Raw genomic sequence first — 69,926 nt, 5'->3', positions numbered from 1 at the left:
ACATTATTCAGCATCTGGTTTCTTGTTTTGTGTTAGTTACTTCCATCACAGACACATTTTTTAATCTCTGTATACACTGTCAGTGTAAGAAATATTTACTCCATCTATTTATCTATGTTCAATTAATCGATTGATTGTGCATCCTTGATTGTTTTTTTTTTTTTGGCTTATTTGGACCTTTTCATTTGTCTCAGTGGCCTAATTAACCAGCTCAAATAACAACTCTACCTCCCACCTTATTTGACCAGTTGTTCATTAGCATTTATTGCCTGGATAGAATGTAACATATGCAACATTCAATGTTTGTTTTCATTTGAAAATCAATTGGGAAAAAAAATGTGAATATGAGATTTATGATTGACTCCATTCCATTGTGAAGCAGATACAATTAACTTGTTGAAAAGTACAAAAATGAACTTACAGATAAGATGTCAACTGGACTCAGCCTGCATTGTTTAAGTCAAATTCACAACCAAAAAAAAAACTTATTTTATTGTAATTTTTTGAACTATCATCTGGGCGGTCCACTATTATTTAGTTGTGATAAAGAATTTTAATTGTAATTTTTTGACCAATCATTTAATAAGGAAAAAACATAAATATGGAAAAAAATGATAAATTGCGTCTTCCATGACTAGAATAATAACATGCATTAAAACCCAAAAAAAAACATTTAACATTCTATAATTCAAACTATCAAAGAAATTTAATAGTAATTTTTTCGACCTACCATTTGAATAGAAAAAAATAAATATGTAAAAAAAGGAAAAAGAATAAGGAAAAGTGCTTTTTCCATGATTCTCTCTAACAAACCAGCAACAAAATACATTAAAATCCAAAAATATATATATATATATATATATCAATCAGCCTTGGATTTGGATAAAGCCTGTAACCCTTAAACTTGAATTTAATATGAAATTGTTTTCATGTCTTCGTAGTGGGAGACTACCCAAAATAAGACCCTTAAAATTTAAAAGGGATCCTTTCTTGTTTTTATCAAAGAGGAATCTTTTTGTTTGAAGTAGACAGTGACAATTTTGTCAACCTAGACAAAATAGTTGATAATAAAATAGCCATGAAAATGTACAAAGTTGATGCCTTGATGAAAGAAACCATTTGCCATTTCAGTCATCATTAAAACCCTCCTAACCTGCTTTCCTTTGCTTGTTGTACTCAGGCCATCTTTGTCTGCTCATAATTTCAAATAGTTTCTAGAAGGGGGTTTTGATTTAATTTATTTTATCCAATTGCTTTTTTTTTTTTTTTTTTTGAAGATTTTATTCAAGATTGGCTTCTTACTTTTCTTTTTTGCGTGGAAAATTATTTAGTTGTATGCATATGACTAGACCGAGTCCCCTGTGCACGTTAAGCGCCAGCAATGACCCAGCTCAGCAGAAGCCCTCACAGTTGGGTCCCACTGACTGTGCCCACGTGTGCTCCAAAAACTGACCTCCGTTCCGTTAGCTTTCATCAAGCTATCAACTGGTGGCATTTTCACACGTGGTCAACCACCGTTTGAGCTTTTTTTTTTTAAAAGAGTTTTTCTTTTTGGTGTTTTTTGGGGTGAAGAAAACGCCTTGTAGTGTTTGTAAAACACACCTTTGGATTACTAAAAGAAAAAATTATATAACGATTTGATGTCTAATATAGATAAAAAGATGATTAAAAAATGTATTCATAAAAAACGTAAAAATTACTCTATAGAAAGTAACAATCCAAACATAGGGTAATTAGTTTTTTTTTTTTTTATCAACTATCAATATATAATTTTTTTTTACTAACAGATTTTAGTTCATTGCATATAATATGAATTTAAATTTAAAATTCAAATTATGTGCATGTGGCATATATTTATAACTGTTAGTAAAAAAAAAAATCATTACACTGTTAGTGCATAAAAAGTAAATCCTTATTTAATTGCATATATTTAACTCTGTATTATTACATTGTAGTATTCTTTTTAGTGTTATTTTAGTGGTATTATTGTAAGTAGTGCTTTGGTTAATCCATAAATCTTCATTTGTAGTGCAGACACCTACATATATCTTTTAATTATATTTAATAACTTTTTCAATAAATTCGCTTTCAAGAACGTTTTGTTTTTCCTTTTGATGTTATGCCATCAATGTACGAGATAAGCACTAAAAAAAAGTAAAGATGAACCTACAATAATAATTCTAGTACCAGCTGCACACACTGTCAAAAGTTACGAGCCCATTTAAATTAAAGTTTTTATAGAAAAATTTACTGTAATTATATGTGTCAAGGGAATATTTCAAAACTTTTTTCATAAAAAACTTGCAATCCAAACGGCCCTGTTAATAATATCTGATACTGTCAATAGCTTCCCCGGATTATAAAACGGTTTAACTCAATTGTGCTCATTCCATCAGAATTGATCCCATTAATAACTTCCTCAGTTTGGTTTGAATTTTATTATTTTTTATGCATTAAAATGCTTTTATTTTTTTTTTAAAAAAAGCATGACATGATGTTTTGAAATTACGATAATAATGATTGGAAAGTTATGCATGATAAAGACAGGATGAGTTTTTTCAAGCAAATCGTGCTCGACAATTTCCAGCAACCTCAGTAATAAAAATTTTTCCTTTAGTTTTCTTATATATAAAAAAAAAAGATAGGATGAGTTTTATATTTATTTTGAGGAGGGGATTTAATGCTTAAATAATCACCTCTACCATAACAGAACATGAACCCTAATTCGGATCTCACCAGGCTAGACAGCTGCCCACTTCAATCAATACCAACCCTATGGTCAAAATCTACAACCCCCCACCCAAAAAAAAAAAAAAAACTCCATTACAACAATTATTACCTCCATGATTTTACAAGAAAAAAATAATGCATTACGTTTGAGTTTTTTTTTTTGTTTTGTTAAAAGTCTTATATATTGTATATCTCATGTTGTTGAATGGTAGTAAATATGTGAGTTGGTTCATTCTCTAATTCAACCTATCTTAACTTGAGTTGAATAAACGATGTGGTAAATAACAAGTGCAAATTCTATGAAGTAAAGAAAAATCCTCGTAGAAGATGCAAACATGTGTTAGCCAATCCAATGATGTACATCTTATCCTTGAGTACCAAATCCCTCTATTTGTGGATTCATGATTAAATGACACCAGAATTCACATGATTCCAACAAAAAGAAATTAAATAAAATTCTGGGCAAGACTATTGATCAAGAACCTATGGCTACTTTGGGAGAAAAGAATATATTTTTGTTCACATGATTCCAACAAAAAGAAATTTTTAAAAAAAAATTGGGCAAGAATATTGATCAAGTACCTATGGCAACTTTGAGAGAAAAGAATATATTTTGGTAAAATGTGGATGCTTGTGACTTGAGAGTAGCGTTTCTAATTTTATGCGTAGATCAGAATTTACATGCTAGTTTCACCTTTAAAAGACAGATCTAGCAATAGCTAACCCTATAATTGGACAGCCCTGTTAATAAAAAACCCCCCATGACAAGTTGGCAACTAAGATGAAAAAAAAAATGTATTTGATAGAACAAAAATTTATTGATATAATTAATTTATTTCCAAATTCTTTTTTGATGATTCCCAATTTCTTTTCAATGTATTATCACTACTCATTATTTTTATGGGTTTGTTAGGATTGTAAATTATTTGCATAATTTTATTTATTTACATCATTAACACATTTTTTTAACTACCTTTTTATCTCACATATATCACATCAAAAAACACTACAATATTTTTTTCAAAAAATTATCCTAAATATTCTACTATCCAAAAAACTATCCTAAATATTCTGCATATTGTGTATGTTTGGCTTGATCAATTTTAAGATCTTTTAAGTAAACTGTATTAATTTTGATTTTTGTAATTATATGCCACACTATTAAATTGAAACATATTCAAAAATTTCCACAAGTAAATAAATAAGCAAAAAAGAAATCAAAATGGTTTTAAGTGCTTATTGGTAAAACAAAAGGGTACGAAAACAAAAACAAAAATCGTTCAAAATGTCTCCCATATTTTGCCAAATGAATTTTTTCATCATTTACTTTTAAAATACTAATTTTATGTTCCTTATAAATTTAAGTTAGCAAAATTTTGTTAAAATCTAGGTTTTTGACAACTTTTTCGATTGAAATCACCATGTGATTTATATGTAGTCATTTTTCATGTACAAAACAAAATTCAAATCTCACTTTCTTGGAGGCAAAAATAAATATGAATTAGATTAGATCCCACTTTTAAGAAAAAAATAAATATGATTCATGTTAGATCCTACTTTTTTAAGAGAAAAAATGATTATGAATCAGATCATTTGCTCAATTATAAATTAGATTTAATATTTTTGCCCCAAAAAATGATCATGTATGAATTACGTGATGAATTTGTGATAACAAGTGGTCGGAACTAAATTTTATTGACTCAATTTTACAGCACGCGTACAATTATTATTTTAAAAGTAAGAAATAAAAAAATTTATTTGATGAAATATAAAAAACGTTTTGAACAATTTTTCTAAAAGGAAAAGATAAAGGTAAACGGTTCGTAAACCCCCTAACAGTGGAAACGGTCAATTTCCCAAAAGCAAGACGAACAGCAATCTTACCACAGCGTACTACTCCAGTACTGACGCTGACGCAACCCATTCAATATGTACCGTACGATGAACCCCAAAAGTTACATCAGCGGTCCAAATTGAATATCATAGATTCCATCAGAATTTCTGTTTGTGGGCCCAGCTTATGTCATGCGTGTTCATTTTGTGTGTGAGTCGTGTTTAAGAGCCCGCTGGCCCACACGCGCTGTCCGGAACTTAACCTCTGCACTTTTTACTCCCTAAAAACCTCAATTACCTACTTTTTATGGTAATTAATCTTAAAATCATCATTAAACATTAAAAAACCTTAATTACCTCAATTTCTATCAACTTTTCATTTCCAACCATATTACGCGGTCCAAAATTCCAAATCAACCCAATATAAGACTCTCCTTCCTTGTAGGGTTCCAAGCATCAGCCTTTCTTTTCTCTGTCTACAATCACTCTCCTGAGCCTCTCATCACCATTTCTCTCTCAAGATTGCTTTTTTAGCCTCTGTTTTTGTTGTGGGATTTGGCTTGTTACTCTTTTGCAGTAGTGGGTTCTTCAAACTCTTGCTTCTTCTGGGCACCTTTTTGCATTTTGATCCAAATTCTTGAAATTTTAGGCTGTTTACCACCTGGGTTTTTGTGGGTTGGCCTTTAGATTTTCGTTTGCAAGTTCGGATTTTGTTGGGGTACATTGATAAAGAAGCAATCTTTTTTTGAAAATTTCCAGCTGAAATTTTTTGAAATTTGTGGTGATCACTTCTGGATTTTGATTAAGTTATTTTCGGTGTGTTTTCCATCTGGATTTTGGTGGGTTGGCCTTAGTTTCTGGTAAAAAAGCAATCTTAGAGAATTTCTCCCCTAGAATTTGTTGCTGAAAATCAGGGCCATTTTCAGGATTTTCTTGAAATTGGCAATTAGTTTTGAGTGTTTGATGTGAGGTAAGAAATGCCAGCAACAGATTACCAAGGGGCAGCGTCTTCTTTTGCAAATTTTGGGCGTTCAATTTTGAGTATTCGCAGGGATCAGGTCCATTCAATGGATTCCTCTCATGAGGCCACAAGCCAAGAACTTGAGCTTGAGGCCTTCCAGAAGCTAGTGGCTGAAAGGTTCAATGATCTACTGGCTGCAGATTCCAGTGAGCTGCTCTCTATTCCATGGATTCGTAAGCTTTTAGATGTTTTTCTGTCTTGCCAAGATGATTTCAGAGTTATACTTTTTAATAATAGGGCTTACTTTAATAGAGCCCCAATGGATCGTCACATTTCTGAGTTTTTTGAGAGGAGTGTTAAGGCTTTGGATGTTTGTAATGCTATTCGTGATGGTATTGAGCATATAAGATCATGGCAGAAGCAATTGGAAATTGTTTTATGTGCTTTGGATAATCATAAGAGCTTCGGGGAAGGCCATTTCCGACGTGCAAAAAAGGCTTTGATTGATTTGGCTATTGGTATGCTGGATGAGAAAGAGAGTAATACTACTCTTGGTCATAGAAATAGGTCTTTTGGGCGCCAAAATGCTCAGAAAGATCAGAGGTCATTAGGCCATTTTCGATCATTATCATGGAGCGTTTCGCGGACTTGGTCAGCAGCTAAGCAGCTACAAGCAATTGGGAACAATTTGGTTGCTCCAAGAGCTAATGAAGTCATGGCCACCAACGGATTGGTGGTGGCTGTTTTCACCATGAGCTATGTGCTATTGTTTGTAATGTGGGCTCTTGTTGCTGCCATTCCTTGCCAGGACCGAGGCCTCGGGACACATTTCTCTGTCACCAGGCAGTTTATTTGGGCTGTGCCTATACTGACCCTTCACGAGAGGATTGTGGAGGAGTCCAGGAAAAGGGACCGCCGAAATGCTTGTGGGTTGTTGAAGGAGATTCATGAGATTGAGAAATGCGCGAGGCATATGAATGAGTTGACTGATTCTGTTCAGTTCCCTTTGACGGATGAAAACGAGGCAGAAGTGAGGCAGCGAGTACAGAAGCTAGGACTTGTTTATGAAGCAGTAAAGGATGGACTGGACCCGCTGGAGCGCCAGGTTAGAGAAGTATTCCACAGGATTGTTCGCAGCAGAACCGAGGGTCTAGACACCATGGGTCGTGCTAATACTAATTAGTCATGGTTGATAGATTTATGTCTAAAGTTGCTTCTGGCAACAAATGTAGAGCTTGCAAATATGTTATGCAGTTTTGTTTTCCATAGATGAGAATGAGAATGAGAATGAAATGAGGCAATAGGCCAAGAATAATAAGGATCATAGAGGTAAAGCTTTGTATTTATCACAATATATTATATGTAAAGAAAATTAGGTGAGATTACTGGGCGTCATTGATGTTGTGCTGCATCTTGTGTTGGCTTTCTACAATCAAATTTCCAACTAGATTTGCTTCAGGTGATGACTCATTTTGTCTTCAAATTTTTGCCTTGAGTTACATACTAGCATAACAAGATTCAGTCACAGATTATTTCTTCATGTATAATAGGAGAAATCTTCTGGTCTTTGTGCTACCCATTAATAAGTAGTCTTTTGTATAATAGTAGATCATTCTGAAGGATCTTCAGATTATTGATAAGTATTTTAAGTTAATTGAGTTGTTTCTTCCTTTCTCTTTGAAGATTTGCCTGAAGCATTTTATGATATTTTCATCTCATTTAATAACCTCCTTTCATTTCCCTTTTTAGGCTTCTGTTATTCTCATAAAGTCTAATAGCGTGCAGAAGCTTCATCTCTGGTCAACAGTTACAATGGATTTGGTCAATATTTGGGGATTTCTTGATTGGATTTCTGACTTCCAATCCATTTGTGAATTTCCACTGTCAATTGTCCTCTTTGTCGTGCCATTAAAATAACTGCTTTGACTTGCTCAAAGTCACCAATGTTTTTATTCTTTCTTGCCCTTTCAGCTCTCAAACAGAAACCTCCCTCCTGGACACTTGATTGCCTTGTTGGATTTGAAGCACAATGATCATCTAGAGTTGCTCTTGTAGGTATATATTTGCTTCCGTCAAAAGTGATTCTGCTCTTTACTGACTAATTATGGCAAATACCACTAGAGTTTATGGTACAATTCACTCAGTTAGAGTTTAATTTGAGCATGTTTCACTTGCATGTACTTTGTTATTTGTTCTTGGATGTCTTTTCAGTTACAGTGTGTACAAGGATGTGACTTGTGGCTTTCAACCGCAATTGAAGAGTTAACATACCCCTTCCAAAAAAAAAGAAAAAGTTACTAATATACTAGTGTTTGTTCAAAATCCCAGCTGTTTTGGTCGCCCCTGCCCATTTTAATATTGTAAACCATGTATATTCTCTGTAACAGGAAAGGGTGACATCAGGTAAGTCTGCTAAGATTTTAATATTCTTAGTATTAGTTTCTTACCTCCCCATATTTTTATATGCAGGGTCTACACTCACATCAATGCCACTCTGTAATTTTCACCACTGTAATTTAAGGAAGGGCTGACTGCCAGAAACTTTGAATATGTGATTTTCCATGGAGAATTTGAAACACTGAACAATTTAGTTGACCATGCCTAGAGTCTTCTTGTCATAGTTTTACTGCAGCTCTAACTTTTAGAGCATGCATAATATCGTTGACTGTTTCTACAACATCTGGCAATTACGAACTAGGGATGTCTAGTTAAATGTCCATGTTGGTATTGCTGTGTTACTACTAGATTGTTGTCCGTCCATGCTGAAAAGATATTTTATCAGTTATCCCATGTGTAAAAAGCTTGTTTCTTGCTGTTTGATGGTTCCTTCTAACTACTGCTGATCTTTTGCCATTGTTTATGTAGTTGGTCTTCTTTCTTGTTTGACTGACTTTTTCACTTTTGAAGTTTAATACATCCCCTTCTGCATCTCCAAAGTAATACTTGTAATTTAAGCAATCTTCTGTGTCATAGAAAGTTTGCAGGTGCCGCCAATGATCTTAAAATAGAAGGGGGTTAAGGAAAGAGGTTACTTGCAAGTTAAAACAACTGTGAGGAAACTAACATCATCTTTGAGGTTTCACAATACAACATAAAAGAAAGCTGCTATTACCAAACAATGAGATCTTGTTTATAATTGAGGACTATTACTCTAGGAAAACCAGGTCTGAATTCGGTCATGTTCAATTCATCAAGGAGAAATTTCCTTCTCACGTTAGTCTATAATCATTATTGAGATCTCTCTTGTAGATTGCATTTCTACAACAACCCTCTTCATAATAGGCGCAATTTTCTTTCTGCTGATAAGTCACTATCCTGCCTTCAAATTTTCTGGGGCGGCGGCATAGTTGGCAATTGTATCAACATTTCCATAAATATGACTTGTTTCTTCTTGTACTCGTCACCAGAGAAAATTGAGAGGCCACAAAGAACAAAGGGTCCTCCTTGGAGGAATCTACCACAGTTGTTGTGACTTGATATATACATATATATGTGGTGCTTTAATTGCTAAAAGTTGTTGGTTGGGTTGGAAATTCTGGCATGATCTGATAAGGTGCTTCATTGTAACATGACTGTGAAGTTTAAGGGATTGATGTTACATGAGAATCTCTAATTTCATATTGTTACCAATCTGTTGCAAGCTAATGTATAACTTACCTTTCATGTAGGGCATGTATGTTCTTGGTGTTCATCCATCAATTCCCTTGTACTCGTTACATTTGGAAAATTGAGATGCCAGCCTTTTGATTTGAAGGAGCTTTGTGTACTAAATCAGTCTTAGCTGGCTAAATTGAAGCATTTAGTATGTTGTGGAATGAATAGAAGAAAACGTCTGTCTCTTGCACAACCCGCTGCAAGAAGACGACAAAAATGGGCTTTTTCCCTTTGGGGTGACTGTTGTTGGCAACAATTTTGGGCATTATGAGAGCGTTTGACATTTTTTTTTTTAAGAGAAATTCTTTGAATTTCGGATGCAATGCAAAATGTAATTAGATTGCAACAGATTACACCTTTACGCAAAGTAATTAAATTCACACAACTACCTAATTGGTTTTTATCGTTCTCTCCATCTTTGGGATCAATTAGGCTCTGTTTGGCATTTACCTAGTTTTTCTTTTACAAGTTTTTTAACAACTTTAGCTATAATATCAAAAAACTTCTCAAAAATATCAAGAAAGCCTGCTACTATCCGCGCCGATTGCCGGCAAAGGTTCTGGCATCGGTGGTCGGCGAGTGGTGAGGTGAGGGAGGAGAGGAAAGAAAAGGAAAAAGAAAAAAGAAAGAAAAAAAGTTTTGCATTTAAAATTTTTTTTTTTTACAAATTATAAAGTAAGTTAGAGTAAATTTTAGACAAACACCAAAAAAGTGTTATTTTTATTATTTGACAATGATAAAAGCGATATGTAAAAGTTTTCTTATAAAAGATAGTGAGTTGCAATCTTAGAAAGTGCTGCTTCCCAGTTTTTCCAACCGAACTTTGGTTGGAAAGAATTAAATGGATGACAGTTCTTGGGCCTGCCTAACAGCCATGGCTCAGATGAGAGTCAAATGGTGGCCCTCTTACAATTTTCCAGCTGTGAAATGGTTATGATTGATATATCCATGGACCATGGAAATCAGCAAATGGCCCCAACTGCATTCATTTGCATTCAGCATTTCACCTTTTTGGAATTAGGGAAGTGGGCCTGGAAATTAATAATAGCGAAGCTGATGTTCATATGTCCATGTCAAAATTAATCCAATTTTCTAGCAGGACTTTAATAAAATTTAAAATGCTTCAAATTTTTTATGTTTTACCACCAAAAACCGAGGCAGCATTGTAGCAAGGGTTTATTTAGAGTAAATCGTACGTCAATTGACAGTGTATATACTATGACGTCTGGATGCATGATACATATTCAAAATTTATATTCCAAGTTTAAATTTATATTAGGTATTAATGTATATACGGTGAGCGTATAAAAGATTAATTCTTGTTTTTAATACTACTCTAGTTAATTTATTCGATATTATAATCTAGACTACATTAACATAAGAGAACTATTTTAAAGTAGAGGAGTACTAATTTGCAGCATAATCCCCTGTATCCTTCGTAATAAAGATCACCATACTTTTGTGTTTTGCTGGATAAAATTAGGTTACCATCTAATTTTTTTTCTTGATCTTCAATTGATTATCTAGGCTCAATCGACATCTAAAGCACAAAAACTAGACTCGTTGAATTAGCTAACAACTTTTAAATTTATGAGGTTACACGTTTAGTAGTTTCCTTGAGACTTTTAAGTAATTCTAGTTATTTAATAGCTCTATTTTACCATCTAACCTTATATTAATTGAAAATACAAAGTAGAAGCAAATTGAGTTTCAATTTTATAATAGTACTTTTGAAGACAATTAAAAAGGGTGTTGAACATTCAAGTTGATTTTTTGAGACTAATGAAGAGCAATTAGTTTGTCATTTACTACTGTTACTTTCTTACACAGTCTAGAATTATCTTTTGATTTACTGATGTCATTTAGTTGTTAGTTGGTATTAATTGTGAGGGGTGTATATATAATTGTATCTAATATGAGCAAGAAGACAATAAGAGAAGTTGTTTTCTTGTTGAATACAGTTCATTCTTAGTTATCTTTTTCAGAGTTTATTACTGGTTCTGGGCTGGTGTATTCTGTTATACACCATTTTTCTACAAAAGGGTTATGAGCGTTCAATAGTAAAATGAGAAATCAAAAGAAGCATAACGAAATGTAATCTTCAACCTGTTTATTTTATTGTTGGAAAGTGAAATGAATTGGAAAAATCCAAGTGTAAGAACATTACTTCCCAAGGAGGCTGTGCGATCAAGCATCCCAAGCAAGCAATCGACTTTTTAAATGTTGAAAGCCGTCCATGTCCATAATAACACACCAGATGAAGCAAAGCACATATACTTTACTAACAAAGTTGAGTTTTGCCATGTGAATTATGGTACATGTTTATATAGGTGCATGTATATGGGCTTAGCATTATTTTTCAAGTAGCCAAAAATGGATCTTGAATTGGGACTTACGCTTAGAAGAGTTGCAGATGAATTTTGCTCAGCTGATTTTCAATTTTCCAAGGATCGTACTGGTCCTGTTTTCATTTCTACAGAAACAGAGAGTCTGTTCTTCCTCACTGCCCATCTCAAAGGTATGCTCATTTCTTCCTCATTTGCATCTCTTTTTTTCTTCAGGATGTTGAATTTAAGAGAATTAGTCTCGAGCCTAATCCTCATTATTTATTTCGACTAGACTAATAAGGTCTCATCTGTACATTTTGACATTTTTCACTTGGTGATTTTGGATTGTATCATTATGTTAAAATATGTTTTGAAAATTTCAGGGCATAGGAAACAGAATATTAAGATTGAGATCAATGAGGATGGGACTCGAATAATAATAAGTGGGGAAATGGCAATTCAGGAGACTGTAATGGTGGAATGGAGATTGTACAGAAAAGAAACAGAAATTAGGAGATTCAGGAAGGCTTTCAAGATCCCTGATGGAGTGATCTTGGATAAAATCAAAGCAAAGTATAATGAGGATGAATGCATATTGACTATTTCAATGCCAAAGAAAGATAAGGGAATTCGAGGGTTCAACATTGAGGAGGTGCAGGAACAGGAGCTTGCTAGAGAGGGCTCAGAAACTTTGGAGATAGTGCCTGATGAGGTCCCTAAACAAGAAAACGAGATGCAAGAAAAAGATCAAGGAGCAGAGGCAGAACATGCCGAGGGAAGTGGCTTAGCAGAAGAAGAGTATTCAGGAGTTCCTGAAATTGCAACCAGTGAAGAACCTAAAGAATTAGCAGAAGAAGAATATTCAGAAGTTCCTGAAATTGCAACCAGTGAAGAACCTAAAGAAGCTGGCTTCGATGTTGCACCGCCTGAAGAAACTCAGGTGGCGGAGGTTCATGATATGAAGAAAGAGGAAATGAAAGAACATCAACTAGACCAGAATGAAAGGCTGAAGAAGCCGTCAGAAGATCATGAAGGAACAGTTGAAGAAGCGAAAAGTTCTCCAGATGTGGCGAATGGAGAAGAAAGTGGTAAATCCCCTGCAAGCCATCTCACCACGGGCGAAACATCTCAAAGGGAAAGTGTGATGCAGGCGCAAGAGTTGGAAAAGGAAGAAAAAAGCCAAGGTATTGAAGGAGATATGGAAAGAAAACATGAACAGCCTGAGCCTTTGACTGAAGTCATCGACCAAAATCACCATAAACGTGATCAAGTTGATGGAAAAGAAAGTGGCACTCAAGAAGAAGAAGAAGAAGAAGAATCCGCTTTAGTTAAACCTCCTGATAAGGTTCAAGAAGATAGGCAATCAAGGATTGAGAAGCACAGGGGAAGATGCAAAATGTGTGCTCCTATTCTTGCAGGATCTGCCTTACTGTTGTCCCTTGTAGTGTTTGTCATTCAATTCATAAGAAAAAAAAGCCATCAAGGGAAAAAGAAAGAATAGCCAACGCCATTGTAGCAATTATATACTCTGCGCAGCAACTATATAGAATGATAGCTTTGTCATAGGAGCTGACTGGTTAAATTCCACTTAATCCTGAAAACCATTTACACATACATTTGTTGATGATGGAACGCTAGGGATTAAATACCTCATCCAAGCAATAAAGTGTCCATTAAATCGTCATGCAGTCCCATGGGATTATTGAGCATTGACATAGTCTTCAAGTTCTTGAGTTTTGATTTGCTCATTGACCTCATTATTCTTGATCCATCCAGGCTTTTTTATGTTGATGGATTCTAATTCAATTAATTCCAGCATTCCCTGTTTCTTATCTCTATGTGGTTACTTGAGCAGGTGTTCTCTCTCTTCCATACGTCTGTAATTATATGTTTCATTGCTATCCAATCATTTGTGTGCTTTCTTGCTGTCACTAGCTAACCAAGAGTCAAATACTCGGTGAAAAGCACTCAAAAGAAGAAGATAAGTTAAGACGAAACCTATAAAAATGACAATGAAGCAATGGATTGGTGGCCAAAGCTAAAGATTAAAGAACAAAGTGCTAATGATTCTAAAGTAGGGTCAAAAGATAGCAATATTACATGGTATGATTATCGCCCTTAAAGCTACTTTAAATTTAAAGCTACAGTTCCCACTGCATTTAAGCCCAACTCATTTTTTCCCTTTTGAATTTACATTCTCACCATCATTCTCTCACTCAGTGCCTTTCTTAATTTCATAGCAGCATCAGTAAAATGATACAGCACAAAGCTCTTGGAACTGCTAGTACCCTAACCACCTGCATTATCATCAAGCAAAAGGGTTTCAATCAGGAAAACAATCATAAAGCTGCAAAATGCAATGATCATGAAGTCACCAAAAAGGAAAAAAAAAATCTCAAAAATCTCACTTTGGTGTAATTTGGCATGCAAGAGACAAAAATTAACCTACTTATAATTATAATGTTTGATATCCCATTATTCATCACATCTAAAATCACGAAATTGGTCACATTTAAAATTTTTCTTTTGCCTGGTGAATTATGATGCACAGCCTAAACATCACAATACAGATTGAAGAAGGTTATGAAGATATATGGATTTCTTTTTCTCGCTCTCTCCTTTTTTTTTAATTTTCTTTATCTTTCTCTCCTTTTTGGTCTACTTAAGGATATCAGAATGGGAAGAATTGCACGTGAAGCGTTCTTTTGGGCAAAATTCTTTCTGCACATCTAAAAGTTGGCTCCATCTGGCAGTTTGAACCCAATACTTTGCCTGAAATATTGCATCCCTAAGTTTTTGTTTTCTCCTTCATATTTACTTTTGCGCACAATGGCAGAAATACATAGAAACTCTAATGCAATTGGTCACATAAGCTACATGGGTGACATTACATTCATAGCATAGTAAATCTATAAATCACCGGATGAAAAATGTTTAACAGCTCTATTCACTGGTCAAAACTTGGGTTCGTCCGGTCTTCAAAGATCCAATGGCTCAGATTGTGGTGAATCTTTGAAGACGGGTCTATCCAGGTGTGCAATTTATTAGTCTTTCAATTGCCAATCATGCAACTTCCATTCCAATTTTCTTTTCCCAAATCATGACAAGAATTTAATTAATACTAGAAACAAATGATCCAAAGTTTATAGACATTAACATGCTGAATAAGTAAACTTCACAGGTATACCTCAAGTAGCTTATTCCTGCTTAACGATTTAAGCCAACCGAAACAAGATTTTGTACTTTCTGACTATTCATTAGAAAAAATAGCACTGCCACTATGCGATGAATATGCAACTAGGCAAACTAAAGGGCTTCTTTACCTTTCTTTCGTAGCTTCCAGAAACGGGGAAAGGCCGAATTGTAGCAGTATCGACTTCGCCAGTCGGTAGAGGTACAGCAGGATTGCTATTGATAAACGGAATTCCACTTTTATCAGGCACCATGGGGCTGGTGGCAGGAAACATTTCACTTGGTGCAGGACTAGGTGAAGTGACATCTCTAGGCCTAAAAGGCCAAGGAAATGCTGGAGAAGACGCCACGACGCCACCAGAACTTCGGGGTGGCGCCGCCATTGGGGACAGATCAGGTGGTGATGAGGCCTGATTTACAGGCGGGGCTGACAAAGTGACCTGAACAGCAAATTTTTGGCCTTCTTGACATGCTTTGTTAGAGCCATTGTTGAATGAGAAGTAGAAGAAACCTTTTCTTGAAGGGTGCCACTAAATTTCACAAGAAAACAAGAAAATTGTTAGTAATATTTTACATCCATTCTTGAATAAAACATGCACAGTAAGAAAATTTACTGACAAACTCGTTTCATGGGTTCACTTTTTAGTGAGTAAACCACTATTTTTTTTTTTTAAAAAAAAAGAAGATGGTAATAATAAGCAAGTAATAGAGCTAGTTTGCATCCATTCTTGAATTAGACGCTCATGCCAGAAAAGGTACCATCAAATTGAAAACGTGGTGCCATTTTTTAGTTAGTAGCAGTACATTTCTTTAAGAAGATGGAATTAGTAATCAGCAAAGTACATGGAGAATATCGGTCCAGCTTATAACTAAATTACAGTAATACACCCCGTTTATTTCTCCAAGAACTCTAAAGTAACATCTTGCACGAAAATACACACATGCAGAAGGAAAGAGAGAATTACTGTGTAAGAAGTGGAATTGGATTTGGTGAGAAGAGTGGCTTGCTTGAAGTTGCAGAGACTGAAGGCTTCATGATTCTGGAAAATGTAGAGGTTGTAGTGATACTTGTGCTGAAAAACTGAAAATCAAGAAAGACAGACACCAAAGTTAATTTAATTTCGTGACAATGTTATATATATTATGATATTGGTAAATAAACAATTAATTAGAGTTTCTGAAGGAGGGATCATGCCATGTGATGACTACTTAGTACTTACTGACAGAGTCTCCAATTTGAACAGTAGGATTTCTCCATTCTGAGACACCATCAACTACAACTGTTGCCTGTTGAGCAATTTGGAAATGTAGAATCACAAAAACAAGACTGAAGAAAAAGCCCATCATGGATGGAGCTCCCATTTAGCTCTTACTATATTCTTGTCTTTGTGAATCAAGAAAATGGTCTGTTAAAAAAAAGTAGCCGGAGAAGTGTGTGTTTGTGCAGGTGCAGTATCACACTGTGTTGTGTGAGTGTGCTTGCTGGTGGACTGTGAAGTAGGGTGGAGGGGTTTTAAAGAGTTGTCAGCGGTGTTTGGCTTTTCACGGGAAGAGTTTGAATGGTGGGCACAATGTGGTACTGTGACATTGTAGAATGTGTAGCATTTGATAATAGCAATTAGAGTCATGTTTTTTACAGTAAAAGGTGGAATGATTTTGTCTGTGAATAAATTTTTTTGAAAACAGAATGCAAAGAACAGTGGGATTATGTGTGTGAAATTTTGGGTGGTGGTGATGAGTGATGATGGGGATTATTATTCTAAAATGATTAGGTTTGTGATTATCAATCTGCAAGAAATAATCTCTAATGTGCAACTTTAATACTGTTATGATTATTAAACTTTTGCTTTTTGGGTTTGTTGGGGATTCCAATCTTTTCTTTCTTTATTGACTCACTGGACATTCCTTTTGAGGTTTTGTTAATCTTCAATATATTTTTTCCTTTATGCAACGTCCTAAGTTTCTCTTATGCTAATGCTTGAAGGAATAAAATGTATGAAGAAGCATTCCAAGAATATGCAAATTAAGTATAATACCCAAAGAAACATCTCTAGAGACAAACTTCAGGCAGACAAGCCAAGGTTTCTACTGCCATTACTTCATGCATGATTTTGTTTGCCACTGGGGTCATGTTTTATATTTACCCGTGACATAATCTTAGATTTCTAGATCACTAATAGATCCATATACAAGCTTAAGTTTTTTATTTTTAAACAAATTATGAAAAAAATATTAGTATTATGTAGTTTGTTGGAAATCGTCCAAGACTAAGGTCTGTTTAGAAACTCATTTTTCTCCAAAAAAATTTACGTTTTTCGTGAATATATTTTTTAATCACCTTTTTATCTTATATACGTCAAATCGCTGTACTGCATTTTCCTTACAAAAACTTCAAAAAATAGCAATTCATATGCAAGCTTAAATTTTTATGTTTGCAAGGATTCAAGCAACCTATTGGTAAATCTCAACCTTTGAAATTGAGTTTTGTAATGAGTTTTGCCGAGGTAAATATTACGAATAAAGATAAGATTTCGGGTGCACTTCTGGTGCCCGAACAAGATTAATATGGGTATCAATGATTAGAATTTAGAAAATTTCTTGACTTCTGTTTACCAAATGGAATCTAGTCCCTGTATGCTCTTGACCACGAAAGGAAAAAGATTTTTTTTTCTTTTCTTTTTGCTTCTCTTTGTATAGATATTTAAGATTTTCTATTGAGCTGATGATATTTTAGAGTAAATTATGCGAGTCTCGAGTCTTGTGTATGACTAAGGAGACAAACACACTGATACCGACACTAACCAGGCTGATTAACCAGGCTCATCCCATATCCAAGGAATGTAGATCCATCATACCTTCTGCTTGAATGTAGATCCGTCATACCTTCTGCTTGTATCTGGTGATTCTTCAGACGAATTGTACCACAATCAGTCAGGGAATATCAACAGTTCACTGTTTGAAATCTTGTCCAGTAATGGCAGTCTCCCATCTTAATATGCTGCTGCAAAGTTGACAAGTGATGTCTACTTAAATCTTGGGTAAATCTGTTCAGGTAAAACTTTCCTTTTAATTCAGCTCTAAAATCGTAGTGGAACTTGTGAGCTGGAAAATGAGACCCCTTGGAATCATGGTTCAAAGTCGCGGTCACGGTCACGACTCGGACCGTTCCACATCTGTTTCGGTATATTGATTGTAGTTTCGACGAGACATAAATTTTTGAAATATTTAATATTCTAAAAATTGTAAAAAAATATAATAATTAAAAATTAGCAAAAATAATAAAAAATCGAGTTGACTCGAGATGACTTGGGATGACTCAGGACAACTCGGCTGTTTCTATCTATCTCGGAGACGTCTCAGTCGAGTTCTCCATGATTCGGCCAAAATCTCGGCGATTCATTATTTCGAAATCATCTCGTTCCGATATCGGACCGAGAAGCCCCGTTCCAGTGGTGTCTCGGCTGAGTCGTCTAGATTTTGGCCGAGTCTTTGAACCATGCTTGGAATCCATCTTCAAGACCATCTAGATGAAGATTCAATGGTTTTTGGGCCACAATCCTGCTGAATGAGTTCAATGAAAACAACCTAATTTCAGATTTCACAAGCGAGCAGCAAAATCAGAAGTGCAATACTCTTATCTCCTCGGGTAAGCTGTCCAATTAAGAAAATGAAAAAACCCCTTAGGTCAGAGGGTTTTTAGTACTGCTAGACTGAAATCCTTCTTATGAAATGCTGGACCACGACTTCCTAACTGCATGACCCCTAACACCAAAAGAATAGAAATTTCCCCTTTATAAACCAAGACAAGGACTAGAGGACAAAAATTGTGGCCAGAGGAGTGAGGAGAGGACTTCGAAATGTCCATTTCTACAGGGCTCGGTTTACAATTTCTCATTAACTAATGAAAAACGGATAGATTATCATCGGAAAGGCTTCGTACTTTGAGGAAGCTCAGTAAGCTAACAAATTAGTAGTAAATACAGCAGAGTTCAAATCAATGCAAAGATATTCAGACCCTTAAGAGAAGAGAAAGTTAAATGTAACACAAAGAACCCACATAATTGGCTGGAGAGAAAGTGACCACATTTCAGTATGCGAATAATGTAGGGTTATACACAAACAAGCATGAAAGAAAGACAAGGTCATAATTCTGGGAAGTTGTATCAAGCAGGCATTTGTCAACTTTTACCTACGGTAGCCAAGAGGTTGTACACAAACGAGCATGAAGGAAAGACAAGGCCACCGTTTTAGGAAGTTGTATCAAGCTAGCATTTGTCAAATTTCACCACAGCAGCTTATAAGTTGTCGTTTCCATCCTCGAATTCTTCCGCCCAGCTTTCATGAATTGGCAGCAAATATAGATAGAAGACACATAGTTCACATGAAGAAAAATTACATACATGGTATCAATTTCGGTCTGAAATGGATCCAACCAACATCTCCACTTGCTATATTGATGATTCCCAGCTCATAATTTCAAACCTCAATCAAGTAGAGCAACTCATGCACTGGTCAGCAAGAAACAATCAAGAACAATCGCTTTCCTTGGGGACCCAGGAACAGAAACTTTTCTTGGTGCAAATGGAATTTTACAGAAGAAGTGATATCCTCCTGCTTTTAGTCCTCAGATCGAAGGGACATGCGTACACGGATCAGAGGCAACAGAAATGCCTTTACGGGCTGCGCCGTGCATTTATTTCCCCAGATGCTTCAGATTGTGAGCGCCTAGCACTAAATCTTAGCATGTCAACAGTGCAAATTGAATGCATTTTCTAGTTAAAAAGTAACAATTCCCTTCGAGTTCTGGCATGCTAAAGGAAGAAAGTCCGTACAACTTAAAATAATCTATCTACTTGATTAAAAGTGTAACCGAACGTTTCAATGACAGACTTCATTAGGACATAATAATTTTATATATTTCCCTTGACATTAGCAACTTGGGGAACTACAGCTTTGCATTGCGTAACTAAGTACATAGAGCGAACGAACCTGTCTCTGTTGACGTTTGCCATTCCAACTATCTATTACAGATCCTAGATTTGGTAAGAGATTGGAACCCATTAGAGTATAAGCCATTTCAATTTACAGCAAGAATCACTTAATCTCTCAAAGGGCTAGAGAAAACACTCAAGATTAACCAGTAACCCTTCCACTGGACTGAAGCTCAACTAAGAATACTTATCCACAATCAATGACCACAACTGGATCTTGCAACCAATGCTAAGATACGTTCAATTTCCTTTTCACATCAAGTGCATAACAGAAAGTCACCATTCCATAGACCGAACTCTCCGCAGAATGCGTGCTGGTCTTCGCTTCTCCACAACAGGGATCACTTTCTCCTTTAGCTGTATCAAAAATAAATTACCCAGTCAGTATCTGAAGATTTTCTTGCCATATACCATTCTAGCCTTGGCTGATCTACTCCTTCATCTTAGGGATAAATAAAGCACTTAGCAGTGAGTTCATTTCCATGGTGAAATTAAATTAGTTATCAACTAAAAAACTCAGCAAGCATGTCATCCTTCAGAGATCATGTTCATTACGTTATTCTTCCATGTGGCTATTCATCAAAGGATCTTAGAGCAATTTTTCAGGTCCTACTACTCTATATATGTATTGTTGACAAAAGCTTATTCTTTTCCCCCTTCACACATAGCAGGTAACAAATCTTGCATTTGGAATGAAGTAAAAACCAGAGGAACACAACAAGGACCACCTATTTCCGCTGCATTTGTCCTCAATCCATCAACCTATTCATCTATCTCAGTCCATCATGGAACAGGATAGCTTAAGGAACCTCCTAAGAGCCTTAAATGCCCAACAAGAGTTATTATATAAGAATAGTTCTAACACTGCTTGTTTCAATGTAGATTCTGGTCGACCCAGCCTATTTGTTCACTACGGTGCAAGCATCCTTATCAATCTACTCTAAATGGGCCAGTCATCTTGTATTCATATGCTCAAAAAAAAAAAAAACTCAAAAATGTTCATGATGTGGGAAGAAGAGTATTATTTTATCAAATGTGGACTAAGAAGCATGGACACAGTACAGCATATGAATACAACATGACATAGACAAAACCAAGAAATAATTATCCTGAAACCAAAGAAATTATATGCAGACATCGAATAAAATCTTCTACGAGTATGTACACGATTAATGCTAATTTCCAATTGTATCTATATATTCTAGGTGTGTATAATATTTGAATAACCAAAACTTGTGACTTCTAGAAATACTTATGGTCAAAGGGATAATAGCATTTTCTGTATCTTTTAGCCTCACATTTTTCATGGTCAAAGCCTGATTCATACAATTTATAGGCAAGTTTCTCTGATTATGTCAAAATATTAAAGACATCTTCACAACTCTTTATCACCAATCGCTGTAAATGATATATTCTATACTACTTTACATGTTTGTAGCTCATGTTAATCTATGTTAAAAGATAGAGTCACTTGCTACACCTCAATAATGCTTAAGATATTTGGTCAAGAAGTGTTTATTGTTTTCTTTATTTTTTTTCACCCCAATCTTTTACACGGTCAAAAAAGTGTTGCACATGTCCAAGAATGTCAAATGTGTGACGCATCCAGCAAAGGCATGTTCTTATCCTCGATGTATCAGTTAGACAGATGCAATCAAGTTGGGCTGAAACTCTATTTGGCTTTCAAAAATAGATTTCCAAATTTGACCGACTTGATCCATTTTGTTGAGTCTGCTTAAGTTCGAACGCAATAAGCATTCCAGACTTTCAACCTACCTTCAATTTCACTGAACAAATGCAGAAATATTAAACAAAATTCCACATACTCGATTACCTGACGACTATCAAATTACAGATTTTTGACCAGATACCACTGTAAAAAGAATAGTACAGGTTCCCCACATCTTGGTTAGCAGAGCCATTCACAAGATTTATCATTAGGAGGAAAAAAAAGAAGAGCAAAGGAAGATAAACTCAAGATATGGCCGGAAGGTTGTGACATTGATGGTACAATAATGGCTTCTTATCTTCTACTCCTTGAAAATCATGATAGAGAAAACGGCGAGGTGGTTGTGTGAGTCAACCCCACTGGTCAACTTTTTGCAAACCATGAGTAATTACTATAGCGAGGGAGGTTGCCAGCAGATATTACAAACTGCCAGCAGATATTAAAAAATTAAGGGAGAGAAGAAATGGGATAAGCGAAAGAAGTGGGGTGGAGGGTAAAAGACAGATAAAAAAGAGGGAGTGCGAAGCTGAAGTGGTTTAAGATAGTGTTGAAGGTCTTACCCCCCTTGCCACAAGTGCTTAAGGTAACTTTTTTTTTTCGTGCCTAAGTTAAATTGTAAATAATAGGTATTTCACATATATTCAGCATATACAGGAACAGAGACAGTTAAGGTAGTAGACCCTGCTCTAATGGCTCAAGCTCCAACGTCAAATAAATCGAGCATTGCAGAATAACCCAAGTCAAGCAATGAGCTGCTTCCCAGCAGCTCAGCTAGGTTGGTCCAGCCATGGGTGCTTACCATTTTTGTAAAGAAGATGAAAAAACCTATAACATTCAATGCTTTGCTCCCATCTCCACCCCCCCCCCTTTCCCAAAAAGGAAAACCAAAAAAAAGTCCCAAGAATAATAAACATTACAGAAAGAGGACATCCCCCTTAACATTTATATATGGTCAAGAACTGAATAGGTTACTCGTGAAAAGTAAAATGAAGTGACACAATCGATATCCAAATCCAAGACAAGCTTGGAAGTAAAACAGGCTAAACAGACTTTAGCCCTCAAAGTCTGCATCTACAGATCCTATTGAACACCAATATTAGTGTTCTTCCATCATTTTCCCACCATGTCAAAACTACAATTCAGCCTTGCTTTTACACCATCCGGAAGGGGGAGACACATACACATTTCCTATCAGGGAATGATTAATCAACCTCCTAACTCTCAAAAATGGTTTACAAAGTTATTGACTCTTTATCCACCATCAGTCTGTGATTGCAGCCTCTGAGTACTCTAGCCTAGGAGTAAGATATTTACAGGAGATCTCTTCATAACTACCTACCACAAAATTAAGCAGATTATTTGAAGATGTATGAGGCCGGTAAAGTCAAGTTGCCTCTCAAGTATTAAAAGATCAAAGACTGGGATCTCTTGAAACTTAAGTGGCAAATGAGGTGAAAAGTTTGTTTTGCAGTCAAAGCAATCAACAAGAAGATGAACTCAATTCGGATCCATTCTACCTCAGTGAAACAGTTTATTCAACTCTAGCATGATAGCTTCATAACAATATTCTGTAGCAAAATAAAAAAAAAATGGATATAAGAGATAAGACTCATACCAGCTTGCATCTTTCCTTTGTTCTCTCAGCCTGCAAATTGAAATTTTCAGATAAATTATTTAGTCATTTTAAAAATTGATACAGCAGACTTCTAAGGAGAAGATTTTATATGCTCTACACCCATGGAATGCATACAGAGATAAAGAAGTACAAATATAGAAAACGAGAGAGAGAGAGGGAGAGGAGGAGAGAGAGGTGTATGAAAGAGAAATTAGATCACCAAGTTCTTAATCAGTTTCAAACCAATGTCTAACAGATGAAAGCAAAGAAGTCATTTGACCAGTTGATAAATAATTAAGTACTCACACTAAGAATTAACCAATGGCATGCAAATAATTAAATCTCATAGTTTCTTTATCCAAAAAAAATGGTCTTCTTCAGTTAAAAAAGGGTAAACAGTGCCAAGTTCACAAGCATGTTCGATTTAGAATAATAAAAAAGATTCACAAGGTAAATAAAAAATAATAATAATTACCAACAAATATTGATTAATTCAAAAAAGACATCCATTTTCCTTTGAGAAAACATATATTTTTTTTAAATACACAAAAAGTCATTTCGATTGCTCTAAAAGCAACCATACTATCAATGTGAACACCACTAATGAGTGAAGAAGTTTTAAATAATTAAGCACCCACCCACTCCTCCCCACAGAAAATATAAGTAAAACATACAAATTAAACAAAAGGGAAATTTTGAGACTCAACTCTAAAACTCTTTTATGGTACACAGATCATTCAAAACTGTAGATAATTGAAATTTGGAAAAAGATGGAAATGGAGAGTAAAAGTACATAATATTGGAGAAATATCTCATATAACATGAACTTAGCATGTTCCTACGCAGTACCTTTGTTGAAATCTGCAATTCTGCATCTCCCAACAGTGTGCTTCCACGAGGGCAATGTAAGCTCTACATAGGATTGTTATAACTAATAATTTCTAATTCCCTTTCCTAAAGGACAGAAACAGGAAAGTTACAGCGAGTGTCCCACTGGATCAGGAGCCTCCGCCACAGTCTAATGTGTTAAAAGATGGACACTGAACCTATGGCCACCACATTCTGACGTCATGAATAAAAGTCTAAGAAGAGTAATGTGAATTTGTTACAAAATGACGTCAAGAGAAGTAAGATGCAAAACGGCAACGTTGTAGGCTGCCATGGCTGTGTTGTATGACACCAATAGGAGTCCTGAGATATCTAGTCAAATTCACTGCAACAGGTAATATATACTACAATGGGAAGGAATTTTCGACAATGATACCTAACATTGATTATTAAGGTTGTCTGTTTCAGGAAGACAAATTATAGGACATCAATGAATTGCATAGATGACCAACTAGACACCTTAACGACCAATAAAGTTATCACATTCTCGAAGTGATCAGTCCATTCCATACTCCTTGTGCTTACCAGTGACAAGTAAAAATCACCAACATCTTCAGAGTCGACTCTTTAAAACAACTTTTGACTCCTACTATACATCTTTAAACACATAATTACTACAACAGCTGTTGCTTCTATCATTAAATGAGATAAATTGCTGGACTTGACTTTCTAAAAAGGTACCCTTGTAGAGTCCATGCAAAATTCTAAACACACAATCATGACTGATTTATCCACTTTCAATAAGCACCCTCTGTTTTTAGAAAAAATTCAACCCTATTATCCTTTCAACTCTATGCATTGATCATGGTGTCAAGAATAAACCCAAAATTACATTTTGTCATCAAAGCTTCAAACTGGAAAACAAAACACTTTGCCAAAGCCAAGCGAAATGCGACGGTAATAGCATTGCATTACCTTTTCTTTCAAGAGCTGCTCATTCTCTTCTTCCAGTCTCACTGCCATGGCCTCCAATTCAACTTGGTACGCCTGCAGCAACCAAAAACCATCATTGGTAACAGTATAGGCGCTAAAAAAATTCCCGAAATTCTCAACAATGAGAAAAGTATTCATCTTTGTTTTTTTTAAAGAAAAATCACCTGTTTTCGCTCCCTAGACCTGGCAGCCGACTCCCTATTCTTAATCATCCTCCTCTGCCTCTGCTGCGCTGCTTTATCCATTGGCTCCAATAAACTCGACGCTCTTCTCTTCCCTCTCCCTCCTCCTCCTCCTAGTCCTCCACTCCCCATCGTCTCCAAACCTCCTGCACTTGCATACCCCAGCCCTCCCCCACTTTCCACACTCCCCTGCCTCGACATATACGGACTATCAAAAGCAAACATTCCCCCACTCGTCCCCGCGACCGCAGCAGCCTCCACCTTCACCTCCCCCTCCACTCCTGCCGCCGCAGCAACAGCCGATTCCTCCACTGCTCCAGCCTTTACCAAAAAATCCTCCAATGTCATCATCTCATCCATTGCCTCCTCCTTAGGCTCCACTCTCCTCGCCGGCTCGCTCGCTGCCGTCTTCCCCGCCACAATCTCTCTCCACACATCATCCACCGTCTTCTTCCTCACCGGCGCCGGCGAGATGGGCGTGATCGCTCCCGAAGCATCCAAAAGCGTAATTTCCGCATTCAACAAAGTACTCTCAGTCGTCGTCGTCGTCGTCGCAGAAACAGCTGCCGCAGCATTTGGAGAGTTTTGATGATAATGATGATGATTGCGGAAATTATGGAAATCAGATTTGGAAAGCGAATTCCGACGGAGTTCGGAGTTATGAGATGAAGTCGCTGCCGAAGTTGAAGAAGCCATGAGCTTCGACGTCGCCATTTCTGTCAACGGAGTCACGAATTTCTAGGGTTTCTTCGATCGGAGGAATGGTAGTAGGACATAATAGTACGGAGATGGGAGGGCGATCATGTGAGTGATTATGAGTGCCAGTTAGTGTATGTGTGAGAGAGAGAGATAGAGTTGATGTGTGAATTTGTATGGTTTTAAGTGCGTGAGTGTGTTTTTTTCTAGGGTTTTGGGAAATTTTGATTATTGGTTAGATAGACCGGCTGATGATTGATTATTTGTTGTTGTCTGTACTTTTTTTTGTCGCCGGGAAATGACTCAGGATTTCTCGTTCTGGTCAAGCGGCCGTTAAATAAAAGTTAAAAGTTAGTTTACTTCCTGAACCATGCCTTCATTTGTACCCCATCATGTTGTATGATACCAGCTGAGCAATCCGGTTCGACTTTCAAATTTCGGTTCCAATCTCATCCTCTTGCGTATTAGTTAGACAAAACTAGTCGTACCAGTCTCTAAACTATTGTCATTGCACCATTTTAGTCCCTCAATAACATATTATCACAGATAAGCTCCTTAATAAAATAGTGTCACGTCTGAGGTTTTTTTTTTTTTTGGTCAAATTTACTCTTTAGAGTCAACAAAATGAGAGGTAAAAGTGTGTGGAAAGCCCTTAAATTATTCATGTTGTCAAGTTTTAATCTCTAATCTAAATTTTGCCTTAGAGTAGCCCATGGACTATTTTAAGTATATACTTTCAACCTTATGATCATTTTAGTCGTAAGTGCAACCGAAATTAAAAGGTGTTTTTGCCCAAATACTTAATATAATCATTGGGACCAGAATCAAAAGGGTGAAGATGAAAAATACACTTCATTATTTAATGTTGCAAAAATAATGAATCTAGTGATGGTAAAATGAAGTGTTTTCTTCTTCTTAACCCTTCCAATTCTGGTCACAATAGTTATATTAAGTGGTTTGATACCAATGTTCTTTGATTCTGGCTGCACTTAGAATAGTTGAAAGTATATATTTTTAAGGGATAATTTCAGAAAACCTCCCCTGAGGTTTCTAACATGTCTCACTCACATCCCTTGAACTTTGCAAAATATCAGATACCTCCCTTGTCATATTATTCACAGTACAATCATCAATGAAGAGTTTAGCACTAGTGTTACCTTTCTCTAAAGTCATGTATTTCATTTTTTTTTTGTAAGACAATTATCTAGTGTAACTCATTACTTATATTTGGGTAAATTTGGTTTTCAAAAATTCAATGATGTAAATTGTATATTACATCATCTCATAAAGTGATGCGACACAATTTGGGTTATTGAATTTTTTGAAAATCGGATCTACCTAAGTTCTGGTATTCAAACGAAGCTTGTTGAATAAATTTGACTAACTACAGTGTGAATTAATCTTTTTTAAAAAAAAATCTCAACTAAAGTATCTAGCACTAAATGAAATGAAGTATCTTGCTACTTCATTTCATTTTCCACAGAGAAAATCGCAAAAAGAGTTATTAAACTATTGAGAATTTGGTTATTTGATCGTTACACTATTTATTTAACTGCAATTGCCATTCACTCAATTAACCAAATAGTGAAATTTTTTTTGTAACTTAACTAGTTAAAATTTATACTTTTAATCACTCAAATAATATTTTTTTATGACTTAACTAATAAAAATTTATACTTTTAATCACTCAAATTATAAAACTATACATTTTTTTATATCACCAGAAGTATGTTTCAATTAATTGAATGATCATATTAGCTAAATAAATGTCTAATAGCTAAAACAAAAAAATATAAATAGCATTGTAACATTGCTTGAAGAACCCATTTGCATTTGTCTCGATCTAGTTCAATTTATTACTTCTTTTTTTGGCTTTTGCTTTAGCTCAAGTTGTGGATAAGCAAAAAGGGCATATGTGGAACACAAATATCATCTCACTCCTCAAAATATTTTTTTAATGTTCATTTTTCTGACATGGGCTGATCTTGTTACTCCAACTATAAGTTTAGGGGAGGTATCTGATATTTTACAAAGTTTAGGGGAGGTGAGTGAGACTGTCAGAAATCTCAGGGGAGGTTTCTGAAATTATCCATATTTTTAATTGTTCAGGGGTTGTTCTAAGACAAAATTTAGATTAGCAGCTAAAACTTGACAACTCTCTCTTTTAGTACCACTCAATCTATTTCTCTCCCCAAAAAGATAATGTAATATCCTTTCTCACATGCATATTATTCTATTTTTTGTCCTATTATTTGTAGGTTTTTAGTTACAAAATTTGTTACCTATAGTCTGCATGTATTGATTCCAATGTACACAGTTGGTTGCTTGTCACATTTTTAAAAAAGAGTGTTTTAATTAAGCAAAAAAAAAAAAAAAGAGTTCAGTTATTGATTTTCAAGGTTACTTAATTGTATGAAAAAAGAGTTTAATTATTTATTGATTTTAAACAACGATTTTAGTGATTAAGGCTTTAATTGAACCTATGAACGATTTTGACATATCTTATATATGTAGTGAATAGCAATCAAGCTTTGCTTAATTTTTCTAGTTGGACAGGAAAGAGGCAAGTTTTTATAATTCTTGATGAATTAATCTCGATTTGCTTAGCTTGAGATAATTAGTTTGGCTCTTATCTGTTTTGGTCTTTGGTTCTCTTTGTACACTTCAAATCAATTTCAAGTATTTTCCATGCTAAAGCTTGATTGAACTCTTGTATTTTCCCTAAAAAATTTCTCTACGTATGGTATGCAGTACACTACAAGAGTGGCTATCTAACACGACAAGTGAAGCTTGATGCCTTGATCTTTTATTTGTCAAAAAGACAAGGGTATTAGGACTGCATTAATGGTTAGCTTAATCTTAACGACATGCTATACAAATGAATTAGTTACATTTTTGTCAAGCCTAAGATGACATTAGCATAGTTAGCACATTGATTATGTTCAAGAACTTATATGAATTATGCTTGTGAACACACACACACAGAGGATAATTTCAGAAACCTCCCCTGAGTTTCCCGACAATTTCACTGAACTCCCTTGAGGTTTGAAAACTTACACATACCTCCCTTGTTATTTAAAATGATAATTTTACCCTTAAATATTTCAATGAAATCCCCTTATTTTGTATGTTTATACTTAGAATGAGTTTTAAAATTATTTTTTATTATTTTTCCTTCTTATTCCTTTTTTTTAAAATTTTTTGCCAATAAAACTGTAGAACTACCACTATTGCTTCTAGTTTTTATTGCAACCAAATGTCGAACTAGTGATTTTTTGATGAGTTAATTTTATATGTAATCCAATGTATTTGTTGATCTTTGTTTTCTATTTTTTATTATTTTTCCTTCTTATTCCTTTTTTTTAAAATTTTTTGCCAATAAAACTGTAGAACTACCACTATTGCTTCTAGTTTTTATTACAACCAAATGTCGAACTAGTGATTTTTTGATGAGTTAATTTTATATGTAATCCAATGTATTTGTTGATCTTTGTTTTCTATTTTTGGTACTAAAATTAACAATAAATAAAAAAGAAATGGCCAAAAATTACTACCAAATTATGATAATCCTACTACTCAAAAAATTCATAAACTCTAAATGAATTATTTCAACATTTTCTTTTCTATCTTATAAATCTAAATCCATAATAAAGTACCATCAAAAGTATCCTATCATAGTGATAAAATTATTATTATAATTGTTTATCAAATAGTAGATATGGACATGAAAATTTTGGCACATTTTGCTTGTAATTATACTAGATAATCTTATAATTGTATAGGGAAATAATTTAAAACTCATTACACAAGGGCATTTTTGGATATTCATTTAAAAAATTGACCAATTCAATATTATTTTAAGATTTTGTTACTAAAACTATTAAATCAAGGGAGGTAAGTGTAATTTTTCAAATCTCAGGGGAGTTCAATGAAATTATCAAAAACCTCGGAGAAAATTTCTGAAATTATCCCTCTATATATATATATATATATATGTATACACACAAACACACACACGTACATACGTTCAATCAGATGTGCATAAAACTCATCACAAATTGAGCCCTCCAAGTATATACAACTCTGTGATCAGATGACCACTACTACAGAGATAGTAGGGTTTGGTGGCTTGAATGAATTCAAGTAGGTTGCTTAGAGGACTAATACTATTTCGTCTTTAATGTCTTTTGTCCACATATTAATACTTCACGTTTATTTTGACGTACTCTTTATTTCTTTACGTAGAATCAGGCTATATATATATGTGGCTGGCCATGTCCTCATCTATATATATACATGCATGCAAATATTGCGGCCGAAGTTTGCCAGATTTTGCAGAAAGCTAAAAACGTGGAATTTGTTGAACCGAAATTGATTCCTGGATTTGCTTTAACATGTGGTTTCTCCGAAATGCCTTGCTCAAGCTCTTAACCGCCGCCATTAGCATATCCAACCCCTTGCCCTGATTTCATGGCCGCTGCATTTGTTACTCTTTTCCCCACTAATGATTTGATTATGGATAGCTTAAAAGTAAAAACTTTCGTATCTATCTAATTCTTTTCTTTGACAAAAATGGATAGATAGAGGGAAATTAGTAAGGTAAAGAAGAAAAAGAATGATGCCATATTTGATGATATTTTTTTTGTCTTGCAATTTCACAATTCTCGACCTTTATTTAGTTTCCAAAATCGACCTTTATTTCCTTAAAATGGACTGATTTCACCAAAAAGAAATATATTACTTCCTATTCACCATTTCTTAATTAGGTCATGATGTAGGGCATCAAATACAAATACATATTTCTAATTATAGAATGTCTTAATATCTGGAAGGCCCTTGTAATTTTAGATACAATGAATATTTTTCTAATACACCATAAGTTGATTCTTAATTTCTCATAAAAATGGGATGGATGGAGTGTACTAGTTAAGACTCAAGAAAAGCTTCTTCTTGTTTTGATAAGGATTTCCAAGAAGTTAAGCGGGCAAGAATGCTGGATATCAGGGATAACAAGTTACCAACAGTTGTGATTTTTTTTATGCTTTATTTGTTTAACTCTTATTATTATTACTATACTATTGATATCCTTTTTTTTTTTTAAATTACTGTTGACGTCAATAATGTAAAGTATTAAAATCAGTGCAATGTCTGAAAAATGACCTGAAATACAAGTATTAAACATCAAGATTCGGCACATAAAATTAGGTCCAAAAAATAAAACAACTTTCAAGCTTGACATTATGAGCATACACATGAAAACATGTTTGTCAATATGAATGAGCTATTGAGCATGACATCTCTAAAAGAATCTTGGGTAGAACATATTGAAGTTAATTAATGATAATTTTTCCCAACAACCTTTCAAAATTTGCATACAAATCTAGTGTTTTCAGAATTAGTATTCATAAAGTGAGTATTAGTCGATATTCCGTTTATATTATTTGGATTGTGATTTTTCGCAGATAAATTTTTACTTTTTTCGTAAAATATTTTCTGATCACCTTTTTATCTTACATACATCAAATTGCTACGGTACATTTCTCTATAAAAACTCCTATTGTGACTTCCCTTACTCTTGTTTTGATTTAATTATTTTCATTGTGTTCCTACTTTTTTTTGCCTTACATGTTAATTTTTCCTTAGAATTTTTCTCTGGAGATTGAAGCCTTCAAATGTACAATTATATAAATTTTAAAGCTGGAAACTACTAGTATTACCTAAATTCAGTTATGCTATACAGGTTCGTTGTATTAAAGATTTGGTCGGTCACTCAAACCATACCAAAAAAGCAATATAATCATCCCCTATTCCATAAAAAGTAATGACTTTTTAAAGAGAGTTTATATATATACTCAATTAATTACGAAACTAAGGTCTTTCATAGAAGCCACCTCGTATCCCATTATAGCCTTAATCTTTGCAAGCCTATTGGAGAAGTCTATCTCTCTCTCTTTCTCCGAGAAAAATGATCAAAATAGATGAGATCATAAGATGAAACTAGATGGATGACAAAAGAAAGATAACGTGAAACACAAGGAGGCTTAAAACTGTCTTTCTAGTGGCTTTAAAAGGTTCATTGGCCTAACAGATAGATTATCAAGTTCAGATGCTAATTTGTATCCCTTCATTTCCTTCCTAACTCTTTCTTTTCAGGATTTATTAGAGTTTGCAAGAAACTCTCATTTGGAACCCAGAAACTCTTCAGTTTCAATTCTTTTCAGAGGAAGACAGCCTTAAACCCTCTACCTCATAAGTTATAGATAAAGAGATCGACATGTGGGCCGGTATCAGAAGATCAAAAAACAATCAAGGTTCGACTCTATGAGCTTCAATCTCGATTTTTAGTTGTTCTTGTTATTGTATTTTATATTATTTTTGCCTCTTTGGGGTTTTGCTGCATGATAAGAGAATATTACAGTACTTAGGATTTCATGGTCCTGACAAAACGTTTCTTCATGGAGTCAAGTAATCGTATAGTCTAGAAAAAGTTTGTTAAGTTTTGGAACTTGGCACGAAGCTTAGCTATTTTTGCTTTTTGGGTAATAAATTTCTTCTCCAAAATTTGCAGATGAATATACTGAAAGAATCGATATTATTAATCAATATTTTCCGTGATTATCTATCCCATGTAATGAATTGTTCAACAATTCATGCTTACCTTGTGATGACAATACCTCCATGCATGAATATTAGCGTTTGGATAACTTAAATAATCTAATCTGTATGGCTTTGTCTCAAAAAACTTCTGCCTTTATCCTATGAGTAGTTGCTATCTAGTTCAATTGGTTTCATCTTATTTCTTGATCATCTTGTATAAAGTTAGTTCAAACCTTTCATTGATTTTCCTCAGATAAGAAGGAGATGATAAGGGAATCACGTAGAAATCTTAGTGTGAACGAGGAGTACCTTGGAGCATTAAGAACAAAATCGTATACAGAATTTTTCAGCAAAGCTCAGACTCTAGTTAATCAGCCATCTTTTCTTAATTACTGCAATCAGAGGTTTTCAGATACTCTTCTTGAACCCGGACAAGAAACCATAGCAACAATTCTGGAATCAGCAGTATCTCTTTCAAGAAAATCTGATCTCAGAGCCCTTCTCTTCAATTACTTTGATATTAGTGCTGAGGCTTCAAAAATTTGCAGCCATCTTCTGAGAAGCATTAATCAACTTCAATCCAATTACCAGCTTGTTAAACAAGTTCTCGACACGATCGATGACCATTCCCCCGAGCAATTAGGATTCATCATTCCTGAGCTTCGTGAACTAATTTCGCTCAACAATCCATTATCTGGTCTGAATCAACAAGATTTCATCCGAATCCACGACAAGTATTCATCAGTCCTACAACATTTGAAAGCAAAGCGAAAAAGAATTGCTCGGAAAATCAAGCTAATAAAATGCTTCAACAAGGCTTCTGGAGCATGTGTCACGACAGCCTGTGGTGTAGTTGCAGTTGCAGCAGTAGTCCTAGCAGCAGCACATACACTTGTCGCATTGACAATGGGACCAGCTCTCTTTACTTTGCCACTGCAGCCACTGAGGAAAAAACTTCTCAAAATTAGTGCTGTGAAATGTGGATTTCTAAGAAAATTTGGAGAACAACTTGATGTTGCAGCAAAAGGGACGTACATTTTGAATAGAGATTTTGATACAATGAGTAGACTAGTGGTTAGGCTTCATGATGAAATTGAACATACCACGGCAATGATACAATTCTTTTTAGATAGAAGAGAAGACAAATATTCTTGGCAAATACTGAAGGAGCTTAAGAAGAAGGATTTTGGGTTCAGGAAACAAGTTGAGGAGCTTGAAGAACATGTGTATTTGTGCCTGGTCACAATTAATCGGGCTAGAGTTTTGGTTGTCACTGAAATTGCCAAGTCTTGCCAGGAAAATTCAGTCTAGTAATTTAGAAACCAATTCTTTTTCATTTCTAAGCTGCCAGCCACCAATTCCTTGTTTATTATATAGCAATCTATTTGTAGATAGGATATCAGGTTTATTCCATTGTAAATAGTAGTATATCTTATTTGTTTCATTTATGGAGTGATATAATGGCTATTCTTTGATTTTTTTTTTTTAACAATATTTGTATCTGCACAAGTTAAGGAGTCATACTCAGAGGTATATTCTTTGACCTAAACAAGCTAATGTCATTGAACAAAGAAAAGCGATTGAAAATACCAAGTCTGTTCCACGGTTACAATTCCACATTTATAATAACAGGTTGAAATTTTACAAAATTCGCAATTGGCATTTACATCAGATAAAATTTTGTAGATAGCACTAATAAAGCATAACGTAGGGAACTAATCATATTCAAGTCGAACTCGAGCAAGGCAACGTTGATACCTAACTCCATTTACTTGCACTCCTAATGTAATGCAAGAAGGTGTGGACTAAAAAGCATGTCCCATAGCATGCATTTATTTTTTGGTTAGCTGTTGAAAGAGATTAGCTTCGACAGATTGATTGCAGGATTGGAGTTTTAAAGCATAATTATAGATCCCCTTTCTTTATTTTGCTGGAAATTTATTATCTTTAATTAATCTTCATTTTGTCCTTTCAATGCTTGCCTGTGGAAAGAACAAGAAAATTTTATGGTTAATAGAGGCGATTTTGGCAGTGATGTTGAATTGCACTATGACAGTAGTGTTTCTAGAAAACAGAAAGATTTTGACCTTTGTATGTATTTGGTAGTCTTATGGTCCATTTTTACGTCCTAAATATTTTCCGATTGATGTATTTGTATGAGGGGAAAATGTATAAATCCACAAAATTTTAACTCGAGGGCAAATAATAAATACCCATAAAACTTGCCTTGGGGGGAGGGCGGAGGCTACTTTTCATTTAATGTACAAATATATTACTATGTTATAGACAATTACCACATAGCCCTAGAAGAGGCATCCATCCATCCATCCAGCAACCGCGTTGTATTTTGTCTACAAGTGTGAAGCAAGTTATTCGGACATTTTGGTACTTCCACATCTAATTATATACCTATTCAATTAATTCCCCCACCTATGAATATTCTTGGGATAATTTTTGAAAAATATACAGTAACACGATAATTTTTTGAAAAATATACCGTAACACTTTTTTTTGATGTAATGTATGTAAGATAAAAAAGGTAATTGAAAAATGTGTTGATGATATAAGCAAATAAATTTTTGCAAATAAATCACTATCCAAACAAATCCATTTCCTTTGCTAGTTTTCCCAAAATTTGCTAGCATTTTACTCCATTGATGCTAAAATGGTAAAAAAAAAAAAATTCACATCAATTTATAATTTCGATGCCAAAAAACAAAATATGGAAACATCAGTTAGACAAAAATCACAATAGATTAGAAAATTCAAATTAAAAGGATTTTTTCGGCCGGTGTCTAGTTCATTGGACAGTCATTAACACATTTAAATTGTACCTAACTTATCAAAATTATTAAATGTATTTAGATACTTAGATACTTTTTCAAATTAATTACACTTTTTCAATAAATTAACACTTAAGACTCATTGAATTTTTTTTTTTTGCCACAAGAATATGGGTTGGTCCAATTGGCTTTTGACAAACATTTAGTACAACCTTGTTCTTCTTTGAGATCATCAATGTTTACCATGTGGGATCTGTCTGTCTGTCAAAAGACTCAAAACCATAGGCCATTGGACATGTATCAGCCTGGACCTATTTCTTGAGCATCTTTAACTGCTGGCCAACTACTAGAAGAATCCCAATTTTCTTTTACCGAAATTAAAGGAAAAGAAAATCTCAATCCTCTAAGCGAATCAAAATTGCCCCAGAAAATAAAATGGAAAAGGAAAAACTTTCTTAACTTTCAGCTGCCAATTATTTTTTTGTATGCCAAGCATTAATATCTAAATAATGCGAGATTTTCTCTTTTCTACAATTATGCATTTTCCCCTCGATCACAGTCTACTCAATCTGCTTGAATGAGACCTTATTTTCCATATTTTTTTCTATTCTTGACTTTTTCAGTTTCAACCAAAAGTCCTTCTTCTACTCGTTTCTTTTCCTATTTAAGAGTTATAGAATAAATTATAGAGAACTTTTCACTTGCTTTTTCTACTAAATAATTTTAATTATTTTCTCCCCTTGCGTCATTAGTCAAACTCATTAAACTTCTTGAATAAGTTTATTAATCATTGCTTTCCCCAAAACTAAGGAAGCTTGCAGCTTTTTTTTCTGCTCCATTTCCCTCCGAAAAGGTCTACTTCAAGGTATTAGCTCAACCATCAACCCCGAAATCTCATTTTCTAATTCAAGAATTGTTCTCTTTGTACTAGTTTTAAAGTTTAGTACTCAAGTATTTATCGCATGTTTCTTGAATTGTTCACTGAAAATAGGAAAGGGAAGATTTTACTTGATTGATCTTGACGGTATAACTTATTTGAAGCCCTTTAATCTATTGATTAAGCAGTGTTTTTGGCTGCTGGGGGTGTAAAGTGTGATTCTTTATTGGTGTTTGTTGAGTATCTTTCGAGGTCTAATGCTTTAATTGCTGTACCAAACGTTCTACGCGTGATGTTGACTGGTTGATTTGTAGTACTATTTAAGTTAGTTTATGAGCAAAAAGGTTAGTTAATGAGCTAAAAGGACAGGCTATACAGCTTGATTTGCTTCTTTTTGTGGACTCTTATTGGTTATCTTGCTCGACCATTTTGGTGCTCTTTCCCATTTTCAGCCTCCCCTTAATTTATATGCTTGCATATTCGATACGTATAAGGATGAGGAATTTTTTTTTTTTTTTTTTGTGAAGGGATTTTGGAGTTCTGGGGTTCTCGCATTTGTTTGTGTTCTGCTAGTTCTCTCTGTTGGATGTAAAGAACTGATTTTGGAGGGTTTTGGTGGTGTTTCAGCATCAATTTTTCGTCAGTTACTTACCTGAGGTATTTTTGAAGGAATCTGAATTCGAAATGTTCTGAGTTTTATAAGCTTTCTGGATCAGTCAGATGAAATGGATACCAATGGGTCTGCTAAACCGTCAGTTTATGTGGAAAACAAAGGGAAAAGAGACCAGGTGGTAGAGAACAAGTTAGACCAAACCCATGATGGTAGTAACCTATTGGTTGGCTTAGAGAGGAAGCCTAAGGGTGAGCGATGTAATGCTGGTGCAGCAAATGGAAGAGGGAGAGAGCAGAAATATACACTGGAAGAAGCGGCTGCTAATTCTGCAGGGAAGTCTAGTGTCAGGTTGTTTGATGGATTAGATGAGCAGGGAACTAGCAGAGGCGACAATAGTCTTTTGGATGATGAGCAGTCTGAGGCATGTTCTACTCCTGAAGTAGACTCCCAGAGGAAACCACTGCAGCAGCATTCATCAGTCCTTGAGATTTCCCACTCGAAGGACCCTCCTGTGATCCGATCACAGCGGGCACGGAGAGGTTAGAAATTGGAATTTTCTCTTTGTCTGGATATTTATTTGCTTGCTTTTCTTGTTCTCTTTATTTTTCCTTATTGTCATTATTTGGCTTTCAATTCCTAGTCCCATAAGTTCTGATTCTTCACTTGGAAAATAATTGGTCTTGCCCTCGTGGTTGTCCCTCAAGAACTGGAAACTTGTCAACTATGTATAGCAGGTGAGGAGAGATGGAACAAAGAATAAAAAGGATTTTCCATCCTTGAGAACAAAGACTATTGTTTGCTATATGATTTTCAATTGAAATTTCTCCAAAAAAAAAGTCATATGAAAATTGGGAAGCAATTTTTCTGAATCTAGGCTACATCCATCTCATATAATTTCTATTTCAATTAGATGCTTTTGTGATTAGTTGGAAGAAGTAACTGCTCAGTGCTAAATATCTTTTCTGTTGTTCCTGATTACCCGTCCTTCTGGAAGAAGCCAATAGCATCATCATGACATCTTTGCCCTTTACAGTGTTATTTGGGAAAGTGTAGTTCTTCATGCCAACCATCTGATGAAACAGGCTTTCAGAACAATCTCTTATTGAGATTTAGAGCTTTCAATAAGACTTCTAGGTTGAACTCTTATAATGTGACCTAATAACTACAGCATTCAGTTTGCAAATTTGAGATTTAACTGTCAAAAACTTTTTGTTTGGACCATCCGATTAATGTATGCTCATCATGAGATTATTTCTTCTCTCTCCTCCTCCCTCCCGCTCTCCCTCTCCGTCCCCTCCTCCCTCCTCTCTCTCTCTCTCCTCTTTTTCCCTCTTTTCAATCTTAAATTTTGTTTATTTGATTATTTTTCAATCTACCTTAAGGTTTTGACCGATGCATCACTGACCTTATGGGAAGTCCTAGAAATGTCTCCCTTGGAAACCGAAGAATTGGTTATTCAAGATCCATGGTTGAGAAGAAAGGGAGTCCTATGTATGACCCAAAGCTGGATAGGCTGTCCAAAAGTGAGAAGGTGACCATGGATATCACTAATATTTTTTCATTACAATTTCTTGTTTTCTGTTCATTTTTATTGTTAAATTTCAAGTTGCATAATTGCTATTTTAAGGATATTGTTTACTTCTTTCACAATGTTAAACGGCCTTCTAAGCACTTGCCTAAGTAGTTAAGCAGGTTGCAAACATATCCCCTTTTATAAGAGAATAAGAATATGTTTTTCTGTTTTCTCTTCCCTTAGGTGTGTATGGTCATGCATACTCGTATTACTTTTTGTACATTGGTAAGGGTACTGTGTTTGGCCTTTCAGGAATGGCTAATTATGGACCTAGTGAAGTTCCAAAATGACGGGACAGTGGAAGTTGATCTGACTAGGGGTTCACCTGGAGCGTCTGAACTGTTAGAGCTTAGCTCACTTGAAGGACCTCCTCCTATTTTAGATGATATTGTCACTGATTTCAACAAAACAATTCCCAAATTGAAGATTGCTATGCTTGTGGTTGGAACAAGAGGAGATGTGCAGCCATTTCTAGCCATGGCTAAGAGACTACAGGCACGTCAGATGTTGGTTTCCAATGAGCGTTACAGCTGTCTATGCTTGGTTCTTTAATTTTCTTGTATTGCTTGCTATGTTCTAATTGTCTAAAAAGGTGACAACAGATTTATATGGATGTTGGGATATGTTCTTTTACTGAAATCTGTACAGTCATATCAGCTTAAAGCGTGAAGAAAAATTGATTTACGGGAGTTCGAGAAGTCTAGGATTAAGTGTTGTAATTTTCTTTTCATCTTCATGATCTGTGGCAGTTAAGGTTTCTTCCCTTGAGCTTAATTAGAATTATGGGAAACACTCTTTGCAGTGATTTTCAAGTAATTATGATATAGTTCAGAATTTCTTGACTTCATGTTCTCAAGAAGAAAATGAATTAAGATGACCTACAGTTGACAAGGTGAAGTTGTGCAAAAGGATAGTACACAATGATAAGTTACTTAATCTCCTTTTGTTCTACTTGGAAATCACAAAATTTATTATAAAGCCCTGGACCTCGTATATTTGTTTTAAAGAGCAATGTGATGCTTCATGCTTGAATCTATGCCTTGTCTGCTTTCACTTTTGTGGTTTCCTAGATTTAATCAAGATATGTACATGCACATATGAACTAGTGCAAGTAGGAAGTGTTAATTTTTGTTCTGGATCATGCAGGCCTTGTAGTTTGGTACCTTTATTCATTTTCTTATAAGTGTCTGTATCAGCTTTCAAAGAATAAGTGAAAGTTACACATATGAACTAGTGCAAGAGGGAAGTGTAAATTTTTGTTCCGGATCATGCAGGCCTAGTAGTTTGATACCTTTATTCATTTTCTTATAAGTGTCTGTATCAGCTTTCAAAGAATAAGTGAAAGTTGTGCTTGCAATATAAGGATTTATCATTCCTTTTTCTTTTCTTATTCCAATTTAACTCAAAGATTTTAGTTATTATATTTACTTATGTAGTGATGTTTTCTGTGATTTTTTGTTCCTGAACATCAACTTTGAGGGAATTGGTCTACATCATTTTCAGTTTTATAATTGTATAGCAGGGGACCAAAGAGTTAAATGGAGACTTTAAGTTGATTCGCATGGGGTATCATGTTCTGTTGTAATGTAAATATATGCCTACAAATTGCTCTAATTTTGGTGTTAACATGCACCCAATTCTGCAGCTGTAGGTAGTTAAAAGTGCAAAAAGGAAGATAAATGAAAAAGTTGGCTTTTCTGTTCGTTTCTTCCATGTAATCTCGGTAATTATAATTTGAAAATTTGATTATTTCACAAGTCAATAACTTTTCTTACTGTGAAATATTCCATGCTACCCATTTGTATGAATTATTAGAAAATTAAATTTGATTATTTTTCTTTCGGAGCCTGTGGTCATTTGATTTGGTTCTGTTAGGGCATGGACTCTTTAATTGGTCTCTAATGACATATTGATCGATTATTGTGGTCCATAAAATGGAAGAGTGGTCAATCTATTGCTTTGCTTATCTTCTTCCTGACAGTTAATTATCTTAATACTTCTGTGGTGTATTTACTATTTGCTTTGAGGTCTCACTTCAAGTTTGTTGAGTTGTCAAATTGAAACATATCTCTAGTTTTCAATCATACCGTATTATATTTATGGTGTAATTTGTCTTTGGACATTCTGTAGTTTAACAGCATGTATAACCTTTTCATAAAAAAAGTGGGTTCATTTTTGGACCTTCTAACTCTAAGTGTACTCACAGGAATTTGGTCATCGTGTTAGGCTGGCAACTCATGCTAACTTCGATGATTTTGTGAAGTCTGCTGGCGTAGAGTTTTTCCCTTTGGGCGGTGATTCTCGTGTATTAGCAGGATGTAAGAGGTCCTTGACACTCAAATACCTCTTTTTAACCTGAAGATGTATTTATTTATTTTTTCTGTTGATATAGCTTTCATGAGTTATCTATCTCTTTTTTGGACCTCACTTCTGATTTCTACTTTTACTTTCCTGTTGTAATCATATGGTTGGTATATTCAGTTTAACGTGGTAGCTAGATTATGAGAATAGAAATTGAAGTCATATTCAAAAGGGTTAACTAATTCAGTGTCTCAGCAGTACTCTTTACATACACGTATATTTTGTAATGCAACCTGCTTGGTTTTGTGTAAAATTCTAATTGGTTGACTATGGAAGTCTTTTCTATGTAATGATGAATTTGTCTCCTGCTTCTGTAGATATGGCCCGCAATAAAGGTCTAATTCCATATTCACCAGGAGAAATATCTATTCAGCGAAAACAACTGAAGGCGATTATTGAATCTCTTCTTCCTGCTTGTACAGAACCAGATCTAGAAAGCGGAGAGCCTTTCAGGGCTCAGGCAATCATTGCGAATCCTCCAGCTTATGGTTAGTTTATCAAATCTGAACAGACCTCTTTCCCCCTCCCCCCAGGCGGTCCTTAAACAAAAGGAAAAAGGAAAAAGGAAAAGAGGAAATATTTTCGGTGGACCATCACCTGTATGAACAAGGATTCGTTTTACTTTCCCACCTAGCTGCTCTAGGTAGGGTGTAGGTCCTGGGTTTTTTTTGTTGGGGGGGGGGGGGGGGAAGGATATCTGTTGGTGTGTCTGTTTCTCGCAGGTAATAGATTGGCTTGGATGACCTAGATCTTTCTTTTACTATTGTTGAATTCTTACTGGATGTTGTCATCTTACTCATCTGTCTATAGAGTTCAGAAATGTATTGCTCTTTGTGTATTTGATAAACCAGTACTAATTCAAAGAAATTAGTGAGAATTTGGACACTGGGCATGAGGCAAAATTGAGATTTTATGTTCTCAGTTGACAGATGATTCCTGAAAATGGTTCCAATAAAAGATTGTTTCAGTTGGTGGCATCACTGGTGTAGTTATGATAATAAATCTTTTAGCAGACATTAGGATGAGTAATTGAGGATAACAGAAGGTTAAATTTTAGTTATTACCAGAAATGAACACATACATATAGTGTGAATGTACAAATTTTGCGATAAACTTTTGTCTATTCCAAGCCCTGTTGGCCTGAATTTATTATGGTACTTGAAGTATATTCTCGTTGACAGGACATGTTCATGTTGCTGAAGCTCTTGGTGTACCCATCCACATCTTCTTCACAATGCCTTGGACGTGAGTGCAGTCCCATTTTCTGCAATTTCTGTCCTCTTTTGTTTTTCTGATTAATGAGCTTATGCAGTTTCCTTGATATCCTTACAATCAATTAATTAGTCTCAACTGCCCTTAACTCTTGGAATGTCCGAGTCATTTCCTCATAAAATTGGGACTAAACTTGGATTAAGTTTTCCTTTGCCTTCTCTTTCAAAGTGTTGATGAATAGGACTCCCCATCCGTTCTGCTTTTATGAGGAGTAATGTGTTATTTTTTATAAGTAGAGAAGAATTTTCATACAAGAGATGCTCTTAGGTGCTCAATATCATTTTCTTTGACATTCAGCTCATGATGGATTATATCTGAGCTTTCTTGCATTTGGTTATGATGGGCAGGCCCACATGTGAATTTCCTCACCCATTGGCACGTGTACCTCAAAGTGCAGGTTACTGGGTATGTTTCTGTTTGTCCTGCCAACTTCTAAGTTTAAATCATGAGTTGTTCTATCTAATTTGTTCTTGTTCTATCTAGCTCTCTTATATAGTTGTGGATTTACTTGTATGGTGGGGAATACGAGGATATATAAATGACTTCAGGAAAAAGAAGCTGAAGCTGTCTCCTATTGCATACTTCAGTATGTATCATGGATCAATATCCGATTTGCCAACAGGCTATATGTGGAGCCCCCATATTGTGCCCAAGCCACACGGTATGTCTGGTCCTTTGATTGTCAAAGTGGTGCATTCTTGTGTTAGTTATGATCTGTTGGACTATAATTTTTGGAATATTCTGCATTATTTTTTCTGCTGAATACTATTTGTAGCAATTTTTGTACCCTTTTCAGCATCTTGTTTGGATCCACATTATGCTTGTTTATTTACATAAATGGATCTCTTTTAAATTGTATGTGTACTATCTGACAAAATGACATTAAGAGCATTATCACACTCCAAATTTAGTGTATTAAGGATTACAAAAGATGAGTATCTTGAGTGCTGACATCTATAGTTTGGATTTATGTATAATTTTGTTGAGGACAATGAGTCTCTATTTTCGCTTAAGCATTGTGTACTTAGGTCATAAAGCCCTAATAGGAGTTTTAATGAACTGAACTGAACAAGTTGATGATTAATATTGCTAAAACTTGGTATATTACCTACCAAGTTTCAACAAGCTGTGTTTCACCTTAAGTTATGTGTCATTTGCTTCGTGCTTGGGTGATCTTCTGCTGAACTATCTCGAGTAGCTTAACCACCTTCAATATGATTATTGTATTATATGCTTATGGAGTTGAGATAATAAGCGTATTAAGTAAATGTTGCCAACGGTCTTCAAATGTAGTTGGATTAGTTTGCTAATCTGTATAGAAGAGTTCTTAGTGGCTAAAATCTCCATAGCTAATTTCAATAGTTCTTGGTCCCTCTGATATGTTTTTGTAACTTAGCCCAATGGTTAAGGAAGTGGAGATTAACTCAATGTATGGGTGCCAATGCTCTTAACTTCGATTTGTGAAATGTATTTGGAATCCAAATTTGCGAATAAATGTGTATTTTATTATTCAAGTTTGGCATGTCAAGGGATGTGAGAGGTATGATTGCAGAAATAGATTCACTAAAGTGTCAAACATTTCATTAAGCCAAAGCAGCTGGTGTCACAAGTTCAACCAGGATGAAAGGAATAAAGTTTATGAGATGATATCCTTTGATGGGTAGGAGTTTACTAACTGAATATGGTTTCACTGACTTTTTTCAGGATTTTCCATTTCCTCCACTCTTGATTTCCATTCTTCACAGTTCCCTCTGATTGTAGTTTTTGCAAACACTTCAAAGAATTTAGTTCATTGCAGCAGCATGACATAGCTGTTGAGAAAAAATCATTGCAATTCTATTATTATTTGAAAATTGTTGGTTCACCATCATATCCTTTGAAAAAATTATTCATTTAATTTATTACCTTGCAGATTGGGGGCCTCTTGTTGATGTTGTTGGCTATTGTTTCCTAAATCTTGGCTCAAAGTTTGAGCCTTCGGAAAACTTTGTTAACTGGATCCAAAGTGGACCGAAACCTATATATATAGGTTTTGGAAGTATGGTATGCTATTTTTGTTTGAAGTTATTGATGTGCTTCATCCTGTATATAAATCTTTTTGTTTTAGTAGGAAATCAAGTGAAAGAGTTATATTCTTCTTATTTGACACTTGAAGAAGAACTGAAATATTTTTTTGCTTTGACTTTTTTTTTTGACACTTTCTCTGCTCTAATTCAAAAAACTAGTCAGCAAAGTTTGGGTTGGTGATTTGGTATCGATACTCTGCCATGAATAACTGATGCATATTAATTAAACAGTTCTTAAGCTTTGTGGTATGGACATTTTGTCTATGAAATAGAGGATTGTGCAGAGACCATTAACTTCTTTATGAAGTGATGTAGGTGCACGTGGCGTAGCTCATGTCTTATAAAGTTCTTTGTGTTTTGCATTTGCATGCTATAAATTTTTGTCACAAGTTCCTTATTTTTCCCTATTGCTTGCGAAGCCTCTTGAGGATCCCAAAAAAACTACAGAAATCATTTTAGAAGCACTGACGAATACAGGACAGCGGGGAATAATTGATCGTGGATGGGGAGATCTAGGTTCTGGTAAGTTATTTGGTTCAATCTTGTCCCTTCAGTTGCCTCTTGCTCAAATATAATGTGCTATAGGTTCTTAAAAAAGTTGATTCTCATTTAGCAACTAAATTGGGCTGATCCAATGGCTGCTTTTGCAACTTTCCCCAGCCCCTACCCCACCCACCTGCAAGGGAAGAAAGGAAGAACAACACAAAGGAAGTAACAAAAGGACATTGTGAGAGGTCCTGCCAATCGGAAAGTGAATTTGAAGAAGAAAATGCTTCTGCTCTTTTTGAAGAAGTCACCCTTAAAACCTAGGGAAACACACGCAACTGAAAAAGACGAAGCCAATTAGAAGACATGCAGAAGCATAAGAAAAATTAGAAAAACTTAGGCTTTCAAATTTGCTCTCTTCTTTGGAAGTAGATGCTCTAGATGCAGCTACTTGTCTTACCCATGTATAGCCATTACAGTTTTCAGTTTTTTACTTGTCTTAGCTTTTTACAGTCATTATAATCATTAAATTTACCTATCCTTGTATAATTTTTGGAGAATGGCAGTCTCACATCATATTATGTATGCTCTCCAAATTGTTTTTGAGAAACTTGTTTTTCTATATTCTTTTGCAGTGGAAACTCCTGAAAATGTTTTTCTTCTTGTTGATTGCCCCCATGATTGGCTATTCCCTCAATGTTCAGCTGTGGTAAGTTCTTTTTTAACTAAAGTCTCTCCCCCTATTAAATAAGTAAAAGATCTGTATTGTTGAGCTCCTGCTGAGTTTGTGCATATATATAAGCGTGTGAAATGTACATAGATCTAGCAATGTCACACCCTTCTGGCTTGGAGTTGAGAGGCAGAGAGGAAATGCCTTTGATAGATTACTCCGTGTTGACTGCGATTATTGATGGGATACTTTTTTGGGCCTGTCCATCTTGCTTTTGTTTGATCTTCTAATGCACCTGTCATATACTGGGTAATGCTGCCATGCAGGTTCACCATGGTGGTGCTGGAACTACAGCTACAGGATTGAGGGCAGGGGTAACTTTTCTATATCACTGGCTTTTTAAATTTAAGTTTTAGCACTTTTACATATTTGTGTCTTTTTAACTGTCTTTTCACAGTTTATATCATGTCATATTCATAGCAAATGATTCTCTTTGTGAAGCAAGTAGTTGTTCATTTCATGTTTGACCTATTACGCTTAATAGTGCCATTTCCATTTTCTACATTTTATTATTTTAAGGTGTATTTTGTCTCATGTAAGTTCAATTATGTGATATGCAGTGTCCAACAACCATAGTTCCATTCTTTGGGGATCAGTTTTTTTGGGGTGATAGAGTTCACCAAAGAGGACTGGGACCTGCACCGATTCCCATATCTGAATTGAGCGCTGAAACCCTCTCAGATGCCATAAGATTTATGCTCCAGCCGGAGGTTGGCTGCTAGTTGTGCTATTTATTTACTTATTTATTTATTTATTTATTTTGTTTTGCATCTCCTTTTTCTCATGTTTTCTTTGGTATGTAGCATAATCATGTTAAATTGGCGTGAAATGAGGTTATTTTTAAACCTCCCACTAGTACGTTTTCGGAAAACCTTGTCTGTTATTCCTTGTAAAATAGACTTCTTAGCAAGACATTTGCATTCCTATTTTCTCATTTTAACATTTGATGTTGATGTGTAGTAAAAATTGCTTAAATAACACCATTTTCTGCTCTGAAGTATCATGATAGGAATTTAGCTTTCAAGGATCAGGGTTTTGATCGATTCTAATCCCCTGCAGACAAAATACCTTTTAGAGTAAGCATAAACATCTTCATGATGTTTGCATTCCCTATTGTTAACAAAGCAAGTTTGTGTTCTCTATTTTTAGACAAAAGATTATGTAAGACACAGAACATGAAGACAGAAAGAGGTTATGTTTCATAGATTAGTTATGGAGTCATTAGGTAATCTTATCAGAGCATAGAAGTATGCTCTTGTTGATATATAAACCGAGATGCATTGCAAGCGTATAATCCCTGGTTAGGAGAGGAGATAGGAGTGGGTTCCTTGGCTTTTCATGGGATGGAAGGCCAACAAGGTTTGGTAATATACTGGCTTGGGGTTGAGAATATTTTTGATAACGGCATTCAACTTAGTTACGATGAACGAGGTGCTGTGTTCTTCTACATGGGTGGTTAAGAGGATCACAAATTACTGGATCTCTATATGTATGAATGACCTGAAGTTATCAATTTAATAGATCTAAATGATCTGTGGGTTTCATGAGCTTTAGATGAGTAGGACAATCTGCTATCATGGCTGAGGGAATTGGCCTCCGATGACCACTTTAAAGACTTGGAACAGGGAAATAAAATTTTTGTATTTCTGTCAAAGTTCAACATACTCTATCCTTGCAGAAAATTTGCCTTTTTTCTTTGTTTTCTGATGAAACATTCGGCATATCAACTAGAAACTATAATCCCCCATCCCCCTCCCTACTTAAATCCCACCCCTCTTCTTCTAGAAAAAAAAATAACAAAAAATCTAGAAACTGTAATCCCCTATATACTATGTTCTCCTTCTCAAAGATGAATTGTTTACGACTTTACACCTTCATCATCTTGTTCTTTCGTTGTTAGTTGTAAACTCTCTTTTGGTAATCACCATATTTTGACTCACATCAGCCTGCTCCTGTTTGAGAGAGGCTAGGTCTGCAATATCTATTGCCTCTATATGCTTGCAAATATTAACTGAATCTCTTCCAGGTAAAATCTCTGGCTATGGAACTAGCAAAGTTGTTAGAAAATGAAGATGGTGTTGCGACTGCGGTTGATGCATTTCACCGGCACTTGCCTCCAGAATTACCATTACCAACTGCATCAACAGAGGACAATGATCATCCAAATTCCTTGCAGTGGCTGTTCATTCAAATTGGCAGATTATGCTGTCTGCCCTGTGGTTCCTAGAATTTCTGCTGCAACATCAGTAGTGATTTTTGTAGATATAGTTGTATGATTTGGTCTCTATTTATAGTTGATTAGTACTGTCTTATTCATTCATTTTATTGATCCACCCTTCTGTGGGGTTGGACAGTGGTCAGTATATAGGCTTTCAAACTTTTTTTTAAAAATTTTGGGAGAAAGGCTAGAGTGGAATAGAAGAACTAGAGTATTGTTTTGACTAGTAGGTTGAGGCATAGAACTTGAAAAAAGGAAAAAAAAGAGACAATTATTCTGTATTATACTGGGTGCAGTTTATCACTGGATCCTAGTTTTGTCATTTCCTTCTTGTGTCATTATCTAATTTCCTTCTGTCTTACTTACAACACCGTTGATACATGATGCTAATTTGGTAACATAATTGTTTTTGTACAAGAAGTTTTTGACCACCACCATCTAATGCACCTTAGATATGTATATATATATGTGTGTGCGCGCGCGCGCATATATAGCAACAATCATTTTTTATATATCTTGATATCTCTCCATCTTGATTCCATATAGTTGCTTGAATTAGCTGGTGAAGCATAAACTCCACACTTGAAGTACAAGTCACCAGGCCCCTGATCATTCTTCACAAATTTTTGAACACCATCGATGAAAACAGTGATTTTTCCTTCATCTACGTTGTGGATTACGTTTAATCGAAACCATTTGTCGTATAGATTTGTGTCAACAACTGCGAACTTGTAATATTTCATATCACCGTCGTAGATCCTCAGTTGGAGACTTGTAGCACCAACTCTTGCACCATGAATTTGCATTATTGTCACTCCAGAAGTTGCTTTAGGAACGTATGCATAGCCTTCAAATTGCCAAACTCCAGAAGAGTAGTCAAGACCCTAGAGAGAGAGAGGGGAAAAAAGATCGGTAAAAATATCGGGTATTATACGAAAAAAAAAAGAATTAGAGCACTGGTTTTTTTTTTTTTTTATTAAAATTGGATTGTCTGGAATCTTATTTTTACTAGTGATTAAGGTACGCTCGATGGGTTTGCACCTAATAAAATTAAAAATATTTATGAATATCATTTTCATTCCAAATGGAAGTATTAAAAGGAAAAAATGGTGTGGACTAAGGTGATTCCAAAAATAGGAAGAAAGGAAAAGAGAAAATAGCCGTGACTAATATTATTGTGTTTTGCATTTTAACATCTCTACCATAAATTGAAGCTTCTGACAAACTGTATAATTTTGAAGAGCGCAGAAAAAGTGGATAAATATGAATGAGTTCAAAACACAAAAGATGGGAAGATAAGAAGAAGTTAATAGTAGATTTTTTGTTCTTTTTTTTTTTCTGTTAGAAAATTTGACCATTTTACAAAAAGGTAAAAAATAAAAAATGACGTAGTCTCAGGCTCTATATATATAGTCAATCTACAAAAAGTAACTGAAAATCAAAATTATGGATATTTTTAAGTGATAGATATAAATATAAAAATCTCTAAAATCAAGGAGGTGGATCATCTTTTAGTTTGTTTCTGTCACTTAAATCGTATGCTGTTTAGTATAGGATTTCACACACACACACAGAGACACACACATATATGTATATATATATATATATATATATCTTTTTTAGAACAAAGTGGTAAGAAAATATACAGAATTACATGGTAGAAAAGTGACCTTAATTCGGACTTCAGTGCGTGGTCTGGTAGTAGTATCCGGTTTAAAGGGCTTGTCATTGGTGTAAACCCATAGTCTCCTCACTCCATTTTGATAGCTGTATCGATCATTGAGCGGTACATTGTATGGCTTCTGCAGATCAAAATTTCGATCAGTTAATGGTATCTCAGTGAACCCATCTGTGGGATCAGCAAGACATGACAGAATTTGACCGGTTGAGGAAATCAAAACTAGGAATAACAGTAGACTATACAAGCAAGAAATGCCCATTTTTCTGGAAATTCTTGATCTTTCTTTTAACCCTTTTGTTTGATGATTGAAGTTGAGAAATTTCATGGCTCCATTTATATAGGAGGATTCTTATTGTCTGCATGAAAAGGAGATGTTTCCTAAGGTTCTTCTCCGCAATCATATTAATTTCTAGGTAATTTGTTAATTACTAAACGTGAATAGTACGTAAATTTGTTGAAATCCGGGATGAATTTTTTGGGTCTCTTCAAAGATGGTTGACAGATAATATTGTTGCATTGCCGGGGTGGGTAATTGGGGTAACATTTCATTTTATCTGTTGTATAATTTTCTGGCATTTTATATAAAGGGTCATTTTCTCTGTTGTATAATTTTCTCCAATGTGAAACAGGGGAAGATTGAATATGCAGACAACTGCTGTGCCTTATTCTCTCAACCATTGGTTCTCGTACGTTTGTTCCACATTAAATTTGTAGAATTTTGCAGCGGCTTTCATTTAAATTCAAGAACATGGAAAGAACAATTAAATTCTCTAGGATAAACAATTTTTTCAGACTAAAACACAAATGTCACCGAGTGCACAAATCACTTGTATGCCTTGATCCATTATAATGAACGATGCATAATTATTCAAACTTTTTTCGTACTTCAAAAAAATAAAAGAAAAGAAAAATCACTTGTACAATATCCTCGTCTAAATGGTCTTCCTTTTCTGAGTTCAAAGTTTAGTTTGTGTCACTATGAGAAAATGGTTACTCATATCTTAGTCGGAAAATGAGAGAGAGGAGATTGATATTCAACTGGTATTTTTAATGAGGAAAATAATATGGATCATGAAGATTTCATGCCTAAGAAACTCTGTGCTATAAATATTTTGATGCTTCTACAATTTTATCTGGAGTTAGTATTCTTTAATTGTAGAGGATGTCTTTCTCTTATATGAAACAATAAACATATATGATTTTAGGATTTTTAAGAAACCAGGGATGACATAGCATAACCTTCGAAGTCTCAACCCTTATGATAATAAGCTGAAATTTCTTTTCTTTTCTTTTCTTTTTTTTTTACATTTTCTACAAGATGGAGTTAGTCTTAAATTGTGAAGTAGGAAATATTGCAAAATGCTTTGAATATGTCAATGGCTAAGAATAGGTTGACCTCCACTTAATGAAACTAACAATCATTCCAAGCGCTATGAAATAGTTATTTAATGCCTTTTTTTTTAAAAAAAAATTCCACTTAGGGATATTCCAACTTTTCGATTAGACTAATCCCTTAAGGTTGTATTTTTGATAGTCGATCACGAAACCTGCTGATAATTACTAGATTATGAAACCAGTCGGACTACCTATGGGGCTATTCAATGCCTTATTATAAGTTCATTTATTAATTGTGTGCTAGTGTTGATACTTTTGATTGTCTTAATGGTGAAATGTTCATGTCAATTTAATCTGAAATAGAACACAAAAACATAGAATAATGAATTATCACCACCTCACAATATTTCGCAACACAGATGGAAAACAAGAACTTGAATCGCATCACACGAATTGATACATATTGGGATTTATACAACTCAACAACATTCTTCTTACATAGTATATATAACTCAAACAACAATTGGACATTTGGTGCAAATTAACTCATAATTTCCATCTTGATGGTAAATCACTTCTTGTAAATCTTGATATCCCTCCAACGTGATTCCATGTAATAACTGATATCTCTTGGTGCAGCATAAACTCCACACTTGAAGTAGAATTGTGAACGCCCTCGATCTTGTGTCTGAAACTTTTGCTCATCATCAATGTAAACTGTGACCGTGCCTCCCTCCACATCATGGATGAGATTGAGCTTGAACCATCTATCGTACATGCCAGTGGCAATCACGTCACCACTGTAATACCTCATGTCACCATTGTAGATTCTCAGAATTATGGTGGATGAATCATGGGCTGCACCATGAATTTGTGCTACTGTTGCACCAGAGGTTCCATTCGGCACGAATCCGTAGCCTTCAAATTGCCATACTCCTGATGTATAGTCAAGTCCCTGCACACAAATTTTTTGTTTTAAAAAAAAAAAAGAAGAAGAAAAAATCAAAGCTGATCATAAGTTCATACTTTAGAACCAGTTACTGGTTCACACTCACTTGACAAAAGCTAGTGTAGTTTTTATGCAAATGGTAACTATGGAAAGAATGTACTACTACTTGGTAAACTCCAAAACTAAGGGATAATAGGAGATATTGAGACTCTAGTCAAGCAAAAACTATAGTTATGAATTAAAGTTTTCACCAAATGCTTACTTTACCCTCAGGAAACTAGGAACTTGAATAGAAAATGTTGATTGAATTTTTTTTTTCTGAAAAGAAAAAAAATGAATGACACATGAAAATCCCATGTTCTCAAGAATTACAATAAAAAACAAAATATCTTGACTAACGCCTCCGCCTGTTAAAACACAAGTGAACAGGAGAAAAGATAATAAGACTAAGATGCAGTGGTATTTGAAGCATTGTTATGGGGGAAAAAAATTGATTTACGTGAATGCGAACTTCCGTGCGTGGTTGTGTCTCGCTATTAGGGCTATGTGGCTTATCATTAGCATAAACCCACATCTTCCGAATCCCATTTTCGAAACTGTATCGTTCATCCAATGGCACATTGTATGGCCTCTGGATTTCAAAATTTGCTTCTGTTAATGGCACATTTGTGAAACCATCAGTGGGATCAGCTGAACTTTGGAGAAAAGAATTGATGACCAGAAATCCCACGAAGCAAACAACATTCTTCACAGAAGAATTCATGTTTCCAAACTTTTTTCCCAACAATTGCTTAACTATCTTCTTCCAACAATGATCCTATCAAGCCGTGGTCTAGTAAATGTACATATATAGGTACGAAAATGGAACAATAAAGTGTACTACTAGAGGTTGGAGTTGGACTTACCTGGACCTATGCTGGTATTTCCTTGCGTAAAGAAGCATATTTTGTGATGGTGACCTGGTTGACGAAATTATTGGACGTTTCACAGGATAATGTTTGTGGAAAAGATTCTTTTTCCATCTTGGGTAGATCTAGTTGCGCGAACATTTATAGTTCATCAAACTTCAGGCCAAACAACAAAAAGGACTTAAAGTTATTGGTGACAAGAACTGGTATTGAACAAGAGAGAGGAATAAATCTGGCTTGCATACAACTTATTAGGCTCAAAAACAAAGGGTAATATATTTTATAGGGAAAATTACACTTTACTCCTGTGGTTTAGTGTTTTTGTACATAATCCCCCTATAATTTCAAAAATTATATATAACCCCCTCATGATTTGTATTAAAGTGTCGAAGTAACAGAACTTGCAATCCATAATGAAGTCATCTAAACCATAAAAAATATCCCTATGTAAAATTGAAAATTATTTATTAACCATAGGGGGGTTATGTGTATATTTTGAAAACCATAAGAGGGTTATATGGTAAAGTATTAATCCATAAGAGGGTTATATAGTAAAACATAAAACTATACAGGGTTAGTGCGTCATGTATATTATCTTTATATATTTTGATCACTTTAGCCATTTTAATTTTTAAATAAGGGTAATTTCGACATTTTTAAATGTTCCGTTACGAATGATCGTTTCCGTCATTTTGACATTTTAATCCAAATCATGAGAAAGTTATGTATAGTTTTTGAAACCATAAGAAAGTTATGTACAAAAATACTAAATTATAGGGGGTAAAATGTAATTTGCCCTATTTTATATACACAAACTTACTTCGTAATGTACCACTCTTTTATTATTATTATTATTATTGGAATGTAATATTATTTTATCTCCACTGTTCAAAAGCTTTGCAAAAACCCAATTTTGAGTTGTTCAAGACCATTGGAGCTTCAATTATTGACCTTTAAATTAACCCAAATGAACTGAACGAAGTGTTCCATTAGGTAAACTTTTTTTCCCCTAAAGACAGTAGAGAATAAAGAAAAGAGAAGAAAGACAGAAAGGAAGCAGAAAAAAGAATAAAAGGCTACTAAAGTAAAGTTACAAGTTGTTTCGAACTTATAATGAATAAGATAATTTGTGTGATATGTAAAATCTAATCAAACCTAATTAAATCGGGTTATATAATTATCAATCCTTCGAGTTCACCCTTTATTTGTCAGCTTCTCACGGATACCGTTTAATTGTGCTTTCCCCAACTGATAAATTTAAGTCATATTGCAGTAAATTTACTAGTCGTATCCAAATCAATTCTTTTTTGAATTGTATCCAAATTATTTGATAGATTAAGACACAAATACTTAAGAAATCTTTTGGCTAATTATGCAACGCGTTATACTGCCCAACCACAAGATTTAAATTGTACTCCACAAATTGGGAGTTCATGTCCCTTTTTTTCAGAAGAAAAAAAAATGAGAAAGTAGCCAATATAATATGGTGTTTTGCAATCATCTTCTTTTAAATAGAGCAGCATGGAAACAAATATTCCATATTCACTATACCACAGGTTATTGTCCCATCTGCAAGGTTTCTCGTAATCGCTGACTGATTTCACCTTTCATACAATCTGACTGTTAGGTGATCAGCTAAGATTTAAAGAAATTCAGATTTATTGGTGCATTTTTTTTATCAAAAGAAACAAAATCTGGAATCTGGCTCACCATGTAAATGTCTCTCCGAATTGATTTTAGGGATAATTTTAGAAACCTCCCTGGGGTTTCTATCAATTTCACAAAGCTCCCCTTAACATTTTAAAATTACACATACCTCCCCTATTGTTGCAAAAGTACTCTACTACCCCTATATGGGATACTTAATGACATTTTTTTTTTTGAAAAATTTCAGAAATTCCAAGAAAAACCAAAATTGACTTATTCTCTCTCTCTCTCTCTCTCTCTCTCTCTCTCTCTCTCTCTCTCTCTCTCCCTTACTCTTTTTTCCATTTCCTTTTTTGCTAAATTACTGCTACCCATTCGTCTCTGTTTAATATTGTTCCTCCAATTCAAAACCAAATTCTATTTATCATCCCTTGCCGTATTTATCCCCCTCCTTTCTTTCTTCTTCTTCTTTTTTTTTTTATCTCTATTCTCATCTCTTTTTTGCAAATATGATTAGGTTCATGCTTTTATCCTTTTAATTCTAAGTGTAATGGGTTTGATTTTTCTGCATCTATTTATTTTATCCAATGTTGGTTGATTATAGGTGATAAAACTTAGTGATGTCAAAACAAGTCAAGAATTTGAGGGATGGATGGGTTTTAGAAATGGGTGGTTGAAAAAAAAAATAAAGGAGGCTGCAAAGAGAGAAAGACGAAACAGCTGCACTATTGATTGTTGATGAAGTGTTAGTTTTGGATAAAATTTGAGGTCGAGTTTTATTCAGTTTAGCACCAAGTGATGGATTTAATTGACTTGTGTAGTAAATGTAAGGGTTGAAGTTACCGGACATAAATTAGGTTGTAGTATTTTGAGTGCTAAAATTATTGGAATTTATTTTGATTTAAATTGGGGTGTTTATTTGACTTTTGTGGTGACGTTGCTTGGAAGAAGGCAATCATCATAGTTGAATTTTTTTTTCCAAACTTTGATTTTTGGCAGAAAGAGTTTGTTTGCTTTGGTGTTGGAAGAAAGGCAATTAACAAATCTCTTTTTATTTTTCCTTTTTATCTTTTTGACAAAAAGGGTAGTTTATGATATTTGAAGGAATTGGTAGCCTATTAGCATAAATAGTGAAAGCAAGGGAGATGAGCGAAATTTTTGAAACCTAAGAGGAATTTCCTGAAATTGTTAGAGACCTCAAGGGAGGTTTCTGAAATTATCCCTTGATTTTATTTTCAGAATGTTGGTTCCTTCGTGCAATGGTTGAATGACTGCTCGAGTACGAGTATCTATGTTTTTCCTTTTGATTGATTTACAACCTTAATTAATTTCTATTAATTAAGCCAGAATTCTGAAGTTCATTTGTATTCGAAAGATGTCTTTACTCATAATCTACCAAGATTGAAATTGGAACTATCCGCGGCTATGCCCAGCATGCATTTTCAGTGCTTCTACTTTCTAGGGTAATTCTTTTTGTTTTGGTACTCCCTTTTCTTGTCTCATAAACTTTACAGCTCTCTTGCTTTTGTGCAAAAGGTTTTTAACCTTAGGATTTGATGCATCTCTGGTTCGTCTGTTCATGTAGTGAAATATAATATTAGCCAGCAAAACTTCAACAATTAGTAAGAGGAATGAAGAAATCAGTAATATGATCTTGACTAGCAGAAAACGATGTGCTTAATAATCAACTTCAACAGAGACTACTTGGATAGAGTAATTGCGTGAAAACTATGGCAAAAATTAGGATAGAGTATTTGCCGTTGAGTAACAAATGGAAGCCATACAAACTAAATTATGCAGGCTGATTAATAGGAAAAATGAAAGTAAAAACATTAATGAAGTTTGTATTGAGCAATATTTAGACATCCATAATACTGGTTGCTGAAAGTCATGAAAGCCGGTACATATATGTATCTATCATATGTTATCCGTTGTTTTTGAACTATATCACAAATTATTCAGATTCTTCAGACATCACTCTTTATTTCAAGAAAAAAGAAAGGTTGGCCAGAAAACATCTTCCAAAAATTTTCATACATGATTAGGAGAATTATTTTCACTTTTTGTATATTTTGATATCTCTCCACCTTGATTCCATAAAATAGCTAATATTGGTTGATGCAGCATATACTCCACATTTAAAATACAAATCTCCAGGCCCTCCATCTTTTGTTTCAACTTTGTGTTCCCCATCAATGTAAACAGTCACTTTTCCTCCATCCACATCATGGATCAAATTAACTTTGAACCATTTATCGTACATTTGAGTAGCCAAAATGCCCCTAACTGCACCACAATAATAGTTCATGTTTCCATCAATGATTCTTAGCATTATAGTTGTTGCGCCATGGGATGCTCCATGGATCTGAACTATTGTAGCCCCAGATGTCCCATTTGGCACAAATCCATACCCTTCAAATTGCCATACTCCAGATGAGTAGTCAAGTCCATGCATGTATGAATGAAAATTATCAAGATTTTTTTTTTGGACAGTAAGCAATTTAGGTGATTTCAACTCCGATCACCATCACGGATTAGAGCAAACTCCTAAGTAATGATCAAGATTATAAAGTTCGTGCATAAAGGTTATGCCATACTCAAGGGGTTTGTGCAAAAGAAAAAGAAAATCGACTAATCATTCGGAATAACCAATCTGTAATCCAATGCTAAATATTTAGCTTAATCAAGGTAACTGTTTCTAAAGAGTTAATTGTTGTTTAAAAATGTAGAAAATGTGTATAGTGAACCCTTCCCCGGGGGCCTCTCCTCCCTATCCCGAAAAAAGGGTTTCAAGCTGCTGCTTAACAGAATACATCTTTGAAAAAATGATTGAATATAGTAGAAGTAACCAAGAAAGCTACCACATTGAAAATCAAAAGTTTTTGAAAGAATAGAAAAGTTAAAAAGACATAATGCTTTGGAAAATTGTCAAATTTCCCAAGAAACATCATATATATCTAACGATATTAATATGAAGCAAGCATATTTTTAGGCAGAAGAAGGTACAAAAGCGATTGACAAGTACAGGTTTGGCTATTTCCTTGCTAACGAAATTGAGGGTATCAAAGACTGAAGTTTCGCTTATTAATTTATTACGGTATCTAAGGGACCAGAGTCAATCATATCCGCTCGAATTTCCAATTGAAGCGAAAACAACAAAAATCAAGAACAATAATATCCCATTCTGAAAGAATAATAACATGTATAGGTACTTAATTCTGAATGTACAAACTCTATAGATCATTAATGAAATAATGTGCAGATACATAGCGGAGAATTTTGAATGCAAAAATATGGTGATTTTTGATGGATGAGATATTTACCTTAACTAACGTTTATATAATGTTAAGTATCCAAAAAAAAAACAGAGATTAATTATTCGTCAAAAACTGAGCAGATACATAGAGGAATAAATTAAAATGCAAAACTATGGTCTGTTCTGATGAATGGGAAAAAGTTACCCTTATCCGAATTTCAGTCCGTGGCATTGTGTGACTGTTGGGATTATGTGGTTTGTCATCAGCATAAACCCACAACCTGCGAGTTCCATTTTCATAAGAATACCGCTGATTCAATGGTATATCATATGGCCTCTGAATCTCAAAGTTGTATTCTGTTAATGGGACATTTGTGAACCCCTCAGTTGGATCAGCAACAGATTCCATAGAGACATTAGTGTATAAGCTCATTAATGATGTTAAGAAAACCACATTTTGTATAGAAAATTTCGTCATTATTTCCACCCACTCCACTTCTTTACTGGAAAAATTTTGAGGAAGAAAACTGTTGAGCTATATATGGTTAGGTAATTATCAAGTATTAATAAGGGAACAAGATTTGAACGTTTGATTTTTTAAAGTGTGATGGTGTAAAATTAAATTTATTAATCAACCTACTCATCATTGCGTCACAATAAATTTATCGAGGTACAAATTGAAAATGCATGAGCCAATTGATTGTCTGATGCAGGTTAGTAGGACTGCATGAGCACATTATCAGTGTTTTTTTTGGCTGTTTTTAGTGCTCCTGCTCCAAACCCTCTAATCATTTCCTAATAACTAAAACATATGACAATGACACGGCAAAAGAGGATGACCCAAAGTGGCCAAAAATTAGCATCTAACAAGTTATTGATTGGACTTATTTAAGATTTTTGGTAGACAAAATTTCAAATTTTGCAGTCTCAATGTGAGTGAGGATGACTTTTGGTGGATGCATGATCTACTGTGACATAAGCATCTTTGGAAAATTTCAACTTATTGCAATGAATAAAATTCATTACTAATTTACTATGACTAGTCCTAGTATTGGGTGGTGTGGTTCGTGAACAATACAAATAGAGTCGGTAATGTATAATTTTTTGCATGATGAAATCAGGTATACCCAAATCCTTTCAATTATTCTGCGAATCTGAAGCTTTCTTGCTGGATTTAGCAGTATGTTTGTGCCCCTCTTTAACCTTATCTGGCTGTTATTCACTTTCTGAGTCAACATATTTGAGGCAAGCACACCCGTGACCGTGTAACATATACTTACTCTTTGATCCCTGGGACAAGAAATTATCATCTGAAAACGATTGCTGAATTTTTGACCAATTGAAGTCATCAGGCTAAAATCTTGAGTATTTTTTTAACAATGATCAAAGATTTATGGATCAAATTACTCTTTCACTATTTTTGGCTCTTGGCTTTTTCCTCCTGTGGGATTTGTTTGAATCATTGGGAAAAAAAGAACAGACACAGACAGAATAGTGAATAGAACCTAGATTATCTGGTCAAAAGATTGGTCCATCCTTCCAGCATTGGTCTACCATTAGCTCAGATTTCAATCCTATATATCCACTTAGCTTACATTTGTTGCTTAATTCGTAAAAACTTTTATTAATGAAATTTATTATGTGTTACGGAAGTCTATAACTAATGTTCATTGGGACACAGATGGTATAGCCACATGTAATCTGTTTGCATTTTATATTTACTAGCTTTTTACCAGATGAGAAATTATTCCTGCAACAGATAATTTCTACCTTAATTGGAGCACCAGATAATTATTCACTGCCTACTACTGTTGGAGCCAATTAGCTAAGCGCATAAGCGATTAAGGTTGAGATCTCAAGGATTTGATGTACCAGCTAAAAGTCTATTCTAATTAGATAATAGTAAGTGCTCATTCCACTACTTATGGATCAACTGGTTGTAGTAGTACTGTTCAATTGTGAACCGTACATATTGATTTACTTTGCAATTATATCAATCAAATATTAATCTCTTGGATTTCAGGTTTATAATTAATTGCATGAGGACCGTTTTAGGACATAGCACCACCCTATTATAAAATGTGAAAAAAAAAAATGTACCAGTCCTAAGTATAGTTTAGACACAATACTTGCACTGGCATAAAATGTATGTTATAATTAAACAACAAGGATAATTTTATTTTCTCAAGCAAAAGAAATACAGTTGTAATTAATTCTTATTTTTTCCCTCACTTTTTGTATATTTTGATGTCTCTCCACCTTGATTCCATGTAATAGCTAATATTCCTCGGTGCAGCATAGACTCCACATTTGAAGTGCAAATCTCCAGGCCCTTGATCATGAGTCTCAAACTTTTGTACACCATCGATGAAGACTGACACTTTTCCTCCATCCACATCATGGATCAAGTTAACCCTGAACCATCTATCATAAAGACCAGTGTCTACAAGTTCACTACTGTAATACCTCATGTCACCGTCATAAATTCTCAGAATTATAGTTGTTGCACCGTGAGAAGCTCCATGGATTTGCACAATTGTTGCACCAGATGTTCCATTTGGCACAAAACCGTATCCTTCAAACTGCCAAACTCCAGATGAGTAGTCAAGTCCCTGCATGATGATTGAAATCGAAACTATTCCTATTAGATGATTTTATCTACCAATTCAAAGCAACACATATTTACATATGTGACATACATTTACCTATAAACTTGCTGTTTTAAATAGACCTGACCTTAAGTTAGTATTCTGAAAAGGAGGAAAAAAGAAAAAAAAGAGGTTATGGTTACCTGAATTCGAACTTCTGTTCGTGGTTGGGTATGACTATTGGGGTCGTGTGGTTTGTCATCAGCATAAACCCACAAACGACGAGTTCCATTCTCGTAGCTGTATCTTTCTTCGAGTGGCACATCATATGGCCTTTGAATTTCGAAATTAGCTTCTGTCAAAGGGATGTTTGTGAATCCAGTTGTGGGATCGACAGAACATACTAAGTATAGATTGTTTGATATGTATAAGCAAATAAATACTAAGAGGAAAATCGCATTTCCTTTTGAAGAACTCATAGCTTTAAGCTTTTCACTTGCTGAGCTCCCCTTCTTCAAGTAGCAGAAGGATGAGAGCTGAGTGAGGAATGTAGCTGTGATCTTAATTTATATAGCGGAACAACATAGTAAATTTTGCTTTATAATATGCCTTTTTTTTGGAGGGCAACGAACTATGGAAACGCAAGGGTACATTTAATATGACGTAAATCGTGTTAATAAAGATGACTGAGTAAAAAATCAATGTGAAACCCAAATATTGCCGCATCAACCCAGTCCATTTATTTGTCCCTACAAAAAAAGTTACCTCGCCTTAGCTAAAAATAATCGTGCTTAATTGTAATTTGCATTTCTTATTTGGATTTACTGGTTTTTAAATCAATTCTTACATTGTTTGACGGAAATTAAAACAATAAGCCTAATAAGAAAATTTTCAGCAATATGTGGGGAAACAGTTTTGCACTGTAAGAGAAATTCAAGCAAAATTCAAGAATCTTGCTGTATTTAGTTCAGTTGTTCAAAAGCAAATACTTTTGATAGGTCTGTATTAGTACTTTTTTTTTCATGGCTCCATTTATATAGGATAACTATCATAGTCTGCATCAAGAAGAGATGTTTCCTAAGGTTCTTCTCCGAGAGCATATTAATTGCTATGTAATTTTTTAAAATAAATTTTTCTAATAGGGAAAGAGTGAGAGAGTAAATGAGAAATGAGAAATATTGATTTTTTTTAATTAGAAATGAGAGAGGAGAAGGATATTCAAGCGATGTTTGATTTGGTAAATGATGTTGATAATATACTTTCATGCTTAATAGACTGTGCTATAAATGTTTTGATGCTTCCATTGATATAGTGATATGAAGATTGCGAAGTAATAAATCCACAATAGGTATCTGAAGCTAGTATTCTTTTATTTTAGTGGAGGTCTTTGTTATGTGAAACGTACATGAATTTCAGGCTTTTAGAAAAAAAACAGATATTACATGGCATAGCTTTCAAAGTCTTCATCCGGCCAATGAGCTGAACTTAATTTCTCATACTTTTCAATAAGGTGAGATTTGAAGGATGCCGGATTTTTATAATCGTCAGTAAAAATTGCACTACACTATATGTTCTCTGACAAAGTGCCAAAGGATAAGTTTTAATTTTTGTTAGGGATAATTTCAGGAGTTTTCTGGCTATTTCACTGGTCTCTCTTCAGGTTTTAAAAATTACACTAACCTCCCTCAAGGTTAATTATTTTGTAACATTTAGGTCTAACCAACAATTAAAAAATGATATTAGGAGAAAGAAAATAATATGATTCCACCATTACCTTTCATCTACTAAATTGTTTAAGTAATCTAATACCCGTCCAAATATTAAAGAAAATACTAGAATTTGCTGTTTAATTTAAATTTTTTAATTTAATACCCTTCATAAGGGCTTAAATCACATATGACATAAAAAATAGTACATTATTCTATATATTTCATTTAATATAAGATCTAAATTACTCTTTTCAATTACAAACTCATCGTCAAACACGATCAACAACAAATAATCAAAAAAATCTATAACCAAAATATTACAAAGAGTGAACTTTAATACCATAAAATTCTCAGGAACTAACCTTAATATGTTAATAAGAATATTTATGATGTTAATGTTTATTCTCTGTAATATTTTGGTTGCAAATTTTTTGATTATTTATTGTTGATCATGTTTGATAAATGGGTACGTAACTGAAAAGAGTAATTTCGATCTTGTATTAAGTGAAAAATATAACATGATTTACTGTTTTTTAATACTATATATAATTTGATCCCTAATGATAAATAGCAAATTTTATATTTTTCTTTAATGTGTGGGTTAGTATTAAATTAATTAAATATTGTAATAGATGATAGGCAATGATGTAATCATATTATCTTTTCTATCTCACTATTACTTTTTAATTACCGATTGAGTTTAAATGTTACAAGATAATCAACCTCAGGGGAGGTTAGTGTAATTTTTGAAACTTGAAGGGAAGCCAGTGAAATAGTCAAAAATCTCATGAGGGGTTTCTAAAATTATCACTTTTTGTTATACTATTTCTCACATTACCGGAATTAGTGCTAAATGTTCACACAATGTGAGTGCAATAAAAAAAATACTTAATATTATGGTCATATATTTTATATAAATTTTCATTGCTGAAGCAAACCTTAATCTTTTAAATCTTTTTTATAAAATAATTCTATATTGGTAGTTATATTGAAAATATATACTTAAATACTCCCTCCATCCCATTTTGATAGGTTTGTTTTCCTTTTCATCCGTTCGAAATTATAGTCCACTTTCTAATTGAAAAAATCTAGTTAACTTGTAGCTTATCTAAAATGCCCTTATTTAATGTAGATTGTTATTGAGTATAACTTAACTTATTAAGTGTAAAGTTAATTAGTCATGCTCCATTTAATGCAAGCGTATTTTAGGAATATAATAAGTTAGATTTATTTTTTCCAACAAAGGTAACCAACTTTTCTTAAACTGTGTGGGGAAAAAAATCAAACCTATCAAAGTTGGATAGAAGGAGTAATTAAAAGTAAAATATTGTTATGGATAGTTATCTTAATCGCATATGTATAGGTAGTTAAAGTAAGAATAGTTTCCACAAGGGCAAAAATGAATGTTTATAAAGTGATAATGAATGTTTACCCTAAACCCCTTCCTGTACTCTTTTATACTAGTTATAAGGGCACACTTGATGTATATGCGCATTTAAGATAAATCACTTTTTATATGGACGTACGAAATCAGTACAAAATTTTCATAAATAAAAATATAAACTTTGATCTTTTAAAAATTTTTTGATTAAAATTTTAATGAACCTGGTGGTTACAATATTTGTGGGTGGTTATGGTGAACCTTGTGGTTGTATTCATTAGCAATATAAGTAACATGTGACAGATATCAAAGGCATAATTAAGTGATTATGAAAGTAAAATCAAAAATCTAAAAAGTGACAAAAAGGGTTTACACCGAATACAATGCTCTCGTATTGTGTATAGCTTGAAGTGCTTTTTCTGCAATTTTTTCCCCCGATTATGTTTCCAATTATATTTCTTTTTGTGGCTCGGTTTTGCATGGTACTAGGGTTTTGATTTTGATCAGACTATATGTAGACTCTTTAGAACTGGCGAAGTTGTGTTTCCTTTGGGGTTTGATTTTTCTCCATTACATGAAGTGTGAAGTACGGCCCAACTTAGTTTTCAAGAAGGTGGATTTTGAACTGGTCCACAACTATCCTATAGGTACTCACAGGACAGATGCAATTAAAGTTTGAAAGTACCTACTGCAGAAAGCTTGAAAATTACTGATGGTTTTTTTGGATTTTACCTTGCAATTGCATGTGAAAAATTTTGCAAGGTGCATTCTACCTTTATGTGTATCCAAAAGTAAGTTCTCCACAAAAATTGGCTATGATTATGGTGGATAATGTAAGAAATTTGCTTATTCCAAGCTATAGTAAGAAAGCTGAACTCCAGACATGAAAGCTTGCGTGTTCCAAGTTCCAACTTGTGATCATTCATTTGGTACTACGTGGTTTGTAATTCATGCACACTTACTTTAATGGTATCATCTCATGTCATTTGATTGATACTTAGGTAGCACAAAAGTGACCCTTTTTTGTATTAGGATTAATAGAAATGTTCCCTTTTCTCTCTTTGGTAGGAAGTTAGCAGGAATCATTAGGATCTCTATTTGGAAATACATGTCTTTTCTTGGAGTTTTTGCTTTATTACATGATATTCAAGGTTAAAGTATACTAGCTCTGGGTTCTAGCCAAGTTGAAAACATTATTGTCAGACTCAGATTGGATCGACCAGTCAAATCAGAAATCGGCCAGGTAGTCAATCCGAGTCAGATTAAAAACTCGAAAATTATAAAATCGGTAAAATCCGGTCAAATTTTGGGTTTGACTAGTGAACTGGTAGAACCATATCAAACCTGATTTTTTGGTCCCTATTTTTTGCCTTTTTTTTAAAAAAAATTTGTAAACTTTGTCTTTAGTCCTGACTCTTGACTCTGTCCAGTTGACCGATTAAACAAGCAAAAAAGAGGAAAAATATGAAAAAAATAACAAATCCAACCCAAAGTTTTCCAAAGGCAAATTAGGGATGACAATTGGGGCAGGTGCCTATAAGGGGTTAATGAGGTGGGGCGAGGGGGAATTTTTTTCCTCCGTTTAGAAAATCCCCCACCCCGCCACCCATTTAAAAAAATAATAAATATATAAATGTACATAATTATATATAATATTTAATTTAATTAGTTACAAACTTATAATAATGATATTATTACTTATATGTATTATATAATGCATATTAGTATATGTAATATAATTGATATTATCAATTATACTAATAATTATACCTATCTACTAATAGAAATTATTAATTATTTATATTAAATTTACTAATGCATTTATACTAAATTTCTAATTACACTTAATACAGTAACATTTTTTTCTCAAAAAAAAACACAATAATGATTTAGTGATTGTGTTTGTATCAAAAGTGAAAACTTGGCTATGTTAGTTATATTTGTTTTATCATGTTTGATTGTATAATAGATTTTGTTTGATTGTTTTTATAAGTTTTAATTGTGAAATTACAATAAATAATAACTTGATGATGTGTTGATATTATAGTATTTGATTATTTGTTAAAATTTAACTATAATAAAATTATATAACAAATTTTTATTAATCCCATGAGTATCCCCATGGGGGAGGACGGGGCGGGCCTGTGGCGGGGGAAATCAACTCCACCCCCTACCCCGTTGCCATCTCATGAATATCTGTTGTCGTTTCTAACTAACCCTAGCACCTCTGCCAGACCATCACCGCCGCTACTAGCAGCCATACGTCGGACTTCATCATCTCTGCTACCACTTCTCCTCTGGTGTAATTTTCAGACTTCAACTTCAAGTCTCCGACCGTAGCTCCTGCACCGCTGCTGCTCCTCTGGTAATTTTCGGACTTCTGGCCTCGACTGACAAAGCATTTTTTCTCAGGTTAAACATGACTGATTTGATTCGGTACCATTGCTTTCACTAAGGAGGCTAAGAATTGGCGAAACCAGTGATCCGGGTAGACCAAGGTTCCTATTTTTATGCTTGAGCGGATCTCCTGGCTCTGTACCTATGACATATTCTGTTAAGGCGATTCCAATCAACACTCTGCTTGAATATACTGAATCCGATTCAAGTTTAAATATTGACAAATTGATTCCACAAGTGGCTTGTTGGGGTAGGAAAAATCAATGTTATACTACGGGCTACATCAACGTGGGGACTGGTCTTTACCTTATCAGTGGTCAGGTTGCTGACCATGAGGATGAGGCTTGGTGTTACAGTTTTCAAGAATTAACTCTAGAGATGGCATTCTTGGATCTTAGTCTGGCCTTCATTCCACATCCTAAAGAACCTGAGCCTGTATATCTACAACCAATGCATTCTGGAAAAGCTGCTCCCATCGTGGTATATCTGAATGGCTTAATTTATGTTCTTGCTGGTCCCTCTTTCTCGTGTCTTGTACCCGATCCCAGTTTTGAGTGCTATCATCCTCTTGAGAACAAGTGGTATCCTCTGGATCTCCCGTCTTTCCTCGATGGCTCGAGCAAATACTATGGTTTGCCCTTTTGTGACTTCTCATATGTGATTATAGGGAACAAACTATGTGTTTCAAATTCAGCTTCTGCGTTCGCTTTTGATGTTCTGAAGGAAAAATGGGAGCGTTGCGAGTTATTTGCTAGCTTCTATAGTAGTCTTCATCCCATGAAGGGAGATGAAGACTATGAAGATTATGAAATTGGGGACTTAAATGGAGATAAAGATTTTGAAGGGGATCAAGGTATTGGAGGTAAAGATTTAGAAGACGAACATGACAAGGCATTGCGGCCTCTTGGGTTTGAGTTTGACAAACGAGCTTGTCTATTTGATGAAGATATACTGGTAGGTTATGTATTTCTTTACGAAAAATTCATGGCTGCATACCAGATTGTGGATGGTAAAGTTGTGAGAAGGCAGGTGTTGGATAATTTGAAGCTTAATCCCTTTTACCATCATTATCTGCTTAGTTTAGGGAATGGGCATTTTTGTTTCACATATTTCAATGATGATGAGAAAGATGACTTGGATGATGAGGAGAGCTATGTTCCATTCTCACTTGTGCTTTTCAAGCTCCGTTCGGGATGGAGTTGTTCCATTTGCTTGGTTCGAAACTTAACATATCGATGATAATGCATCTGCAAATGGATGGATAGACAGAATGCGTGAATAACATGCTAGAGATCTACCTCCGGCACTATGTAGTGATAAATCAAGCAAATTGGACTAAATTGCTAGATGTTGCCCAATTTCACTTTAACTTGCAAAGAAACGAATGCACCGACAAGAGTGCATTGGAGATCGTGTTAGAATTTCAGCCAACAATTTCGAAGAACATTGTTGGTGGCCATTTGAGTATGAGTCTTCCTGTGTATCGATTTGTCAAGACTGGCAAGAATGAGTGGAAACGGTTAGACTATAATTGAAAAAAGCCTACAGCGAATGAAAAAATAGGTTGATTGATAGCGCATGTTTCACGAATTTAAGGAGAAAAACCAAGTGTTGGCGAATCTCTACCAATATGGACGCATTCATGAGATGCACAAGGGTTTTATGAACCGATATGAGAGACCATTTGCAGTGCTAAAAAAAATGAAAAGTGTAGCTACAAGTTGAAATTGTCCGAAACACTATCTCAATTTCAGTCGATTTTCATGTCAGCCTATCAAATTGTTTTATCAAGAGCTGCACGATCCACTAAAGAATGTGTCAGCGAGAGCACCTGTGGACATGAGGGACGAGTACGACAAAGTTGCTAAGAAAATCATGGTCGATCATACTATTTGACACAAGAATCCTACACCATCAAAATACTTGGTGTGATTTCGTGGACTACAGAAATAGAACATAAATTGGGAGCCAGGCGAAAAATTGTTGCAATTCGAGATGTTCATACAGTCGTGTGATGGTAGTTAAGGCATTGGGGCAATGTCTTGTTCAAATAGGGAAGGATGACACGGATTGCACTCTATTCGCGTGTGACCGTATCCATCCATCCCTAGACTGTTAGTCATGCACAATTGTAAATAATGCGCCAGCAAAAAAGTCAGGATCGTTAAAAGACCAACATCTCAATCACACAAACAAGTAGCAATCCTCCAAGGATGGAGGTTATACCAAATGTTGTTAAATGTATGTCGCAAATCCAAAAGGCAACAAGAATATTCTAGTTTGTTTATGAGTCTTGTGAAATGGTTTATAATTTTATACGTAAGAGCTACTCTGTATAGAAAGTTCTAGAAAGTATTTAGTGTAGAATTTTCAAGAAACTTATATAGCTTTTTCGACTTACAACACTCTTCTTCTTTGCTAACTATGTTTAACTTTCGCACTTTTTTCGCATATCCAGAGGTTAGGCTGAAATAGCAAATCATTCATAAGTTAAGTCTCAAACGATCGCTAGTGTCACACGGCGTGTGACAAGCAGTATAATCTTGAATTTTGAAGTGTTATGAAAAAAATGTAATTGAATCATGGTTACATAATACTAACACTATAATTATGAGACTTATCCAAAAGCAATACTTAGAAAATGATCCAACTTTTTGGTCTTGGTATTTGGTTTGAAAGCAAGGATTTAACGAAATAATTCCCGCAACCCATCCATTTCATTTTTGTGTACATTTTTATCCTAATTTTTTGTATTGTCACAAATATGTGTCAAATTTTCGTATCCCCCAAATTCAATATGTATTTGGAATGCAAATATTGGACCATGTTGAGTATCTTTTTCATGCAACTTATGAAAACAAATTATCATGTCCCTCTATCATCCAAACTATAACATTCGTTAGATTTACCTTGGAATTTACCTGTATGTTAGATTAAGTTTTTCCTAAACCAGACTACTCGAGTCTTTTGTATTACTGTCAAGCTGGTAACATTTTCAAAAACAAGTCAGTAGCACCCATTTGCTGCATTTGCTAAGTTTTATATGTCATCTTTTACTACCATAAACTCTTTTCCTGTAAATTTCTCAAGATTCTTGATGATGCTACTCACTTCCTCTTCACTCTGAAATAAAAGGAACGACACATCCCCGTGATCCTCTTGAAATCTCTAAATTTTACCTTGATACAGATTTCTTTTTTCTTTTGTGCAGTATCATGTATTCAAATAGATCACGTAATCCGGTAACCTTAAAGTAAAAGTTGCGAAAACTACAATAAGATAAAAATTTAACAAAATATTAGAAAAAATCATATATATCCATACCAGAAAAGATCATGTATATCCATACAAAAAATGTTAATTTGTTCTTAATATCAGCCATCCAGAACAAAATACCAAATATAAAATTTAGTTTACTGAATAACCTGTAAATTAACACATAAGAAACTCAATTTAATGGGCATGTGTCCATACACAAATCATCAACCAATACTCAACAAACTAAAAGCATAAAAATTGAACATTCAGTTTGAAACGTTCATTTCGCCTTACTAGTAATTTGTTAGTCAGTTATTAAATCATTCGATTGTAAAGTAATTTTTGAAGAAAATATGCACTAATTCGAGCAAAATGATTTTCGTTCACTTTCTTATGATTATCTGCCTCACTCACTTCTATTCCAACTCTGCTGTTCAATCTCTATTTATCTTTCCTATTTTATAATTTCTTTTCATTTTTTAAAAATTTTTACAGCATGTAGTTCAAGATCTTTTGCATAATATTCTTTTCTACTTTGCTCTTGTTAGTTTTTTCATCACTATCAGTAAATTTTTCTTGGCTATTTTTTTATTTCATTATATATTTTATTAAATAATTAAAGAAATGCACGAGCATATTTGTTGTTATGGACCGTTTGTCTAAGTATGTTATACTCATCCCGACCATGAAAGAATGCATAGAGAAAGTGACGTTCAAACTCTTTATGAACTATGTCGTCAAATACTAGGGTTTACTGGCAACAACTGTTAGTAATCAAGACTTATGATTCACGAACAAGTTTTGGACGGAGTTGTTGCATTTGTTTGGTTCGGGATTTAACATATCGATGACAATGGATCCGTAAGCGGATGGACAGACGGAATGCATGAATAACGTGTTAGAGATCTACCTCTGACACTATGTACCGATAAATCAAACAGATTGAACTAAATTGTTTGATGCTGTTTATTTTTGCTTTAATTTGCAAAGAAACAAAAACACCGGCAAGAGTCTGTTCGAAATCGTATTTGAATTCCAACTGATTATCACAAAGGCCATTATTGGTCGCTATAAGGATACGAGTCCTCCCGTATATCGATTTGCTAAGACTGGCAAGAATAAGTGGAAACAGCTAGGCTATAATTGAAAAAAATCCAACAGCGGATAAAGAAATAAATTGACCGATAGTCCACGTTCTGCAAGTTCAAGAGGAGGGCCAAGTGTTTGTGAACCTCTACTAATACTGACGCATTTGTAAGGTGCACAAGAGTCTTATAAGACGATATGAGGGACCATTCACCATGCTAAAGAAAGTGGAAAGTGTAACTTACAAGGTGTAATTATCCGAAATACTATTCCAACTTCACTCGATCTTTCATGTCAACCTATTCAAACTGTTTTATCAAGATTCGCACGATTGACTAAGGAACATGTTAGCGAGTGCACTTGTGGGTATGAGCAACGAGTACGATGAATTAACTGAGAAAATAATAGTCGATCATACTATCCG

General features: G+C 34.5%; 10 protein-coding genes across 11 annotated transcripts; 4 read left to right on the top strand and 6 right to left on the bottom strand.

Moving 5' to 3' along the window:
* The first annotated feature begins 5,002 nt into the window (after positions 1–5,002).
* On the top strand, positions 5,003–7,564 carry LOC113749903. Its single transcript, XM_027293778.1, has 2 exons — positions 5,003–6,983; positions 7,274–7,564. The coding sequence occupies exon 1, from the start codon at positions 5,541–5,543 to the stop codon at positions 6,705–6,707; it is 1,167 nt and encodes a 388-aa protein (XP_027149579.1). The 5' UTR covers positions 5,003–5,540; the 3' UTR covers positions 6,708–6,983; positions 7,274–7,564.
* A 3,987-nt stretch (positions 7,565–11,551) lies between these two features.
* LOC113750070 (cilia- and flagella-associated protein 251) lies at positions 11,552–13,175 on the top strand. The gene is made up of 2 exons (XM_027293991.1): positions 11,552–11,696; positions 11,889–13,175. Exons 1-2 carry the CDS (start codon positions 11,552–11,554, stop codon positions 13,004–13,006), a joined length of 1,263 nt encoding a protein of 420 aa, XP_027149792.1. The 3' UTR covers positions 13,007–13,175.
* Positions 13,176–13,512: 337 nt separating this feature from the next.
* Positions 13,513–16,209, bottom strand: LOC113749750. The gene is made up of 4 exons (XM_027293581.1): positions 15,918–16,209; positions 15,663–15,778; positions 14,829–15,227; positions 13,513–13,802 (listed from the first exon to the last, which is right to left on the bottom strand). Exons 1-4 carry the CDS (start codon positions 16,057–16,059, stop codon positions 13,740–13,742), a joined length of 720 nt encoding a protein of 239 aa, XP_027149382.1. The 5' UTR covers positions 16,060–16,209; the 3' UTR covers positions 13,513–13,739.
* Positions 16,210–19,561: 3,352 nt separating this feature from the next.
* Positions 19,562–26,021, bottom strand: LOC113750244 (G-box-binding factor 4-like). Of its 2 annotated transcripts, XR_003464650.1 has the most exons (5): positions 25,018–26,021; positions 24,836–24,907; positions 23,882–24,078; positions 23,033–23,062; positions 19,986–20,045 (listed from the first exon to the last, which is right to left on the bottom strand). XR_003464650.1 is itself a non-coding variant. In XM_027294240.1 (4 exons), exons 1-4 carry the CDS (start codon positions 25,747–25,749, stop codon positions 19,965–19,967), a joined length of 915 nt encoding a protein of 304 aa, XP_027150041.1. In that variant the 5' UTR covers positions 25,750–26,021; the 3' UTR covers positions 19,562–19,964. The 2 variants fall into 2 exon arrangements, 1 of the variants encoding a protein (XP_027150041.1); XM_027294240.1 differs by lacking the exon at positions 23,882–24,078 and having other exon boundaries at positions 19,562–20,045.
* Positions 26,022–32,005: 5,984 nt separating this feature from the next.
* LOC113750660 (UPF0496 protein At1g20180-like) lies at positions 32,006–33,639 on the top strand. Its single transcript, XM_027294612.1, has 2 exons — positions 32,006–32,015; positions 32,582–33,639. Exons 1-2 carry the CDS (start codon positions 32,006–32,008, stop codon positions 33,637–33,639), a joined length of 1,068 nt encoding a protein of 355 aa, XP_027150413.1.
* Positions 33,640–35,841: 2,202 nt separating this feature from the next.
* On the top strand, positions 35,842–47,591 carry LOC113748651 (sterol 3-beta-glucosyltransferase UGT80B1). Its single transcript, XM_027292162.1, has 15 exons — positions 35,842–35,976; positions 36,516–37,140; positions 37,984–38,132; positions 38,427–38,669; positions 40,381–40,492; positions 40,853–41,023; positions 41,717–41,780; positions 42,155–42,212; positions 42,291–42,468; positions 43,720–43,850; positions 44,293–44,395; positions 44,995–45,068; positions 45,356–45,403; positions 45,650–45,799; positions 47,116–47,591. Exons 2-15 carry the CDS (start codon positions 36,714–36,716, stop codon positions 47,314–47,316), a joined length of 2,109 nt encoding a protein of 702 aa, XP_027147963.1. The 5' UTR covers positions 35,842–35,976; positions 36,516–36,713; the 3' UTR covers positions 47,317–47,591.
* A 216-nt stretch (positions 47,592–47,807) lies between these two features.
* LOC113750659 (citrate-binding protein-like) lies at positions 47,808–49,247 on the bottom strand. Its single transcript, XM_027294611.1, has 2 exons — positions 48,978–49,247; positions 47,808–48,191 (listed from the first exon to the last, which is right to left on the bottom strand). Exons 1-2 carry the CDS (start codon positions 49,245–49,247, stop codon positions 47,808–47,810), a joined length of 654 nt encoding a protein of 217 aa, XP_027150412.1.
* Positions 49,248–50,894: 1,647 nt separating this feature from the next.
* On the bottom strand, positions 50,895–52,035 carry LOC113750658 (citrate-binding protein-like). Its single transcript, XM_027294610.1, has 2 exons — positions 51,772–52,035; positions 50,895–51,278 (listed from the first exon to the last, which is right to left on the bottom strand). Exons 1-2 carry the CDS (start codon positions 52,033–52,035, stop codon positions 50,895–50,897), a joined length of 648 nt encoding a protein of 215 aa, XP_027150411.1.
* Positions 52,036–55,883: 3,848 nt separating this feature from the next.
* LOC113750656 (citrate-binding protein-like) lies at positions 55,884–57,492 on the bottom strand. The gene is made up of 2 exons (XM_027294609.1): positions 57,295–57,492; positions 55,884–56,282 (listed from the first exon to the last, which is right to left on the bottom strand). The coding sequence occupies exons 1-2, from the start codon at positions 57,490–57,492 to the stop codon at positions 55,884–55,886; spliced, it is 597 nt and encodes a 198-aa protein (XP_027150410.1).
* A 1,819-nt stretch (positions 57,493–59,311) lies between these two features.
* Positions 59,312–60,150, bottom strand: LOC113750655 (citrate-binding protein-like). Its single transcript, XM_027294608.1, has 2 exons — positions 59,875–60,150; positions 59,312–59,695 (listed from the first exon to the last, which is right to left on the bottom strand). The coding sequence occupies exons 1-2, from the start codon at positions 60,148–60,150 to the stop codon at positions 59,312–59,314; spliced, it is 660 nt and encodes a 219-aa protein (XP_027150409.1).
* Between the last annotated feature and the right edge of the window lie 9,776 nt (positions 60,151–69,926).

The sequence above is a fragment of the Coffea eugenioides genome, chromosome 10 (genome assembly GCF_003713205.1).
Source record: "Coffea eugenioides isolate CCC68of chromosome 10, Ceug_1.0, whole genome shotgun sequence".
Lineage (NCBI taxonomy): Eukaryota > Viridiplantae > Streptophyta > Magnoliopsida > Gentianales > Rubiaceae > Coffea > Coffea eugenioides.
The sequence above is the reverse complement of the archived record's forward strand: the minus strand, read 5'-3'. Positions and strand labels throughout refer to the sequence as shown.

Coding starts and splice junctions, on each gene's coding strand:
- LOC113749903 (XM_027293778.1), top strand. CDS start 5,541: ATGCCAGCAACAGATTACCAAGGGGCAGCGTCTTCTTTTGCAAATTTT.
- LOC113750070 (XM_027293991.1), top strand. CDS start 11,552: ATGGATCTTGAATTGGGACTTACGCTTAGAAGAGTTGCAGATGAATTT. Junction 11,697..11,888: donor CCTCACTGCCCATCTCAAAG/GTATGCTCATTT, acceptor TGAAAATTTCAG/GGCATAGGAAACAGAATATT.
- LOC113749750 (XM_027293581.1), bottom strand. CDS start 16,059: ATGGGAGCTCCATCCATGATGGGCTTTTTCTTCAGTCTTGTTTTTGTG. Junction 15,779..15,917: donor TCAAATTGGAGACTCTGTCA/GTAAGTACTAAG, acceptor CTTGATTTTCAG/TTTTTCAGCACAAGTATCAC. Junction 13,803..14,828: donor CTGGAAGCTACGAAAGAAAG/GTAAAGAAGCCC, acceptor ATGATAATGCAG/GTGGTTAGGGTACTAGCAGT.
- LOC113750244 (XM_027294240.1), bottom strand. CDS start 25,749: ATGGCGACGTCGAAGCTCATGGCTTCTTCAACTTCGGCAGCGACTTCA. Junction 24,908..25,017: donor GGTCTAGGGAGCGAAAACAG/GTGATTTTTCTT, acceptor TGGTTGCTGCAG/GCGTACCAAGTTGAATTGGA. Junction 23,063..24,835: donor AGCAGCTCTTGAAAGAAAAG/GTAATGCAATGC, acceptor TTCAATTTGCAG/GCTGAGAGAACAAAGGAAAG.
- LOC113748651 (XM_027292162.1), top strand. CDS start 36,714: ATGGATACCAATGGGTCTGCTAAACCGTCAGTTTATGTGGAAAACAAA. Junction 37,141..37,983: donor ATCACAGCGGGCACGGAGAG/GTTAGAAATTGG, acceptor ATCTACCTTAAG/GTTTTGACCGATGCATCACT. Junction 41,024..41,716: donor TGCGAATCCTCCAGCTTATG/GTTAGTTTATCA, acceptor TCTCGTTGACAG/GACATGTTCATGTTGCTGAA.
- LOC113750659 (XM_027294611.1), bottom strand. CDS start 49,247: ATGGGCATTTCTTGCTTGTATAGTCTACTGTTATTCCTAGTTTTGATT. Junction 48,192..48,977: donor GCACTGAAGTCCGAATTAAG/GTCACTTTTCTA, acceptor CTCTCTCTCTAG/GGTCTTGACTACTCTTCTGG.
- LOC113750658 (XM_027294610.1), bottom strand. CDS start 52,035: ATGAATTCTTCTGTGAAGAATGTTGTTTGCTTCGTGGGATTTCTGGTC. Junction 51,279..51,771: donor GCACGGAAGTTCGCATTCAC/GTAAATCAATTT, acceptor ATTTGTGTGCAG/GGACTTGACTATACATCAGG.
- LOC113750656 (XM_027294609.1), bottom strand. CDS start 57,492: ATGGAATCTGTTGCTGATCCAACTGAGGGGTTCACAAATGTCCCATTA. Junction 56,283..57,294: donor TGCCACGGACTGAAATTCGG/ATAAGGGTAACT, acceptor TTTCATTCATAC/ATGCATGGACTTGACTACTC.
- LOC113750655 (XM_027294608.1), bottom strand. CDS start 60,150: ATGAGTTCTTCAAAAGGAAATGCGATTTTCCTCTTAGTATTTATTTGC. Junction 59,696..59,874: donor GAACAGAAGTTCGAATTCAG/GTAACCATAACC, acceptor ATCATCATGCAG/GGACTTGACTACTCATCTGG.